The 53,799-nt window shown below is 43.0% G+C and overlaps 2 protein-coding genes across 4 annotated transcripts; both read left to right on the top strand.

Moving 5' to 3' along the window:
• Positions 1-820: 820 nt before the first annotated feature.
• afmid (arylformamidase) lies at positions 821-41,031 on the top strand. Of its 3 annotated transcripts, none has more exons than XM_078401362.1 (12): positions 821-1,106; positions 5,581-5,641; positions 10,725-10,815; positions 11,395-11,499; positions 16,264-16,312; positions 17,237-17,322; positions 20,257-20,329; positions 21,159-21,256; positions 22,286-22,364; positions 24,522-24,657; positions 35,694-35,798; positions 39,117-41,031. In XM_078401362.1, the coding sequence occupies exons 1-12, from the start codon at positions 1,084-1,086 to the stop codon at positions 39,144-39,146; spliced, it is 936 nt and encodes a 311-aa protein (XP_078257488.1). In that variant the 5' UTR covers positions 821-1,083; the 3' UTR covers positions 39,147-41,031. The 3 variants fall into 3 exon arrangements, with proteins under 3 accessions (XP_078257488.1, XP_078257489.1, XP_078257490.1); XM_078401363.1 differs by lacking the exon at positions 821-1,106 and adding an exon at positions 2,568-2,663; XM_078401364.1 differs by lacking the exons at positions 821-1,106; positions 10,725-10,815 and adding an exon at positions 2,596-2,663.
• A 1,540-nt stretch (positions 41,032-42,571) lies between these two features.
• On the top strand, positions 42,572-52,726 carry birc5a (baculoviral IAP repeat containing 5a). The gene is made up of 4 exons (XM_078401895.1): positions 42,572-42,837; positions 47,897-48,006; positions 50,442-50,559; positions 51,235-52,726. The coding sequence occupies exons 1-4, from the start codon at positions 42,730-42,732 to the stop codon at positions 51,316-51,318; spliced, it is 420 nt and encodes a 139-aa protein (XP_078258021.1). The 5' UTR covers positions 42,572-42,729; the 3' UTR covers positions 51,319-52,726.
• Positions 52,727-53,799: the final 1,073 nt, after the last annotated feature.

Raw genomic sequence — 53,799 nt, 5'->3', positions numbered from 1 at the left:
TTTCTCCTCCCCCAGCCCCACTCTTACTCTCCCCACACTCTCCCCTTGGGCGGAGTCCCACTCCCCGGTCCCCATTCTCAGTCCCCCCCCCATTTTCTCTCCCCCAGACATACTCTTAGCATCATTTTGGGAGAGAGGAGAGAAGCAAGGGGAGAGAGGAGAGGTGCCACGCTGAAAGCCTTCAATAAATCAGTAGGAGGGGGTTTGTGCGAGTTTTTTGACGTCACACGCTGAAGGCAATTGAAGAAACGGCTTTCAGTGAAAGGTCCGGGGGGGGGGTGCGGGAGATCGCATCATTCAAAGGCCCGGGGGAGGGGGGGATAGCGGGGAGATGTTCTCCCGGGTGTGGGAGAGAGGAGAGAAGCAAGGGGAGAGAGGAGAGGTGAGCCGGTGATCGTGGGCTGGCGCCGCTAACGGCGTCCATTGTTTTGGTGCGAGTGAGGAGATGCCGCGCATGCGTGCTGAGCACAGAGTGAGGAGATTCCGCGCATGCGTACTGACCGCAGGCGCACCGCAGCGCCCCCCTTCTGTCAGAACTTCGATAAATGAGGGGGGGCAGCGCTTTTAAACCTCTGTAACTTAAAAAACATGCGACCGAATTAAACAAAAACATCATTTTCCAGCAGCAAACCGCATGGTGATTAAGGCGGTACAAAAACCGTGTCGCTACATTTCACCGTTTTGCCGCAATTGCCGTATTCAGCCGACATCAGTGAAATATATATACATACAAGAGCAGGATGCCTTATTGTGCTGTGCACGGTGTTTTTTTTAAACCGGGAATTTAATTTCAGCCGTTTTGTTCATTCACAATGATCAAAGAATAGAACATTTCTGGACATATAAAACAAAGCATTGTGGGTTTTGTGTTAGCACACAGCTAAATTCCCTGATACATATTTTTCTGAATCAGCACTAACATTTAACCAGTAATATTAATTTATAGAATCGCAAGGAACTACAGATGGTGGAATCTTGTGCAGAACACAAAGTGCCAGAGTAACTCAGTGAGCATCTTTGAAGGCCATGGATGAGCGACATTTTGGATTGGGATCTTTCTTCAGAATGCTCTTCATGTAACTGATGCAGCTTTGTGAAAACTTCGGGTAAGTTGTGATGCCATACCTATTTCTGAGGCTAATTCTTTTTATTTTGAAGAACTGCATGGTGGAAAATAGAAAGATACTGTGATGTGTATTCAAGCATGAGTCAGGGTACAAAAATAATGTGAAGTTGTACTTTAGGTCACTTTGTGAAAATGTGGGCAAGGTGAGGATTAAGTTTGTAGGATGGAACTGCAGATGCTGGCTTACACCGAAGATAGACACAAAATGCTGGAGTAACTCAGAGGAACAGGCATCATCTCTAGAGAGAAGAAATGGGTGACATTTCAGGTCGAGGCCCTTCTTCAGACATGTCTGAAGAAGGGTCTCAAGCCAAAACATCACCCATTCGTTGTCTCCAGAGATGTTGCCTGTCCCGCTGAGTTACTCCAGCTATTTGTGTCTATCTTTTTGAGCATTAAGGTTGGCCATTACATTTGATCAGAAACAGGCCTTGTACCCAGAATCAGATTTACTTCAGAGACACAAGGAACTGCAGATGTTGGAACCTTGTGTAGAACACACAGTGTTGGAGTAACTCAGCAGTTCACACAGTGTCTCTGGAGGACATGGATAGGCGACGATTTGGGTTAGGACCCTTCTTCAGCCTTCAGATTTCCTTTACACACCCTAAAGATTGGAAATGGATTCTAACTCCCGCCCATCTCTGTCGAAGTTTTAGATTTAGATTTAGATTTAGAGATACAGCGCAGAAACAGGCCCTTCGGCCCACCGGGTCCGCGCCGCCCAGCGATCCCCGCACATTAACACTATCCTACACCCACTAGGGACAATTTTTACATTTGCCCAGCTAATTAACCTACAAACCTGTACGTCTTTGGAGTGTGGGAGGAAACCAAAGATCTCGGAGAAAACCCACGCAAGTCACGGGGAGAACGTACAAACTCCGTACAGTACAGCACGCGTAGTCAGGATCGAACCTGTCTCCGGCGCTGCATTCACTGTAAGGCAGCAAATCTACCGCTGCGCCACCGTGCCCTAAAGTTAACCCTTTACTGGATTTGGCCCGCTATAGGTGCCAAGATATCAAAGTAGTTAGATTACAGAGAATGAAACTGCACAGAGAATCTCGAGAGTGTGTGATTTTAGAAAAGGAAGGACACACTTCTGCACCATCACCTGATACCATTGCTTTTCAATACTGATCCGGCACAGAAATCCTTTTCAATTCCTCCTATTCTCCAGTTTAAGGTGCAATTAACTGCGGTATCAACAGAGATATATTAACTGACGGGAAATTGAAAAGCAAAACCAGTTTTTGATTTTCGGGCGACTGGGACTAAAGTACGGCCGTGAAATTCATTGCCAGATGCCCCAAATACTGTTATAGTCAGTGTTAGGCTGATTCATTGTGTCGTGGTTTGGCGCAGTTTGCAGTGTGGCCCTTTCCACGTGTTATTTGCTCAGGACAGCCTTATCACTATGATCGTGACTTTTGAACAGCTTTATTTGAACAAATATTCACCAAAGACATAAGTAGTTCCTAAACATTCCATTGCTTTGGATTTCAAAGTTCAACAAGCTAAGCCCAGTTGTCTGGTAAGTGCAAAACTAAAGCTTGCAGTTATAGTTTAATTTTCTTGCTTGAAATCACAAAGTTTAGTTTAGTGCTTGCTGCTCCTGGTAAAACTTTCTTGTGCCTTGATTCAAAGGTCTTTGTTCAATGGAGCTAGGGGGGAGGGGGGGAATGCCAGAAGATTATGGGCACGGTGGCGCAGTGGTAGAGTTGCTGCCTTACAGCGCCAGAATCCCGGATTCGATCCTGACTACGGGTGCTGACTGTACAGAGTTTGTACGTTCTCTCCATGACCGTGTGGGTTTTCTCCGGGTGCTCCGGTTTCCTCCCACACTCCAAAGACGTACAGGTTTGTAGGTTAAGTGGCTTCGGTAAAGATTGTCAATTGTCCCTAGTGTGTAGGATACTGCCAGTGTATGGGGATCGCTGATCGGCACGGATTCGGCCTAAATGCCTGTTTCTGTGCTATATCTCTAAACTAAAAACTAATCTTGCAATTGCATCTCAGGTTGAGGGGATTAACACAAAATGCTGAAGTAACTCAGCGGGTCAGGCAGCATCCCTGGGGAACATGGATAGGCGACGATTTGGGTTGGAACCCTTCTTCAGACTTCTTCAGAAGGGTTCCAACCTTAAATGTCACCTATCCATGTTCTCCAGGGATACTGCCTGAAGCGCTGAGTTACTCCAGCATTTTGTGTCTATTTGGGATAAAACAGCATATGCAGTTCCTTGTATCAGATTGAGGGGATATTGGGACATGGTGAAATTATGAGATAGATTCTTTTTTAAAAAAAAATCAGCATTTACTTGCACATCATTACATTTTTGAAACCTTTGCCATTATTTCAAGTTCAAGACGTGAATTGTATTTCAGGTACACCAGTGCATGATTGAGTGTAACATTAGACTATTTCTAGAGTAAAGTATTGGACAGTGATTTCTTCTAAGGCACCCACAGTGGGATGCTGAAACATCTTTGCAGTAAACACTAACATAATCCATTAATATTTTCCGAGGTATTGTTATTGAGACTGACGCTAATTTGATTTTGTATGGTTTAAAATATCCACACAAGTATTGGAAGAATGCTTTTCATCTGTTCATAAAGCATGGTGAGAGATAAAATGCAATAGATGCTTGAAATCAAAAATAAAATCAGAATAAATTGAACAGAGAACAATAAAGCACAGGAACCGACCCTTCAACCCACAATCTCTCGGTTGAACATGACACCAAGTTAAACTTGTGATCTATATCCTTTCATTCCCTGCATATGTTCCCTCATTTCTTGATTAGTACGGGTGTCAGGGTTTATAGGCAGGAGAGAACGCCTATCCATGTTCCCCAGGGATGCCTAAGGGAACGCCTAAACATGTTCCCCAGGGATGCTGCCTGACCTGCTGAGTTACTTCAGCATTCCTAAGGCAGGAGAATGGGATTAGGAGGTAGAGATAGATCAGCCATGATTGATTGGCGGAGTAGACTCGATGGGCCAAATGGCCTAATTCTGCTCCTATTACTTAGGACCGTATGATATCCATGTGCCTATTAAAGCATTCTTATCTTTTAACAAACCAAACTAAACTGTTTCTCCACAGATGTTGCATGATGTGCTATTTCCGGCATTTTTAGATTTTAGTCCTGGAAAATGTTCACCTTATTCTTATAAGGATTTAAGAAATACTTCTAACAACATAATCTCCGAGCCTTGTCCAAGCCAAAGATTCTGAAAATGCGGTACAAATACTCCTGGGAAACAGAAGACATCTCTGTTGGGGGGCGAGGGAGTGATATGCAGCAGAAATTGAACAATGGCAGATAGTGTGTGAAGGGTGTTGGGGTTAGAGTGAAGATTGAAGGAAGTTATCAAATAAGTAATCCGAGGAGATGATTTTGGAGATCAAATAGTTGACTTTAGTAAGACTTTAGAGATACAGTGCGGAAACAAACCTTTCGGCCCACAGAGTCTGCGCCGACCAGCAATCACCTTGTACATTAACAGTATCCTACGCGCACTAAGGACAACTTTACAATATTTAGGCAAGCCAATTAACCTATAAACCTATATGCCTTTGGAGGAAACCAGAGCACCCAGAGAAAGCCCACGTGGTCATGGGGAGAATGTACAAACTCTGTACAGGCAGCACCCGTAGTCAGGATCGAAGCCAGATTTCTGGCGCTGTAACTCTACACCACTGGGCTGCCCTAGGTAGGTTGGGCAGGTGATTGAATAGGAGTCACGAAGATTATCAGGAGGAATCTGGCTAACAAATCTGGAATTGAGCAGAAAATCAAAGTTGGGTTAGAGAGATGACAAGATGGGGGGCAGGCATAATATCAGTGGGAGTGGGGATGGAATTGAGGCAATTGATGTGAGAAGACGGTTGGGGAGATGATTCAAGAAGATAGTCATTGAATGGGTTCCACATAGACGGCTGTGGAGGCCGTCATTGGGTGCTTTTAAGGCGGAGATTGACGGATTCTTGATTCGTAAGGGTGTGGAGAGAAGGCAGGAGAATGGGGTTGAGAGGGAAAGATAGATCAGCCATGACTGAATGGGGGAGTAGACTCGATGGGCTGAATGGCCTAACTCTGCTCCTATGACTTATGAACATGATTGTGGGGGATGTATGACTGATGATAATAATTGACATTTAAGGGGTTAAAAATTAAAACATGTATTGATGGGCATACTGATAAATCTGGGAGGGGGAAAGCAATAAGGTTTATTTTACAGGAAGTTTATGGTAACTGCTCTCAACACAGTAATGACATAAAACATACAATTGTTTGAAGTGATACATTTGACTGCATGAGTGCATATTATTGTTATACTCAGCTAAAAGTGTCTTTTAAAAGGGAATGCTATCAATTGTTCATCAGAACATCTGCTCCAGTAATTATTTTAATTCCTTTGATGATTCCACTGTGGAGCAGATTTCAGGAAGGATCTAAGATAACTGGCAGAATGAGCTCTTGGAAGAAAATGGATAAAGAGGTCAGTCATTTTTTTTTCATATTTTTTATCTCAAGACAGAAATACTCCATTTATCGGGGAGCATTTCAATGCCTCTGGTCACCCCAACTCTTTCACGGATAATGAAGCATTGGTTTAGCTTAGTTCATTATTGTCACGTACAGTGAAAAGCTTTTGTTGGTATGCTATATAGTCAAAGAAAAGACCATACATGAATACAATCAAGTGCACAGATACAGGATATAACATTTTGTGCAAGATATAACATTGAAGTCCGATAAAAGATAGTTCAAAGGTCTCCAATGAGGTAAATGGGAGAAAGACACAAAATGCTGGAGTAACTCAGCGGGTCAGGCAGCATCTCTCGAGAAAAGGAATAGGTGACATTTCAGGTTGAGACCCTTCTTCAGTCAGAGGTAGATGCGAGGTCAGGACCACTCTCCAGCTGATGAGAGGACTGTTCAGTTGTCTGATAACAGCTGGGAAGAAACTATCCCTGAATCTGGAGGTTTGCGTTTTCAAACTTCTGTACCTCTTGCCTAATGGAAGAGGGGAGAAGAGGGAGTGACTTGGGTGAGAACGGTTCTTGAATATGCTGGCGGCCTTGCCGAGGCTGCGTGGTGGGTTATTATATGACAGGATGAACCCTCGCAGGCTCATCCAGCCAGCTCAGTCCCCCACTCTCTTCCTGTACGTATGGAAGTTTGTTTCCCTCAAGTGCTTATCCAATATCAGTCTGAAATCATCGTTCATTTCAGCTGCTGTCACCATCACTGCATAAACCGATCTCCCTCTTGTCTTTCCTGTATCTCTTATCCAAAACCAGTTTTCCTCATATTTGGACCAATCTGACTAATTTGTCAACTAATTGGAACCAGTTTTCTTTCTCCTAACTATCCTCAATGGGACTGCTGTTCTAAGAAAAGAAAGACAGAACCAATCTGTGTACTGTCAATCCCTCAAAAGCAACATGATAACCTGTTTATGTCACTTTGATTGGGATATGAATGGTAAAAGAATGATTCACTTGTTCTTTGTTGAGACCGCGCCACAGTATCTTTTACCTCTTTCCAAGTTGGAAGATTTAATAGGAACCTGAAGGGCGACTTTTTCACACAGATGGTGGTAGTTATATGGAACGAGCTGGCAGTGGAAATAGTTGAGCCAGGTGCTATAACAATTTTGAAAAGACATTTGGATAGGTAAATAGTTAGGAAAGGAATATAGATCACGTGCTTGTAAATGAGATTTGGTGCAGACATTGTGGGCCTGTGCTGCATTGTTCTACATTCTATGTGCCACTCGGGGCTAAAGTATTACAATCATGAAAATATATAGGTTGAAGCTAAACTGAAAGGTGATCGACTTCAGGTATTTAAAATTAGGAGACGACGGGAATTATTTGTTTTCCTTTAATGAAAGGACAATTACTCCGAGGCATGCCTAGCAACTCTACCGCATTGAGTGAAATCCTTGGTAAAAGGATTAGAAGGGGGTCGAGGGAAAAAAGATTTCATTCAATGTGGTGGCATGAGTCCAGAACTCACTAGAAAGGGTGGTTATATCAGGACTCCCCATTGAATTTAAACAGAAACTGACCAATATTTGCAGAGCCATAAACTACAAGGCTATTTATTGTCCAAGAGGGACGGCACGGTGGCACAGCGGTAGAGTTGCTGCCTTACCGCACTTGCAGCGCCGGAAACCCAGGTTCGATCCAGACCACGGGCGTGTCTGTACGGAGTTTGTACGTTCACCCCGTGACCGTGTGGGTTTTCTCCGAGATCTTTGGTTTCCTCCCACACTCCAAAGACGAACAGGTTTGTAGGTTAATTGGCTTGGTATTAGTGTAAATTGTCCCTAGTATGTAGGATAGTGTTAATGTGCAGGGATCGCTGGTCGGTGTAGACTCAGTGGGTCAATAGACAATAGACAATAGGTGCAAGAGTAGGCCATTCGGCCCTTCGAGCCAGCACCACCATTCAATGTGATCATGGCTGATCATTCTCAATCAGTACCCCGTTCCTGCCTTCTCCCCATACCCCCTGACTCCGCTATCCTTAAGAGTTATATTTAGCTCTCTCTTGAATGCATTCATAGACTTGGCCTCCACTGCCTTCTGAGGCAATGAATTCCGCAGATTTACAACTCTCTGACTGAAAAAGTTCTTCCTCATATCCGTTCTAAATGGCCTACCTCTTATTCTTAAACTGTGGCCTCTGGTTCTGGACTCCCCCAACATTGGGAACATGTTTCCTTCCTCTGACGTGTCCAACCCCTTAATAATCTTATATGTTTCGATAAGATCCCCTCTCATCCTTCTAAATTCCAGTATATACAAGGGCCTGTTTCCACGCTGTATCTCTAAACTAGACAAAACTAAAGGTAGAAACTGGGAAAAAAACTTAAATGTCAATTTTTTGATAGAATGCATTGAATGGCCTTTCCCTCAGTTGTAACCCCTTGAGTCTAGGATCATGAACGGCAGTAACACCCAGTATGGTTAGAAACTCTAACGCAAGCATTGCAGTGAAGGGAAATGTTGAGAGAGAAGTGGACGTTACACTGCTTGGAGGTGACAATTTATCAGGAATATATTAAGTTTCTATATTTCATCATGTTGCACCGTGCATAATTAGGGTGGAATTTTATGGATCTTGCACATAGATCCGTATCCCACGTCAGGATGTTTTGGAACTCCTTGTCCCTTGCTCGAAGTAAGAAGCGATCAGATTGAGTAAACAAAAGTTTAAAATAAACCAAGAAACCCGAGATCTCTCCTGCTCGGTGAGTAGTATTTACATGATTAAAATAGCAATATGTATCACTGAACCAAAAATACTTGGTATGCTCCCAAGGTCTCCATTGTGAAAATGTAGCAAGTTTCACAAGGCAGACATGTTCTGCCCACCAGCTATTTCACTGCCCCCTCCAGTGGCCACGGCAGCAGCATGACCGGCAATCCAACAATCATCATGCAGAAACAAAGAACTGCAGATGCTGGTTTATACCAAAGACAGACAAAGTGCTGGAGTAACTCAGCGGGTCAGGCAGCATCTCTGGACAAAATGAATAGGTGACGTTTCGGATCGGGACACTTCTTCAGACTGAAAGTAGGGGGTGGGTGGAGGGTGAGGTGAAGAGCTGGACGCGAGAAAAGACCTTCCCTTTCCCACACTGACTTTTCAGTCCTGGGCCACCTCCACTGCCAGAGTGAGGCCACATGCAAATTGGAGGAACACCGCTTCACATTTCACTTGGGTAGCTTTCAACCCAGCAGTATGAACATTGAAGTCTCTAACTTTAAGTAACTTCATCTCATACGCCCTCCTTCCTCCCTCCTTGCCCCCTTCCTCCACTCGAGTTCTACAGTTCTCCACGTTGTTTCTCTTGAGATCACACCTTCCTTGGCCACCAAAGGACCTACCGGGCAATGGCCTGCCAGAGGGCATTTGTGGCTGGCCCTGATTGGTCCAGCTCTTCGCCCCGTCCCACCCCCTACTTTCAGGCAGAAGGGTCCCGACCTGAAACATCACCCATCATTTTTCTCCAGAGATGCCGCCTGATTCAATTATTGTGGTTGTTCTTCCTCTGATAATCGCTCGGGATCGAGCCTGACTCGACTCCACCCTGGTTTCATGGCTTTGGCGATGAGGTCAACGTGGGAGGCTTAGGTTTTTTTAGATTTTTTTTTTAGATTTAGAGATACAGCGCAGAAACAGGCCCTTCGGCCCACCAGGTCCGCGCCGCCCAGCGATCTCCGCACATTAACACTATCCTACACCCACTAGGGACAATTTTTTTTACATATGCCCAGCCAAGTAACCTATAAACCTGTATGTCTTTGGAGTGGGGCAGGTAGGGTGCCTCCCATGAATGGGGCAGGAGCAGGTGGATGGGGCAGGTAGCTGGGTGGTTGGTGGATGGTGCACACCTTCCATCACTTACACACATCTGCTCCTTGCATTCCCTCTCTTTCCGTCCCTCTCCCACCCTAATTGTCCTGCTAGTTTCACTTTTTGTATTCATATCTCCCTTTGTTATCACCTCTTCCACAGCCAACAATGGACCATTGTGGGGTCCACCTATCCTTGGTCATCGTTGCTGGCTCTGATTTGTTCTGAATCTTTTCATACCTCTAGTTTCCCTCTACCCTGACTCTCAGTCTGAAGAAGGATCTCGACCCGAAATTCCACTAATTCCTTTTCTCCAAGAAGCTGCCTGACCCGCTGTGTTACTCCAGCATTTTGTGACTATCTTCGGTGTAAACCAGCATCTGCAGTTCCTTCCTGCTCATTTTGTCTGCTCCTGAAGTTCTCAGGACCATCCAAAATGTTTCTTATTCACTTTGAGTACTCGTGGTTCAGAGATTCCTGGGAATTGGTGGAAATGTTGCATTTCTTCACATAAATTTTCAACCCATCTTTGAAGCCTCTTAGCTGATTTCTTCCGATGACAGAGCTTAGGATAGAGTTTGGAAGTCTAGTATCGATGACATGACTTGCCCGATGCTGATATCTGATTATAACTAGGGCTTCATATGGTGGACTTTGTTGTGGAATGGGGTACTACTGTTAGTCAATTTTCACTTCCAACGAACTTGGATAATTTTACAGAGATGGCATTGGTAGTATTTTCCTAGTGTCTTGTAGTATATGCTGTATGTAGTTAGGTCTCAAAAGCATATAAGTTTAAAGTTCCCTGAAATTTGTGTGTGATCAACCAGCATCCAGCCATGTTTCATAAGAGTTTAAATTAAGTTATGGACCCATATGATCTCCTTTACCCTTAATTAAGACAGTTAGGTTTGAGTCATGTTAATATACAACATGCACTTGTGGTTCCAACACTTGTACTTCACGTTTCTGTGCTGACTTCCTATTTCTTTTAATTTTACTTATCAATCTAAAAGTAAAATACAGTTGAATTGGGGATTTGGTTCATATAAACCAAATGAACTATGAATGAAAATCATTACTTTTGCAGATAATAGCAACATAACTGGATCCAAGAGTCCAATAATCCAGCTTGGGTGAAAATGGCTTGACCATCTCATGTGCTTAGGTGCAATAACTATATTTGTTTGCACTTTTATTTGGTGTAGGAACTGGAAAAGGAGTACTCTCCCAGTCGCTGGTCACACCGTTTGGACAGATCTGCGGTAATAGAATCTCACATCAAAGAAATTACCGAAGGTTAGCTATTCAATGGATGCATATTGCAATTCACAGTTATGCATGTGTAATGTGCAACGGTTAATTGGCTTTGGTAAAATTGTCCCTAGTGTGGAGGATAGTGCTAGTGTATGGGGTGATTGCAGGTCGGCGCGGACTCGGTGGGTCGAAAGGCTTGTTTCTGCGCTGTATCTCTAAAGTCTAAAGTCCAATTGTATCCTCCTCACGGTTCACCAAACCTCCAATTTAGTGTTATGTGCAAATCTCAAAAACTCAAGTCACTGATGCCTGGATACTCTAGATACCTAGATACTCCAGCATTTTGTGTCTAGCCTAGATACTCTATGACTCTAAGTTAAGACTAGTAGTGGTCCGAGTATCCACGTGTGGGGACTCTACCGAACACTTCTCTCCAGTCTAAAAAGCATCCTTTTGACTAATTATCACTTAATTTTGTTCAAATTATTGGGGAAAAAATTGAAATTTAGTATGTGGTAAAAGAAGTAGGAATTCACAAAAGTTATAGAATTGAGTTAACAAGTCATTTAGCGTAAACAGAATGAGTGAAAGAATGGAAATGTTCCTTTTCTTCCCCTTCAGGCACCATGAAAGGTCGCAATGAAGCTCATACAAAGTTCGATGAAGCCTATGGACAAGGGGAATGTGAGAAGTTAGACATATATCTACCTCCAAACCCATCAACAGGTTTGTCCAGCAACATAATCCAACAGTAGAGTTTTATCTTAATGCATAGTTTTATCAACTACCTAATGTAATAAAATGGAACTGCAAATGCTGGCTTATACCAAAGATAGGCACAAAATGCTGGAGTAACTCAGTGGGTCAGGCAGCATGTTGTGACCATCTTTATCAAATACCTGCTTTTGTGGACATCATACAAAGTGTCGTGAACTGCATTTACGAAGTCATCTTTTAGCTGCCAATTTTCTCAACTCGCCTCTTCTGACATAAGATCATGTGATAGGAGCAGAATTAGGCCATTCGGCCTATCAAGTATACTCCGCCATTCAATCATGGCTAATCTATCTCTCCCTACGAACCCAATTCTCCTGCCCTCCCCATAACCTCTGACACCCGAACGAATCAAAATCTATCCATCTCTGCCTTAAATATATCCATTGACAGCCTCCACAGCCTTCTGTGGCAAAGAAATCCACAGATTCACCACCCTCTGATTACGGAAATTCCTCCTCACCTCCTTCCTAAAAGAACGTCCTTTAATTCTGAGGCTATGACCTCTAGTCCCAGACTCTCCCACTAGTGGAAACATCCTTTCCACATCCACTCTATCCAAGCCTTTCACTATTCTGTACGTTTCAATGAGGTCCCCCCTCATTCTTCTAAACTCCAGCGTGTACAGGCCCAGTGCCGACAAACGCTCATCATACGTTAGACGCGATATCAGTGACTCTTTTGTCCATAGCACTTAATATTTAACATTCGTTCTGACAATTAGTATTTCCAAACTACTGTCCTGGTAGAAGTGTATAACATTATGAGATGCATGGTTAGGGTAGACAGTCTGAACCTTTTCCCCAGGGTGGTAATATTAAATATTGGAGGACATGGCTTTAAAGTGAGAGGGGCAAAGTTTAATGGAGTTGTAGAGGACAGGTTTTATTTTACACAGAGTGGTGGGTTCCTGGATATATTCCTGCATACAATCAGAATAAACAATGGTCTATTTGCCCATTTTCCCTGAACAACTTTACTTGTTCCAGGCTGAGGTGAGTTTTTCATTACAGTTATGAAATCAAACATTGAATTCTACAGATCTGTATGAAAAAAAGAAACAAGAGTATTTACTGACAACACGACATCATCCAATGAACCAGAGATGAGGCTGAGTATGCGACTTGCAGCAATCTCTCTGGCGCACAAATTAAACAATGTATTCTGAAATCATTGTCTAAAGACATAAAGGCAAAATAGACAGCATCTACAGCACCTTAACCACCAACGCACCTGCTCCCCCTCAAACCACCTGCCCCCCCTTATCCTGTCAACCCCTGCCTCAGTTCTCCCCAGTCTCCACCACCGACCTCTCTGACCTCTTCACAGGAATAAAAACTGCCACCTGCTCTCTGGACCCCATCCCCTCCAGCTTTGTCAATGCCTGCCTTCCTGCTCTCTCTCCACTTATCACTGCAACAATAAACTCCTCCCTGTCCACTGGCATCGTCCCGCCATCCCTCAAAATCGCTGCTGTCACCCCCATTCTGAAAAAACCTGGTCTCAACCCTGACACCCCAAACAACTTCAGACCAATCTCCAACCTACCCTTTCTGTCCAAAGTTTTGGAACGTGCTGTAGCTTCCCAACTCAAATACCACCTCTCTACCAATAACCTGTATGAAACTTTCCAATCCGGATTCCGCTCCAACCACTGTACTGAAACTGCGCTCCTCAAAATCACAAACGACCTTTTCCTCTCCTCCGACGCTGGCAACCTCAACATCCTCATCCTACTTGACCTCAGCGCCGTCTTTGACACCATAAATCACTCCATTCTCCTCACCCGACTTGAAACCTCCTTTAACATCACCGGCACAGCCCTATCCTGGTTCAAATCTTACCTCTCTGACAGGCACCAGTTCATCTCCATTAACAACTGTAAATCCCCCACCGCTCCCCTCCCCCAAGGTGTCCCCCAAGGCTCAGTCCTTGGCCCCCTCCTCTTCATCCTCTACCTGTTCCCCCTTGGTTAATTAATCCGCCATCATGGTCTCAACTTCCACTGCTTCGCCGATGATATCCAGCTCCTCATTTCCACCAAGTCAATCTCCACCACCACACACTCTACACTGACAAACTGCATCACTGAAATAAAATCTTGGCTTCAATCAAATTTCCTCAAACTCAACTGCAACAAATCTGAAATCATCATCATTGGTCCAAAAACGCTCACCAAATCCACCCAAAACTTCATCCTCAATATTGATGGTCTCCCAGTATCCACCTCCCCTCACATCCGGAATCTTGGAATCATCTTTGATCAAACCCTCTCCTTCGACAAACACATCAAACACATCACAAAGACAGCCTTCTTCCACCTCAAAAACATTGCCCGTCTCCGTCCATCCCTCTCCTCCACAGCTGCAGAAACCCTCATCCACGCCTTCATCACCTCCCGTCTGGACTACTGCAACAGCCTCCTCTATGGCTCACCCTCAAAAATCATCAGTAAACTTCAATACATTCAAAACTCCGCTGCCCGTCTACTCACCCACTCCCCGATCCGTGACCATATCACCCCCGTCCTTTATAAACTCCACTGGCTCCCCATCCCCCAGAGAATCCAGTACAAAATCCTCCTCATGACCTACAAAGCCCTCTATAACCTGGCCCCATCCTACCTGACTGACCTCTTCCACAGGCACACTCCCACCTGCACCCTCCGCTCTGCTGCTGCCAATCTCCTGTCCCCCCCCATCCGGACCAAACTCAGATCCTGGGGGGACAGGGCTTTCTCCATCGCTGCTCCCACCCTCTGGAACTCACTACCCCAAACCGTCAGAGACTCCTCCTCACTCACCACATTCAAAACATCACTGAAGTCTCACCTGTTCAGCACTGCCTTCAACCACTGAAGGTCACCTCACCTTCTGTCTCCTTTTTCTGTACGTTTACTTATTTATCTATTTATTCAATTCTCTATGTTCTAGAAATCCCTGTAAAGCGTCTTTGAGTGTTTGAAAAGCGCTATATAAATGTAATGCATTATTATTATTACTGTTATTATTATTAAAGAGCAAAAAGAGCCACATCTTTCGAATAAAGGTAGGGACATTTCCATGGAGTGCATATTACAAACAAACTATATGCACAAAAATATGTTTTGGTCACTTACAGGAATATGGCCACAAAATTTTAATGATAAGGGGATTACACAGTCATCTCCAGTCCAGCAGACTATAAAACATTTTCACTGTATGTAGCTCAAAAGAAAAGATTTGCATGGATATTACTATCCATGTGCAGTCTAAAGCACTTTCAAATCAATGAGGTGCTTTCTGAAAGTAGTCACTATTATAATAAAAGAAACATGGCAGACTATATTAGCACAACAACTCCCAAAGCAGCAATGTGATAATAAGAAGCCTAACTGTTGTAGTGATTAGTTTAGTTTTATTGTCACATGTACCGAGGTACAGTGAAAAGCTTCGGCTGCATGCTAACCAGTCACTGGTGTTGGCTGAGGTATAAAAGTTGGCTTAAGGTTAATAATTTGCCATGTATTGGCTATTTTCTGTGTCAGCCATTTGCTTGGGTCAGTTTAGCACAACATCAGAATCTGTGTCAATACAATTTATAGATAACCATACATTGATATGAATGGTCATACACTGGCAAACACATTTTTGCTCAGAATGTACCACCTAGACCTTTATTTCCTGTTGAGAAATTGAATTGAATTGAATTGAAAAATACAGCATGGAAACAGGCCCGTCGGCCCAGCGAGTCCATACTGAACATCGATCACCCATTCACTCTCATTCTATATTATCATACTTTTGCATCTACTCCCTATACACCAGGGGCAATTCACAACGGCCAATAAACCTACAAATCTTTGGGATGTGGGAGGTAGCCGGAATACCTGGAGGAAACCCATGTGGTCGCAAGAAGAATGAGCAAACTCCACACAGACAACACCTGAGGTCAGGATCGAACTCTGACACTCTGGCACTGTGAGGCAGCAGCTCTACCAGCTGTACTATTGTATTCTGTGGACTAAGCAAAGTTCATGGTGTGATTTGCAAAATGTCAAGAGGTTAAGCCTGTGAAATTTGATCATCTAAGGAGTATGACCTAATGCAACCAACAATCCAAGATAATTTTAACCATATGACTCTTCTCTTTTTCACTATTGACTTCAGCAACAGCACTCACTACTTCATTTTCTTTTCACAATCAACTTGGTGAGGGGGAATTAGTGGCAAAATCAGGTTTTCTTAAACATTGGAGATACAAAGAACTGCAGATGCTGGAATCTTGGGCAAAACATAAAGTGCTGGAGGAACTCAGCGCTTCAGGCAGCATCTGTGGAGGGAATGGACAGGACATTTCTTCAGACTGATAGAACTAGGGGGGAGAAAACTGGAAAAGAGAGTTGAGGGTGAGACAAAACCTGGCGAGTGATAGGTGGATACAGCTGAACGAGCCTATTCCCATGCTCGACTTTTCTATCTGCCCACCTTCTGGTTCGGAAACGTAGATGGAGGGGAAAATAGACAACAAATAATCAAAATAAAGTGTCAATGGTCGAAATTCACGTTAATCTCAATGTATCAGCAAAAATAAAAATGCACCTGCTGCTATGGAGTTTGTAAATACCAATGCCCTGACATTGCAATTTAATATTAATAAATCATTTGTAATGTTGATCATGAGCTAACATGACTGGAAAAACAAATACCTAACTCTAATTTCTTTAAATAACTGCAGCTTCAGCTTTGCTCATCTACTTTCATGGGGGATATTGGAAGATGCTGAGGTAAGTTCTAACAAACCGTGCTGCACTAATATATATTAAAGCTCTTCCAATGTTTCTTCGTGCTCTGTCAGTACCAATGTACTGCATGCCCACTTTCTTTTCTGATGCCCTTTTATGTGAGAGATCAGCAAGTGGAGAATGAGACACTCAATGAATTATTCAAGTCCATTTGCAACACAGCCAGATTAATTAAAAATAATCCTTTAGTTGTGTTTAGCCTTTACCCAATGGTGCTATGGTGTTCAAACATTGAGAATAATTACAATGATACTGGTGGCCAAAAGTAAACTGCTGCGGATGCTTGAAATTTGAAATCAAACCCGAATCGGCACCAGGTTCGGCACAGACATTGTGGGCCGAAGGATCTGTTCCTGTGCTGTACTGTTCTATGCTCTATAAGTTACTGAAAATATTCAGCAGTTTGGGCAGAATCTGTGGAGAATGAAACCGAGTTAAAGTGGGGGTTTCAAGAGGGATGATTCTGCACCGTATTCGAAGACAATTTATGATTTGTGCAAGGCTATTAGGGATGCCAAAAGATGTCTAAAACAAACGGAATCAAATGGATGCCAGGTGATTGTGGCAGGGCCTGAATACCATCAGGTATTTCTACAAGCCAAAATCTGACACGCTCTGACAATTAAGTGTCTCTACCTTTTACACCCGTTTTGAACAGGCAAACAAAGTTCTACCTAGGCATGTCCTCCCATCGCTTGATAGCTCTGTCACATATAAACTCATCCCTAAACTCCTGGACCATGAAATTAGAAATGGTAGAAACGGCTGGTGGGTCATTATAGTCTGGATTTCACGGCCCCAGAGAATATAAATGGTTTTATGGTATTCTTTGCACATCATAGTACTAGTTTGCTAATACCAAATATAACTGACACATTTAATCCAATTTACGTCTTTTCTTTGCAGTAAAGAATTGTCTGGTTTTATGGTGCCCCCACTAGTTAAAGCTGGAGTAATTGTTGTTGCTGTGGACTATGTACTTGCACCAAAAGGTAGGTGTAGCTCTGTGACTGATAGAGACATATTTTTATATTTTCATGTTCTAGATTTTTAAACTTTTATGTCACCCCTTCTGCAAAAAAACAAACCAACATTGCACAGTGCCTTCGGTGCTGAATAGTTATAAAATTACCAAATTACTGTCAAGATGAATTCAGGCAATAAAAGCTAAAATTAAGCATCCACTCTCTTTATTGGTTATTTTCCATCTAGAGCTTTTATTATAGTTTATTTCTAATGAATCTTATTCTAATTGTGTCACAATCTTTTAACAAAGCATGTTATAACTATTTTGTAAATATTCTGCATGCAAGATCTCTCCTTCCCGGTTGAACGTAGACTCCAGTAATCCGATCTATAAAATAATCTTCTAATCTATAAAAACAAAAGTAACAAGATGACGCCCGGGACAATGACAACAGATCTGAACAGGTCCTGAACAATAGCAACTTGGATTTATATTCCACCTTCATAGAATTATTGAATTGTTAGAGCATAGAAGACCATTTGGCCCATCAAATCTATTCCAGCTCTCTTTAGAGAAATTTATTCAGTTCTATTTCAGTCTTGTAAGTAAGTCATTTTTGATCCAGAGTCTTTGAAAGCCATTATTGACTGTTTTCCCCCAGGGTCAGAGGCAGTGAATTCCAGATTCACCACTCTAAGTAAAACAATTTCCTTGCAATCCCCAGCCATCTTGGAGGATTGCACTTGGAAAGCAAAACATTCTGAGTCAGAAATGGATACCAAGCCATGTAAAAAATAGCTCAGGAGAAGAGACCAACTTCGGAGAGGTCTTGTAAAGACATTGCAGAACTTGGAAATTTGGGAAGAAGAGTATTGGGGGAAGCTGAAACCAGAGATGGTAAAGGAATTAATGAGCAGTTTAATGAAGTATTAATTGAAGGGAACATTTGCAGAATTTCTGGCGTGAATTAACCAGATATCCAATGTCAAGTTGCAATAGAATAATTCCTACCTAATAGCAAAACAACCTAAACCTTTTGACAGGGATCTTACCAAACACAGTATGATACTAAGTTACAACCACATAAGTAAATATTAACATAGATGAAATGTGTATTGGAATGATCAAGACCAACAGTGCAACCGTGAAATTTTATTACAGATGTCTATGTATTTTTAAAACCTGAAGGGCCTGTCCCACTTAGGCGATTTTAAGGCGACTGCCGGTGACTAGGCTGTCGTCGACAGTTCGCCGGGGCATGATCGTGAGGAGTCTTCTAAGAATCGTAGTGGATCTCAGCGCGTCGCTGAGAAATCAACCGGAGTGAAATTTCTCGGCGACAGCTGGCTTGTCGCCAGGTATCGTTGCTTATTGCGGGCACTGTCGCATGCTGTCCCCAGGTTTGCTAGGTTGTCTTAGATGTATTTAGAAGCACATAATATTAGAGGCAGATAACATGTTCCCAATCTTGGGGGAGTCCAGAACAAGGGGCCACACTTTAAGAATAAGGGGTAGGCCATTTAGAACGGAGATGAGGAAGAACTTTTTCAGTCAGAGGGTGGTGAAGGTGTGGAATTCTCTGCCTCAGAAGGCAGTGGAGGCCAGTTCGTTGGATGCTTTCAAGAGAGAGCTGGATAGAGCTCTTAAGGATAGCGGAGTGAGGGGGTATGGGGAGAAGGCAGGAACGGGGTACTGATTGAGAGTGATCAGCCATGATCGCATTGAATGGCGGTGCTGGCTCGAAGGGCTGAATGGCCTACTCCTGCACCTATTGTCTATTGTCTATTGTCTAAAGTCATTTCAAGATACCATAAAATACTTGTGTTTAACCAATTTATTTACCGTCAGTACATTTGACAGGTAGATTGGAGGCGACAGTTTGACGACCAGGTAAGCATGGGAATTTTCGCAATGTTTATGGCCATCAGCCATTACATTTAAAGTAGGCTCCCAACCCAGATATGCAACCCAGAAACCAGATATGCATCTCCCGTACATTTTCAAAGAATGCCCACACACTTTTCATAAAAATCCATTTAACCACTTTTTAAATTAAATTTCTTACTGCTAATAGTAAACTGGAAGTCAATCCAGTTTATGCCTTGATACCGTGAAGCTTGGCTTTCAAGTAACCTGGGCAAGATGTTATATTTCAAAACTCTCAGGTACTTACCGACTTGTCAGTGATTTCAGCGAAAATTAGGACGCCGGAGAAACATTGATAGCGTGGGAATTTTCGCGATGTTTCCGAAGACGGTGTAATCTCGACCTGACTCGGCATTGTCGTGGTCATTATCGTCGGGTAAAAGAAAATTTCGGCGATCTGCTACGACTTTGACAGTCGCCGGCAGTCGCCTAAAAAATCGCCTAAGTGGGACAGACCCTTAACTAACTTGGATTGCTACCCAATGAATTAATTGAAATATCAGTCTTGCAAGAAGTTCAGAATTCAGCTTTAAACTAAAAACTTAAAAAGTCAGTCATTGAGCTATGTTTATTGAAATGATCTCTACTGCTTTCGTTATAGAAAGTTGTTAAAGTTAAAGGGCGCTCTTTTAGAAAGGAGGTGAGGAGGAACTTCTTTAGTCAGAGGGTAGTTAATCTGTGCAACATTGTCACAGAGGGCTGTGGAGGCCAAGTCAGTGGATACTTTTAAGGCAGAGATAAACAAATTCTTGATTAGAACGGGTGTCAAGGGTTATGGGGAGAAGGCAGGAAAATGGGATGAGATCAGCCATGATTGAATGGCGTAGTAGACTCGATGGGTCGAATGGCCTAATTCTAGTTCTATAACTTGTGAAGTTCCCATTCATTGTTTCACCTTAAACAACTCCGTAAATGTTAGATTATCCTTGCTTTGAAAAATGACCTGTTTTCCCACTATTTTAAAAACAGTAAGCAAAATAAATTCCAATTCCAATCCAAAAAATTTGAAGACATTCATTTTCTTCATTTTCAGGTAACATGGACTTGATTGTTTCTCAGGTCCGGCGTAGTGTGGCCTACATTATGCAGCAGTACTCTGCCGTGAGGTAAGATCTGACAAAATGTTACCTAAACTATAGAGCACAGAACAGTAAAGCACAGGAACAGGCGCTTTGGCCCATGATATCTGTGCTGAACATGATGCCACATTTCAGAAGAAGTCCTCATAGTCCATGAACATAACTATTGTGGTGAGAGAATTGTTTCTGTGCTGTAATTACTTTGTGGCACTTAACCACAAAACAGTTCAATCTTAATTCGAAGGATCAATCTTCCAGTGGAATAGTGTGAAAGTTGAAGCCAGTCAATATTTTCAAGATTACCATATTTTGTAAGGCAATTCAACTTAAATTAGTCAATATGAAAATATTGATCTGATACATAAATTATGCAAGGATAGTCAGTTAACCTTTGATAACTGTAAGGAGTGACTTTAAGAAAATGTTGATTCCTTCATTGGGTTTTCTTTTCATTGTGAAGCATACTGTGAAACCTGGAGGGGGAGAGAATTTGGCCAATTCCAGTAAATATTCTTTCGTTATTAAGAGTAAAGGGCAAGAGGGAACCAAGCCCTATGCGTCACTCCCCAGTGAAATGTGTTCCGAATATTTAGACACTAAAATTACTGTTTAGATATTTTCCATTTAAAAAGAATGCAAGATAAAAATTCAGTATGGTCATCCAGATTAATCAGAACGGCAGAGCGAAATGTGGTTTGTTGGGAAAGAAGTCGGCATTATTTCTGGAGGGAAACTTGCAGTTTCATTGCTTTCTGAATAAAGTTTTCTTTTTTGCAAGTAGGGGAGGGAGGAAATTATTGTTTGCATTTTAGAGACATTTCACAGAAGACTAAGTCTCCCTTTGACTGCCTTTCAGTGGCGCTTACATCTGTGGGCATTCTGCTGGTGCACATTTAGGTGCTATGGTGCTGTGCACAGACTGGACAGAGTACAATGTTACTCCTGATATAAAAGGCAAGTGCTGCTTTCCTTCTACTAAATCTGCCTTTTGTGTGAAGTGTTTAAAAAAAACAAACGTTATTTCAATTTCAGTAAGAGAAAAGTTCTTGGGGATTGAATTTCATTGTCATCCTGCCTGGAAACATCTTTGAATTGAATTGGATTGAATTGAATACATTTTATTAGCCAAGTATGTATACATCCAAGGAATTTGCCTGGGTGGTTTGCTCACAAGTAACAACACGACATATAGTAAACAATTAAGAATTAAACCATGAAGTTCAAGCAACCTCATGTTCCTCAATATCAATCATTAGTGGATTTCTAATCAATTCTTTTGTACAACATGTTGAGTCAGGTCAGAGCTGGGAATTAAATACATTTCTATTTCGGGTATCCACCATCCATCAGCCTTCTCCAGTCAAATGAATACCAGATATGCTTCATACATTCCTTTATCCACAGAGAGAAGAGCTCTACCTTAAAAAATGAAATGTAACACAATGTTCTTTTAAGTTGAAAACACCTATCACACACTAGCCAATGTACTTTGCTAGGTTTTCAGACAGTGTTGAGCAAAAGTGGGATAAAATGTTGAAGTGCACAGATATTGATTACAGTGAAAATATCCACCAGGCCTAGCAGAAAGGTTTATACTTTGACCAGTAAGTATAACAATTGCTTGTTAGACAAAGAAGGGTCTTGACCTGAAACATCACCTGTTCCTTTTCTCCAGAGGTGCTGCCTGTCCCACTGAGTTACTCCAGCATTTTGTGTCCATCTTCGGTTTAAACAAGCATCTGCAGTTCCTTCCTACAGATTGCTTGTTAACAGATTGCTCACATAGGTAATCAGAAGATGTATGATTGGCATGTTTTTATGGTAAACACGCATTTAATGCACAACTCACACCTGGTCTTTTATTTATGTAATTCACCAAGATATTTGGGTGCTTGAAGGATATTATTCAAGAGGATTATTGCAAGGATATTAGGTCATTGTTTGATGGCATACGAAAGAATAAAATGTTTAATATCTTTACAGGTGCTTTGCTTGTCAGTGGAATTTACGACCTCCATCCAATTGTCTACACCAGCGTCAATCATCCCCTGCAGATGACTGAGTATGTTCATCGAGTGATCACGGCTAGTGGAAATTGATTATATTTACATTGGGCAAGACGGCAATTGTGCAGTAAATTCCCTGTTTACACTACATAAAACTGTCAGCGCAAAGTGCAAGGATTCCATTATTTATAGTTCTCACTTGCCAGATAGACCTGTCCACTTTTAGCTTTCTGAACGTGCCAATGTAAAAGAGTCAAGAGTGTTTTATTGTCATATGTCCCAAAATGGTATAATGAGATTCTTACTTGCAGCAGCACAACAGATGTATAAACATGTTAACTCAGCGGGACAGGCAGCATCTCTGGACGGACGGAATGGGTGATATTTCGGGTCGAGACCCATCCTCAGTCTGAAGAAGGATCTCGACCCCAAACGTCACCCAATCCTTTTCTCCAGTGATGCTCCCGCTGAGTTACTCCAGCATTTTGGGTCTATCTTTGGTTTAAACCTGCATCTGCAGTTCCTTCCTGCATATATAAACATATTACTCTGTAAAACCCATAATAAACAAAAAAAAGTTCAGTGTATATAGATATACATTAAAAAAACAGACAAATAAATTCAATGATTCAATCAATGAAAATTTGAATATATAAAAAAGCAAACAAATAAATAGACAGATAACCAGACAATAGTAATGCACTAGACATTCTTATACTTTCACTTAGTTATTCATTTTTGAGATCTGGCAACGCCAGCATGTATTATCCATGAAGGGGTGGGAAGACACCTTCTTAACTACTTCTGGTGAAAGTACACAATGCAATCAGGGAGTGCTGGGATTTAGACCCTTGTGATGAAGGAGGAATGGCGATGTATTTCCAAGTCTGAATGGTGTGCAGCTTGGCAGGGAATATCTAGGTAATGGTGTTCCCATGCATCTGAAGCCTTCGTCCTACTTGGTGTTACAGATAGCATGTCAGGAGATGCTGTTTGATAGGCTTAGGTGAGTAACTAAAATGCTGGGTACACACTGCTGACCTGTTGCAAGGGAATAAATGTGGTGGACTAGTACCAATTGATCGGGCTGTTTGTCCTGATTGGTGTTAAGCTTCATGATTGTCGTTTGAGGTGCACTCTTTCAGGAATGTGGAGAGTATTCTGTCACAGTCATACTTGTTCCTTTTTGACTTTGCAAAGGCTTTGCACTGTTAGGAAGCAATGCACTAGCTGCACAAAATTACACAACCTCTTAGGGCGGCACACCGGAGCAGTGGTAGAACTGCTGTCTCACAGCACCAGACACCTGGGTTCGATCCTGATTATGAGTGCTGTCTGTGCAGTTTGTATGTTTTCCCTGTAACCGCGTGGGTTTTCTCCGTGTGCACCGGTTGCCTCCCACATTCCAAAGGCATACAGACTTGTAGGTTAATTGGCTTCTGTAAATTGCCCTGAACGTGAAGGATGTGAAAGTGGGATAATATAGAACTAGTGTACGGGTAATTTATGGTCAGTGTGAACTCGATAGCTCAAATAGCCTGTTTCGATGCTATATCACTAAACTAAACAAAACTCTGACCCAATCTTGTAGCCTTAGTGTGCTGGTGAACCAGCTGAGTTTCTGGTCAATAGTGACCTCCAGGAAATTGATGGTGGGTAACTTGGCAATGTTAATCCAATTGAACATCAAGAGTAGGTTTGACTCCCTCTTGGTGGAGATGGTCATCACCTCACATTTGTGGTGAGAATGTTTCTTGCTACTTATCAGCCCATGCCATATCTTGCTGCAGACAGGTGTAGAATGCTTCATGTTCTGAGTTCAATGGTTCTCTTATTGTCACGTGTACCATAGGTACAGTGAAATATATTTTTTGCATATAGTTCCGTGAGATTACTGCTATACATAAAGACAATCCCCGATGAAGTACCCCTTGCATAGAAACATCCCACTGAGTCCATATGCATTAGTCGCCAGATTTCGGCTCCATTTTCAACAGTCCAGGCTGTCATTATTGGTTCATAAATGCTGCTTGGTAGCACTATTAATAACAAATTCCATTGCTTTGCTGATCATCGACTAATTAGGTGGATTTGATTTGTCCTGCATGTTCTGAACAGAAATATCTGCGCAATTTTCCACTCTGTCAGGAGGATGACATTGGTGTAATTATACTGGATTAGGTTGGCTAAATGTGATTTTTTTTAAATCACAGGGACGATGCTGTCCGAAACAGCCCAATGGTGTTTGTAAATGCCATGAAAGGAGTGGATAAGAACTCTGAGATTGTGGTTGCTGTGGCTCAGCATGATTCAAATGAATTTAGGAGACAATCACAGGAATATTACCAGGTACACTTTGATTTCATTTAAAGGATATACTTTAATAAAAGTCTGAAGAAGGGTCCTTTTTCTACACATCATCTATTCATTCCCTCCACAGATGCTGCCTAACCACTGAGTTACTCCAGCACTTTGAGTTTTGCTCAAGGTTCCATCATCTGCTTATTCTGGTGTCTACAGATATTTGTATAACATTTCATTTCCATTGGCCCCAATTTTTTCATCTCATACGAGGTGCTATTTGTGCAGATTTTGAACTATTTGGGAATCTTCACAGAGGTGGTAGTCCTTTAGACCAATGCAGGAGTAGTTTGGGCCCAACGGGTCCACTTGGTCTAGTGAAAAACATAGAGATTTCTGAGAAACAAAAGCAATTATTTACTTAAATGATGATACTGGAGACTCCAATGTATTCTGTCCATCCCCCCCCCCCTTAAACAAACCCACACACTATTGAGCTGTGTAATATTAAAAAGGGAATTTTTCTTTCCCTTATGATACCCGAGGGGAACCAATATCCTGGTGGGGAGATTTGCTAAAATAACTGCGGAGACTTTAAACTAGTATGGTTGGGGGGAGGGACTCAAACACAGATAGCTAATAGGCAGTGTGTGAGGCAGGAGGCAGAAAAGGGAAACACTCAGACCCAATATGTAGGAGAGAAAGAAGGGAAAAGAAATAAACTGAGAATAAGAAATGATGGGTCCCTTAAATGTGTATATTTTAATGCTAGGAGCATTGTAAGAAAGGTGGATGAGCTTAGAGCCTGGATTGACATCTGGAAGTATGATGTTGTGGCGATCAGTGAAACATGGTTGCAGGAGGGTTGCGATTGGCAATTAAATATTCCAGGATTTCATTGTTTCAGATGTGATAGAATCGGAGGGGCAAGAGGTGGGGGTGTTGCATTGCTTGTCAGGGAGGATATCACAGCAGTGCTTTGGCAGGACAGACTAGAAGGCTCGATTAAGGAGGCTGTTTGGGTGGAACTCAGAAATGAGAAAGGTTTAGCAACACTTATAGGGGTGTATTATAGACCGCCAAATAGGGAACGAGAATTGGAAGAGCAAATATGTAAGGAGATAGCAGATATTAGTAGTAAGCACAGAGTGGTGATTGTGGGTGATTTCAATTTTCCGTATATAGACTGGGAATCACATTCTGTTAAAGGGCTGGATGGTTTGGAGTTTGTAAAATGTGTGCAGGATAGGTTTTTGCAGCAATACGTAGAGGTGCCTACCAGAGAAGGGGCAGTGTTGGACCTCCTGTTAGGAAATGAGATGGGTCAGGTGACGGAGGTATGTGTTGAGGAGCACTTTGGGTCTAGTGATCATAATGCCATTAGTTTCAATATCATTATGGAGAAGGTCAAATCTGGACCAAGGGTTGAGATTTTGGATTGGAGAAAGGCTAATTTTGAGGAGATGAGAAAGGATTTAAAAGGAATGAAATGGAAATTGTTGTTTTATGAAAAGGATATAATAGAGAAATGGAGGATATTTAAAGGTGAAATTTTGAGAGTACAGAGTCTTTATGTCCCTGTTCGGTGGAAAGGAAAGAATAATAATTTGAAAGAGCCATGGTTTTCCAGGGAAATTGGACACTTGGTTCGGAAAAAGAGGGAGATATACAATAAATATAAGCGGCAGGGAGTAAATGAGGTTCTTGAGGAATATAAAGAATGTAAAAGGAATCTTAAAAAGGAAATTAGAAAAGCGAAAAAAAGATATGAGGCTGCTTTGGCAAGTAATGTAAAAGTAAACCCCAAGGGGTTCTACAGATATGTCAATAGCAAAAGGATAGTGAGGGATAAAATTGGTCCATTAGAGAGTCAGAGTGGACAGCTATGTGCTGAGCCGGAATAAATGGGGGAGATATTAAACAATCTCTTTTCTTCGGTATTTACCGAGGAGAAGGATATTGAATTATGTGAGGTAAGCGAAACAAGTAGAGTAGTGATGGAAATTAGGAGGATTAAAGAAGAGGAGGTACGGACACTTTTGAAGAATATAAAAGTGGATAAGTCTCCAGGTCCTGATAGGATATTCCCTAGGACATTGAGGGAAGTTAGTGCAGAAATAGCAGGGGCTATGACGGAAATATTTCAAACGTCATTAGAAACAGGGATGGTGCCAGAAGATTGGCGCATTGCGCATGTTGTGCCTTTGTTTAAAAAAGGTTCTAAAAGTAAACCTAGCAATTATAGACCTATTAGTTTGACGTCTGTGGTGGGAAAATTAATGGAAAAGATACTTAGGGACAATATATATAATTATTTGGATAATCAAGGCCTGATTAGAAACAGTCAACATGGATTTGTGCCTGGAAGGTCATGTTTGACTAATCTTCTTGAATTTTTTGAAGAGGTTACCAGGGAAATTGATAAGGGCAAGGCTGTGGATGTTGTCTATATGGACTTCAGTAAGGCATTTGACAAGGTTCCACATGGAAGGTTGATTAAGAAGGTTAAATCGTTGGGTATTAATAGTGAGGTTGCAAGATGGATTCAACAATGGCTGAATGGGAGATACCAGAGGGTAACGGTTGACAATTGTATGTCAGGTTGGAGGCCAGTGTCAAGTGGAGTGCCCCAAGGATCTGTGTTGGGTCCACTGTTGTTTGTCATTTACATTAATGATCTGGATGATGGTGTGGCAAATTGGATTAGTAAATATGCAGATGATACTAAGATAGGTGGAGTAGTTGATAGTGAGGTAGATTTTCAAAGTCTACAGAGAGACTTGGGCCTTTTGGAAGGGTGGGCTGAAAGATGGCAGATGGAGTTTAATGCTGATAAGTGTGAGGTGCTGCATTTTGGTAGGACAAATCAAAATAGGACGTCCAGGGTAAATGGTAGGGAATTGAGGAATGCAGTGGAACAGAGGGATCTGGGAATAACTGTGCATTGTTCCCTGAAGGTGGAATCTCATGTGGATAGGGTGGTGAAGAAGGCGTTTGGTATGCTTGCCTTTATAAATCAGAGCATCGAGTATAGAAGTTGGGATGTAATGTTGAAATTGTACAGGGCATTGGTGAGGCCAAATCTGGAGTATGGTGTGCAGTTCTGGTCGCCAAATTATAGGAAGGATGTCGACAAAATGGAGAGGGTACAGAGGAGATTTACTAGAATGTTGCCTGGGTTTCAGCACTTAGGCTACAGAGAGAGGTTGAACAGGTTGGGTCTTTATTCTTTGGAGCGTAGAAGGTTGAGGGGGGACTTGATAGAGGTTTTTAAAATTTTGAGAGGGACGGACAGAGTTGACGTGGGTAGGCTTTTCCCTTTGAGAGTGGGGAAGATTCCAACAAGGGGACATAGCTTCAGAATTGAGGGACAAAGGTTTAGGGGTAACATGAGGGGGAACTTCTTTACTCAGAGGGTTGTGGCTGTATGGAATGGGCTTCCGGTGGAAGTGGTGGAGGCTGGCTCGATTTTATTATTTAAGAGTAAATTGGATAGGTATATGGATAGGAGGGGATTGGAGGGTTATGGTCTGAGTGCAGGTAGATGAGACTAGGTCAGGGAGAATGGTCGGCGTGGACTGGTAGGGCCGGACAGGCCTGTTTCCATGCTGTAGTTGTTATATGTTATAATGTTTTTGCACAGCAATTTTCTCTTAATGTAGAAAAATGATCTAAAATGTAATCTATTGTAAATCTACAGAATGGCAGTCTAGACAATCACATAAATGGAGTACTGTCATTTTGTGGCATAGCACAGGAGGATTGTGGAAAAATTTCATTATGATTGATTGAAAAATCATTTTTTTCATTTAGCAATGTATTAACTGCTTTAAATCAGAATCTAGACCCCATGGAGCAATTGTAATGTTCAACGGTAAAAAGGTAGAGTGGAATTAGGTGGGTGATATAGCTTGATATTGGTGTTTGTGAACATAATAATTTCTGTGGCTAGAATTGCTATGGGTTTTCTAAAAGCAATTATACTGACATGGGGAAAATGTGAATTTCTCTTTTAAAGCTAGATAGCAGATTGTATCCAACCAGTGCTTGCCAGGCTTGGTCCCATCTCCGCCTCTTTTCCAGCTTTCTCTCCCCCACTACAATCTTTTCCAGCTTTCTCTCCCCACTACAACACTGAAGACGGGTCCAGACCTGAAATGTCACCTATCCATGTCCTCCCGAGACTCTGCCTGCCCCGCTGAGTTACTCCGGCACTTTGTGTTCTGAGCAATTTCATGAGTTGTGCTAAGTGCACACACAGAATTAGGTTTTAAATATTATTTGATTGTTTTGAACATAAAATTATTTTGCCATGCAACAGAATTTCTGGGCAGATATATAAAGTTGTCAGGGTGTAGAAACTAATGCTGTTTTGATTATTAGCAAATAAAGAAAATACATTCACTGCAGAATTCCTTGGGCCAGTGTCCTCTCTCAGCCATGAGCTCCGATTAATTACTGGAAATGTAATTTCTACCCCAGTCACCGGAAAGAAGCAACAGATTTGTCAGGACCTGGTGTGTCATAGACAATAGGTGCAGAAGTAGGCCATTCGGCCCGTCGAGCCAGCACCACCATTCCATGTGATCATGGCTGATCATTTTCAATCAGTACCCCGTTCCTGCCTTCTCCCCATACCCCCTGACTTCGCTATCCTGAAGAGCTCTATCTAGCTCTCTCTTGAATGCATTCAGAGAATTGGCCTCCACTGCCTTCTGAGGCAGAGAATTCCACAAATTTACAACTCTCTGACTGAAAAAGTTTTTCCTCATCTCCGTTCTAAATGGCCTACCCCCTTATTCTTAAACTGTGGCCCCTGGTTCTGGACTCCCCCAACATTGAGAACATGTTTTCTGCCTCTAACGTGTCCAACCCCTTAATAATCTTATATGTTTTGATAAGATCCCCTCTCATCCTTCCAAATTCCAGTTTATACAAGCCTAGTCGCTCCAGTCTTTCAACATACGACAGTCCCGCCATTCCGGGAATTAACCTAGCATACCCTCAATAGCAAGAAAATCCTTCCTCAAATTTGAAGACCAAAACTGCACACAGTACTCCAGGTGCGGACTCACTAGGGCCCTGTACAACTGCAGAAGGAACTCTTTGCTCCTATACTCAACTCCTCTTGTTATGAAGGCCAACATTCCATTGGCTTTCTTCACTGCCTGCTGTACCTGCATGCTTCCTTTCAGTGACTGGTGCACTAGGACACCCAGATCTCGTTGTACATCCCCTTTTCCTAACTTGACACCATTCAGATAATAATCATCTGCCTTCCTATTCTTACCACCAAAGTGGATAACCTCACACTTATCCACATTAAACTGCATCTGCCATGCATCCGCCCACTCACACAACCTGTCCAAGTCACCCTGCAACCTCATAGCATCTTCCTCACAGTTCACACTACCATCCAGCTTTGTACCATCTGCAAATTTGCTAATGGTACTTTTAATCCCTTCATCCAAGGGATATAGAGTGATACAATGTGGATACAGGCCCTTCGGCCCAACTTGCCCACACCAGCTAAGCATGGCCATGTCATGTCTCAGCTACACTGGTCCCAGCTGCCCATGTTTGAGCTATATCCCTCCAAAGCTGTCCTATCCATGTGCCTATCTAACTGTTTCTTCAGCGCTGGGATAGTCCTTGCCTCATCTACCTCCTCTAGTAGCTTTTGTGTGGAGAAAGTTACCCCTCAGATTCCTGTTAAATTGTTTCTCTTTCACCTTAAACCTATGCCCTCTGGTCCTCGATTCACCTACTCTGGGCAAGAGACTGTGCATCCACCCGATCGATTCCTCTCCTGATTTTAAACTCTGGTGTATGGTGTGATACAAAAAGATGGTATTAATCCCACACAGGTGCAGTCTCATGAAGGGATAAGAAAACCAGAACATAGAACATAGAGAAGTACAGCGTAAGAACAGGCTCTTCAGCCCATAACGTCAATGCCAAACATGATGCCGAGACCATCTTTCATCTGCTTGCTTATCATCAATATTCCTTCATTCCCAGCATGTCAATGTGCCTATCCAAATGTCTCTTAAATGCCACTATCATATCCGCCTCAAACACCACCCTCAGCAATTTGTTCCAATCATCACCCTCTGTGTAGTAAATAGTAATAATTAAAAAACATGCTCTGCACATCTTTAAACATTGTCACTCACACCTTAAGGCTATGCTCTCTAGTATTTGATTTTTCCATCCTGGGAAAAAGGTTCTGACTGTCTACCCTTTCTATGCCTCTTATAATTTTGTATACTTCTATCAGGACTCCCTGCAATCTTCGGTGTTGCAGAGAAATCAACCCAAGTCTGCCCAAATACCAAGGAGAGAATATTAAGCTTTACCACAAAACCTCTAGAAGGAACTAGTCCTTACGTGGAGCTTGGAGAAGTAGTAAGCAGAAGCAGAGAGAAGAGACCATTGACTTGAAAGTCCGTGACAAAGAAGGTGAGTCACAGGGAAAGATAGTTTAAAAAGAGCGCCAAGACCCGGTCCTAGTCCTTATGTGGAGCTTGGAGGGTTTCTTAAGCAGAAGCGGAGAAGAGACCATTGGCTTGAAAGTCCGTAACAAAGAAGGTGAGTCACAGGAAAAGACAGTCTAAAAAGAGCGCCAAGACCCAGGTTCAGGAATTTAGAAGGAGAGAGGTGATCTTATTGAAACATATAAGATTATTATTGGACACGCTAGAGGCAGGAACATGTTCCTGATGTTGGGGGAGTCCAGAACCAGGGGCCACAGTTTAAAAATAAGGGGGCGGCCATTTCTGAGGAAAAACTTTTTCACTCAGGGAGTTGTAAATCTGCGGAATTCTCTGCCTCAGAAGGCAGTGGAGGCCAATTCTCTGGATGCTTTCAAGAGAGAGTTCTTAAAGATAGCGGAGTCAAGGGATATGTGGAGAAGGCAGGAACGGGGTACTGATTGTGGATGATCAGCCATGATCACAGTGAATGGTGGTGCTGGCTCAAAGGGCTGAATGGCCTACTCCTGCACCCATTGTCTATTGTCTGTTGAAACCATTTCACCTAGTTAGTCCTTGTCAGCCCACATTGCATTTCCATCTGTCTCCTTCCCTCATTTATTTCTCTGTAACTTATTCTCTCTTGTATTTTCATCAACACACTCCCACCACACACTGGGGGCAATTTCTAACAGCCAATTAACTGAACAGCATGTGTTTGGGATGTTGGAGGAAACCAGAACACCTGGGGGAAGCCATTTGATCATAGGAAGAATGTGCAAACTCCGCAGACAGCAGATGATTGCTGGATCTGTGAGGTAATAACACTCAGCGCTGTGCCCAGAGATGCTGGAGTGGATTCACTGTTGGATTACAAGGAAACAACAATCCGTTTCCATGCAGCAAGATTGCAGAAACAGCAACATGGTGGTAGTCAGACATCAGGCAGATTACTTTGTGCTCTACATCCAATTCAGAACCTTTCAGTACAGAACTGAAAAGTCAGATGAAGTGATAGGTGCAACTGCCTGAAGAGGGGTCTTAAATGCAGATTTTGGAAGGAAGGGTTGTAACAGGATAAGAAGACCGATAATGCAATGCTGGCTGAGTATTCTATTGAAAGAGAGGCAGATTGGTGTTTCTGTGGGTGTAAAATCCAGTTCTAAATTGAGAACCAAAGGACATAGGTTTAAGGTGAAGGAGGAAAGGTTTAATAGGAATTTGAGAGGTAACCTTTTCACACAAAGGGTGGTGGGTGTACGGAACGAGCTACCATAGCAGGTAGTTGAGGCAGGGACTATTGGAACGCTTAAGAAACAATTAGGCAGGTACATGGAGAGGGCAGGGCAGGTATGGGCCAAACACAGGCAGGTGGGACTAGTGTCGATGGAACATGTTGGTTGGCATGGGCAAGTTGAGCCGAAGGGCCTATTTCCACGCTGTATGACTAAAAGAGACTCCAGTTTGGTACTGGCAAGAGACTTGCACTGGAAGTCTGAAGAAGGGACTTGACCTGAAATGTCGCCTGTCCATTCCCTCTTCACATGTTGCCTGATCTACTGAGTTCCTCCAGCACATTATTTATAGCTCCACATTGGTACATTGCCTCCCTGGTCCTAGGGCCAAGGATATCTCAGAGTGGCTGCAGGCCTGGGCCGTTAACTCATAAGGTCATAAGTAATAGGAGCAGAATTAGACAAATCGGTCAATCAAGTCTACTCCAACATTCAATCATGGCTGATCTAACTCTCTATCCTGACCCCAACCTCCTGCTTTCTCCCCATAACCCCTGACATCTGTACTAATCAAGAATCTATCTATCTCTCCCTTAAAAATATCCATTGACTTGGCCTCTACAGCCTTCTGTGGCAACTCGCATAGATTCCAGGCCCAGTTCCAGACCGAGAGTCTTAAGAAGGGTCTCCACTCGAAACGTCACCTATCCACGTTCTCCAGAGATGCTGCCTGACCTGCTGAGTTACTCCTGCATTTTGCATCCATTTGTGTATTAACCGGCATCTGCAGCTCCTTGTTTCTACTACTTATACAATGATAATCCCTTCCTCGGTTATAGTGGACAATTGCAATAACGGACATCACCCCATCCCCCTCTCCCCCATGGTCCGTTACAATAAGGATTTATTGTATAACACAGAAACAATAAATTCATCGAGCCATGAATTGTGAGTGATTTTATGAGAATGAGCAAATGAACACGAACTATAGATTAAGTACAATATGGATAAATATGAAACTACCCACTTTGGTTGGAAAATCAGAAAGATACTGTACAATTTAAATGGTGTTAGATTAGGATGTTGATGTACAAAGACAGTTGGATGGTCTTACACATTGACCACTATTAAAAAGCAAATGTGCAATAGTTAAAGAAAATCAAATAATATGTTGGCTTTTGTAGCAAGAGGATTTGAGACTGTCTGGTAAGACCACAATATTGTGATCAATAAAAAACAGTGAGTGTCCTTACTGAAGAAAATTTATATACGCCACAGACAGAATACAAACAAAGGTTCATCAGACTGATTTCTGGATGGCCGGACTGCTATATGAGAGGAGCTTCGGTCGACGAGATTTGTATTCTCCAGAACATAGAACAGTACAGCACAGGAACAGGCCCTGCAGCTAACAATGTACAATGCTGAACGTAATGCCGAGTTAAACAAATCCCCTCTGCCTGTATGTGATCAATATCCCTCACTTCCCTGCATATCCATGTGCCCATCCAAAAGCCTCTTAAATGCCATGGTCGTATCTACTTCCACCACAATGTCTGCACCAAACATGATGCCAAGACCATCTTTTATCTAACTCCACAGAATTCATATCCCTCCATTCCCTGCATATCCACGTGTCTATCCAAAAACCTCTTAAATGCCACTATCGTATCTGGCTCAACCACCATTCCTGGCAGCACATTCCTGGCACCCACCACGCTCTGTCAAGTATTCCCTCAGCCTCTGATGCTCCAGGGAAAATACAATTTAAAAATAATAAGGGGGGAAACTGAAACATGCTTAATTCTGACAGGGCTAGGACTAGATATGGGAAGGATATTTCCCCTGGCTAGGGTGTCTAGAATGATGGATCACAGTCTCAAAAAACAATGCAAGAGATTTATAACTGAGATGAGGAGAATTGTTTTCACTCAGAGGATAGTGAACCTTTTCAATTTGGGACCGCAGAGGGGTGAGTGGCTAAGTTGCTGAATATTTTTAAGGGCACAGATAAATTTATAAATGCAAATTACATCATGGGGTATGAGGAGGAAGTCAGGATGTGTTATTGAGACAGAAGATCAGCCATGTTAGTATTCAGTGGCAAAGCTGGTTTAAAGGGATCAAGTGACCTGCACCTGCTCCTATTTTCTGTTTCTATCACCGGGTTCTCAAATGTGGCTCTCTCCACTCTCAACTCCACCTCTCAGATAGAATTCAGAGAGAATTCAGAGAGAGTTCTCCTTGCTTAGAGTGCAGCTTACAGATATACCGTGGAAACAGGCCCGTTGGCCCACAGAGACCGCGCCGACCGGCAATCACCCATACACTAGCTTTATCCTACACACGAGGGACAATTTACAGAAGACAATTAACCTACAAACCTGCACGTCTTTGGAGCATTGGAGGAAACCGGAGCACCCGGAGAAAACCCATGCAGACACAGGAAGAACACACAAACTCCATAAGGACAGTGGTCTAGTCAGGATTGAACCTGAGTCTTCACCTTCCACCCCATGTTCATATTTCCTAATTACACAGAAATAAACTATTTGACCCACTGGTTCTCAGAGCATTAGTTCCATTCCATGTAACCTATTCTCTCCTGTATACTTATCAATGCCACTCTGATTCACTACCACCCACCCACAAGCAGAAATGAACCAGCCAAACAACATCTCTCAGGGATGTGGGTGGAAACCCATGTTGTCAGAGGGTGGACCTGTAAACTTTAGGCTTCAGGATCAAACCCAGTTGCTGGACTGTGAGACAGCTTCCTTATCGATTGTGCCATAGTGTTGCCTTTAATGGATCACAGCATAATTTTCACCACCTCCAAATGGATTTCACTAGCTGACACATTTTTTCCTCTTCTCCACCCTTTCATCATCACCTGTCGCTCCCCTTCTCTTAGCACTTAGCATGCAATGAAAGGAGGCATAACATATAAACTTTTACCACTTCCCTTCCCACCATTCAGTGACCCAAACTAACCTTCCAGATGATTTAACTGCATTTCCTCCAATTTAGTGAATTGCATCTAATGCTCTTGTTGTGGCCTTCTTTATATGTTATTTCATTGTAGCTGGGTCTAATAACTAGAACTCCTTACCCAATGACACTAAAAGAATTTTAGGAAAGTGGCTCACCAGTTCTTTACATGGACAATTAGGGAAGTGCATTACTGTCAATGAATTAAAGAATAAAATACTCTGTAGGTTAGTCCTTTAAGCTAAGAGGCTGGGAGAATTCCTGCGACACTATCATTCTGAAGTGTTTGAATCATTTGAGAGTGAAGAGTTCATCAATGAATTTATTCCGCAGAAGGATGAATGGGTGTTTACATTACGTTAATTTGAACTGTTTGTTCTTGCAGGCTGTTAAGGCTGCTGGATTCAATGCATCCTTTCAAGATATATCAAATCGGGATCATTTCGATATTATAGAGAAACTGGTGGAAGAGAATTATGTTCTAACACAGGTTAAAAACATTTCAGAGTATTTTATGTCTCTTGTCATCTTTGTCTTGCTGAATTAAATTGCAATTTCATTTGAGCTATTTTGGTGGAGAAAAATCATTCTGACCCATCGTCATAAATTTGGCTTGTACCAATTTTACAACTTGCAGTCAATCAGCCTCCTTGCTAGTTTTTCTCTGGCATTAATAAACTGGGGCTTCTAGGTTATGACCGTAATTTGTAATTTAAACAGATAAACTGAAGGACTGTGATGAAGACAAAAACGATTTCATACATGCAGTTAAAGGAAAGACCACGATAAAAGTCCCGTTGAAACTCAGCTAACACAGTATAAATACAAGTACTCCTGTATATCGGTAAAGTTTATGGGGTGGTACAGCGGCGCAACTGGGATAGCTGCTGCCTCGCAGCGTCTGAGAGCTGGGTTCAATCCTGTGCTGGCAGATGCTATCTGTGTGGCGTCTGCCCGTTCTCCCAGTGAACCCTCAAACTCTATTGGGGTTCCTCCCACATCCCAAAAGATGCGCACATTTGGAGGTTAATTTGTCCTTGTAGGTTTCCCCTAGTGTATAGGAAGTGGGAGAGAAAGTGGGATAACATAGAACTAGTGTGAACGGGTGATCATTGGGCAGTTCTTCCTGAGGACTTCCTGACCAATCGGCCCCAGATGATCAGATTAGGCCCTCACACATCCTCCACTCTCACAATCAGCACCGGCTGCCCACAAGGATGCGTGTTGAGCCCTCTTCTCTACGCCCTTTACACCCATGACTGCACCCCCACTCATCCTACCAACGCCATCATCAAGTTTGCGGATGACACGACTGTGGTTGGACTCGTCTCAGGAGATGACGAGACAGCCTACAGAGATGAAGTCCAAAAACTGATAGGATGGTGTGCGGAAAACAATCTGGCTCTGAATCCTTCCAAGACAAAAGAACTCATAATAGACTTCCGAAGACGCAATATGGGCTACACACCACTGCATATCAGCGGGGTTTGTGTGGAAAGGGTCCCTGCCTTCAAGTTCCTGGGCACGCATATTGCTGAGGATCTCTCCTGGACCACAAACACCATAGCGACAGTCAAAAAGGCACAGCAGCGGCTCTACTTTCTGAGGATCCTCAGGAAGAACAACCTGCAAGAGCAGCTGCTAGTGACTTTCTACCGTTGCACCATCGAGAGTGTGCTGACGTACTGTATTTCTATGTGGTACACCAGCAGCTCAGAGGCAAACAAGAAAGCCCTTCAGAGGGTCATCAACTCTGCAAAGAAAATCATTGGTTGCCCACTGCCCTCTCTAGAGGAACTTTACTCCCTCCGCTGCCTCAGCAGAGCAGCTAACATCCTGAGGGATCCTTCCCACCCTGGTCATCAGCTGCTCCAACTGCTGCCCTCTGGTAGACGGTTCAGGTCCATTACATCACGGACTAATAGACTCAAGAACAGTTTCTACCCCAGTGTCATACGTGAGCTGAACACTGCCAGACACTCACATAAAACTGAAGGGAAGGAACGGAACTGATCGGAACACTGTCAGTTACTTGTCAGAAAACATAAGCCTCAATTTAATACAAGTTTACATTCTACTGCACTTATATTGTTAACATTTGCTAAACTTATTACATGTTACAACCGACCGCACCTTATATTTAATTACATTATTTCTTTTATTTTTTATTCTTTTTAAACGGCACTTGCAATATGTTAGCTCTCATTGCTGTGCAATAACTTGCTGTCTTGATTGCACTGTACACTGCCTCGACCGTATTGTAATTGTTTTGTCTATATTGTATTAGAGGTCAGTTTGTTTAATTCAGTAGATTAGGTTTAGCTTGTTATGGATAAAGGTTTATCCTTTGTACTGTCTGCTGTGTGTGATTGCATCATCTGGACTGCTTTAATTTCGCTGTACTTTGTGTAGTGACAATAAAGGTTTTTTACAAATTTACAAATAAGTCATAGGAGCAGAAGTAGGCCATTCGGCCCAACGAGTCTCCTCCACCATTCAATCATAGCTGATCTATCTTTCCCTCTCAACCCCATTCTCCTGCCTTCTCCCTAGAACCCTTAACACCCTTGCTAATCAAGAATCTGTCAATCTCCACCTTAAAAATACCCAATGACTTGGCCTCCACAGTCGTCTGTGGCAATTAATTCCACAGATTCACCACCTCTGACTAAAGATATTGACTTGGTGAGCCTAATCGCTCTCTAAAGAATCTGTATCTCTAAAAGAAATGTGCCACCCCATTAAATTAGATAGATTCTTTATTTTTATTTCTAAACAATTATTCTATCTGCATTGCTATTAAACCTCAAAATGTTAGGTTACAGCAAATGGAAACAAAACAGGACCACTAAGGAATCTTGCCTCCATAAGACTGGTGCTAACTACTTCTATATGTTCATATTAGTTTTCTAGATTAGATTATTTTGTCATTGAACTGGTACAACTATTAATCAACATGCCTTATTATTTCTGTGAAATATAAGAAATAAAAAATATATATATTATGCAGTTTTGAAGTCATATCCTTGATGAGATTTTGCAAGAACTAGACTTCCAAGGGCATGTGCATTTGCTGCAAATTGATCTCCAGAAAAACCTCATTAAAACCGATAGTCTTGCTTATGGCTAGCGAAGAACACATGCACCTTTATCCATCAGCTATGTTCCACTCCCCAAAACGGGAAGGGAACAGCTCACTTCACACCTATCAACATCCTCCACAGTCAGACTTGTTCTGAAATTGAGAAAGTAAGACTCCAAGGCCATGCCATCTATATACTAAAACTCGTTTGTTTGTTTGTTTGTTCCTAAATTACAGCCAAAACGGCACACGATAGCGTGACAATTTTAGGCCCACCTTACTCACAGTCGTCCCCTTGGTGCTAATGGAAATCGGTTATATTTTTAGTTATTCACATTTTAAAGTTTAAATCTATCTCCTAGTGAGGGAGGGGGGAGGGTGGGAGGATAAGGGGGTTTGAGAGGGATGTAGGGGGGAGGGGAGGGGGGTTGGAGAGAGAGGGGGTTGGAGAGAGAGGGGGAGGGGGAGAGGGAAGGGGAGGGGGGGGGGAGCAGACGGTGCTGCACCAATGCAGGAGAGGTTTGGGCCCAATGGATCTACGGTCTAGTAATTTATAAAATATCCCCCAAAAATTGTGATGAATACAAAATCTATTTCATACATGAGGTTTTTTTAAAGTTCATAAGTTCCAGGGGCAGACTTTTGTTTTAAATGACAGACATTTTTATGTAGTTCAGAAACATATAATTCAGAGTGGTAATCTAATATCATGTGTGTTTCTTTTAGGTTCTGTTAAAAATGGTGACTAGGAAATGAACAATGAACTACAAAACCTTTAGGTAATGCTTCACAGTTCCCAATCAAGTTCAATGAAGTTCTGACATCACCTACTGGTCTAGTCGAATCATGAGCATGCACAATAATTCAAATTATTTGTTCTCAAAAATGCAAGTTATAAATGAAATGGTTGTAATATTTAGTTATTTAAACTTTAGCTGTACCCACTCCAATGATCAGTAATGTATAACACAGGCTGCAGGAGTAACTCAACAGGTCAGGAACAGCTCTGAATGGATAGGTAACGTTTCAGGTCAGGATTCTTCTTCGGTCCTGTTCCAAACAAACATTGGCACCATTCCCCAACTATTTACTACATTGACGACTGCATTGGAGCAACCTTCTGCACCCATGCAGAAGTCGTTGATTTCATTGGCTTTATCAGTCTGACGAAGGGTCCCAAACTGCAATGTCACCCTAGCCATTCCCTTCACAAACACTGTGTTGCCTGATCTGCTGAATTACTCCAACACTTGTGTTTTGCTCAAGATTGCAGCCTCTGCAGTTCCTTGTGTCTTTATTAGTTATGTAATCTCAGCTTTGATGTGTATAGGTAATCAGACTTGTCCATATTAAACCATGTGCCTTAAACTAACTGGTTTTAGAGCCTCTTTAACTGGGCCTGTTTACACATCCAATCACGCACACAGCAGCATAACACTTGATTTTAGTATATCCATTTATGGTTGTGGGCCTTAATAGGTTCTCAAGAAATCGTGCGATTCACATCTGTTGGCCCACCAAATGGTCCTTGGGTGTCCTTGTTTTTCAATGTGTGGCTGGCTGTTTGAAGTTTACTATCATTTTTCACTTATCTCATATCTGTAGAAAAAATACTTCTGTGAAAAAAGAAACCCACCTTCAGTTCGCATTTCCAGCACTTTTCTACCATAATGTAATGTGTTTCTTCTGCGGGTGCGATTGCAAAGCAAACAAGGGCGGCAGAGTTGCTGCCTCACAGCGCCAGAGATCGATCCTGACCATGGGTGCTGTCTGTGCGGAGTTTGCTCCTCCTCCCTGCGACCGCGTGGGTTTCCGCTGGGTGTTCCAGTTTCCTTCCACATCCCAAAAGACGTGTGGGTTTGTAGGTTATCTGGCCACTGTAAAATTAGCCCTAGTGTGTAGGGAGTGGATGCAAAAGCGGGATAACATAGAACCAATGTGAATGGGTGATCAAAGGTCGGTGTGGACTCGGTGAACCAAAGGGTCTGTTTCCATGCTGTATCTGTAAAACTAAATTATTGTTATCTTCTTGCTGCAGGAATAATGCTAGGCATTCTTACATCTAGCCATTTGTATGCAGTAATGGAAAATGCTTTCATATATCAAGAATAGTATTTTGATGTTAAATAAGATACCACTATTTAACATTAATCACAGTACAACATTGCAACCGTACCGCAGTAATATGTTTAGTTTAGGGATACAGCTTAGAATCAGGCCTTTCGGCCGACCGAGTCCATGGCAAGCATCGATCACTTGTTCACGCTAGTTCTATGTTATCCCACTGCAGTAATTCTCCAGAAATAATTTTGAATCGAATCAAGAAAATAAAAAGTTGTCTAATATGCAGTCTTGCACCCTGGAAGATATGTTAATTTACAACACACCCCACTGGTAGGAGATGACCAGACTTCGACCACGAGTGTTTTTTGAGCTTCCATTCAAAGAGTCACATATTTTGATGAAATTAATTCCTCTAAAATGCCTGATTTTTGTGATGCTATTGTCTGCGATACCTTGATTTAGTAAGTTATGTTCATTTTAATGCAACATGAAAGAGGCTATGAATGCACCTTGTTTCAATTTTGTGTTGGAAATTGTGAAGACAATTATTTTAATATAGGCGTGTATTAATTGAGCGTGGACAAATAAAACTAATTGCTCTAAATCACACTTGTGTCAAGCTGAATCATTGACCCCAAGACAATTTTTGACTCAGTTTCAGTTTAGTTTATTGTCCCGTGTACTGAGATACAGTGAAAAGCTTTTGTTGCGTGCTGTCCAGTCAGCAGAAAGACAATACATGATTACAATCGAGCCATACAGTGTCGGTCTCTGGTTGTGGTAGGATAATTCAATTGCCTGATCTTCTTCTTGCGTATGACATGCACAGCCTAAAGTTGTAGGTCAAGGGTAGACATCCAGGCCAGGGCAGCATCAGTTGCTGGGTGGATGGCCTTGATGCCACCCAGGGAAAAGCCTCAGTGAGCAGTCATTCACAGTGTGTGGGATGGTCTGGTCTGGATATCCGCAGTCGCAAGCAGGGGTGTCTGTCATCCCCCACTTGTGCAGGTGATGGGCTGTTCTTGCAAGGAGGGTGCGGATCCTGTTCAGGGTTAGCCATTGCTTGCGATGGAGGTCAAATCCCGGTGGTTTCACTGTGGGGTCTGTGATGACCTCTCCGTTGTTGGTGTTGGCATCTTTCCAGGCTCTGCGCCACTCAAGCTTGGGATCAAAGTCTTCCAGGGATTTGGCTGAAGGCCAGATGGGTTTGCGGGACTTCAGGCACATATTGGGTGGGAGATTGCGACCTTCACATGGTCCACCCTGTTTCAACTAATGCAATCAAACCGACGTGCACAATCTAATAGTTGCCTGATAACAGCTGGGAAGAAACTGTTCCTGAATCTGGAGGTGTGCGTTTCACTCTTCTAGACCTTTTGCTCCCTCTGTAGAAGATCAAATCTTACACTACTGTGCATAAATTCCAAAAGTATGTAAGAAAGCTATTTTTGGAAACCAGTATTTAATATACAGGTAAACACATTGCTGATTAAAATAGTTTAGTGCTTAAAGCCCTTTGATTTTGTGAGGTAAAAGTGACCTGCCAGTTATTTTTTAAAAAGTCAGATTTATTCTTTCAGGGTGATTCTAAACAGCCATGTGTCTTTATTGGTTTAAGAGGAAAGACAAAAATACCTTTGAGAATTTTCTGAAATTGAATTTTATCTTCTGATAACTAACTAAGATGAATGTTAATCTATAATTGCGTTATTTTGTTTCCAAACATGCCAGTAAAACTGAATGCAGGGGGGAAATGTTTGATATTACTGTAGCCACCCATTTAAAAAAAAAACTTAAAGCACAGAACCTTCAGTTGAATTATTACTGATAAGTCTGGAGTACAAAATCCAATTGGCCCACAAGATGTTTCTTAATAAAACGTCACCCGTCCATGTTCTCCACAGATGCTACCTGACCCTCTGGAGAGTTACTCCCAGTGCTTTTGTGTGTCTTTATCCTGCAGTCCCTCGCCTCCATCATTATCACTTACCCCTCCACAGACTGAGGGAACGACATCGAAATACTTTGTTGACGTCGACGACTGCGAGGCGGGGCGGAGAGGGGGCGGGGCTCACGTCCTCGGCCAATAAGCGGCGGGGTTAGGGGGAGGCGGGCGGTTTAAATCGGCGGCGGTGGCCAGGGCGCGCGCTCAACGATCGGGCGGTTTGAATCGGTGGCCAGGGCTCGCGTTCAACAGGTGGGCGGTTTGAATCGGCGGCGGCGGCAAGGGCGCTCAACGGGCGGACGGAGAGGACCCACGGAGAGAGGCCCCGCGATGGAGGTCTACCTGCAGCAGTACCGCAAGTACTACCACTTCCAGGAGCGGCTGGACACCTTCAAGAACTGGCCCTTCCTCGCCGGCTGCGGCTGCACGCCAGAGAATGTGAGTCGACGTGGCGGCGTGGGCGATCGGGCACTCTAGTGACAAGGCGGGAGCAGAATTAGTCCATTCGTTGAGTGATATACAGCGACCGTGGAAACAGGCCCAACTTGCCCACACCGGCCGGCAACGTCCCAGCGACCCGAGCCTAGTCCCACCTGACAGCGTTTGGTCCATAATCCCACCAAACCTCCATTCGGCCCATCGCGCGTCATTCAATCATGGCTGATCCATCTCTCCCTCCTCACCCCACTCTCCTGCCCTCCCCATAATAACCCCTGACACCCGCACTAACCCAGAATCTATCTATCTATCCCTGCTGTAAAAATATTCATTGAATATCTATAGAATATCTTTAGAGCCGCGCTGAGTCCATTTATCACGGGGAGGGTTGGGTTAACGTACGAGGAGCGTCTGACCACTCTGGGCCCGCACTCGCTGCAGTTTAGAAGGACGAGGGAAGGGGGAATCTAATGTCATAAGTGCATAAACTCATAGTTTGAGTTCAGTTTATTGTCACGTGTGCTGAGGTAAAGTGAAAAGCATTTGTTGCAGTCAGCGGAAAGACAATACATGATAACAATCGAGCCATCCACAGTGTACAGATACAGGATAACGAGAATACAAGATGAAGCCAGTAAAGTCTGATCAAAGATAGTCTGCGGGACACCAATGAGGTAAATAGTAGATCAGAGTTGTTGATCGAATGGTTCAGTTATCTTATAACAGTTCGGAAGAAACTCCCTGAATCTGGACGTGTGCGTTTTCGCAGTTCTATACCTCTTGCCCGATGGAAGATCAACGTCCTTGATTATGCTGCTGGCCTTGCCAAGGTGTTGGTGGAGTCAATAGAAGGGAGGTTGGTTTGTGTGATGGGCTGGGCTGCGTCCACAATTCTCTGCAATTTCTTGCCGTCTTGTATGGAGCTGTTACCAAATCAAGCTGTGATGCATCCCGGGGATGGTTGGGTTGATGGATGAGGAGCGTTTGACGCCTCTTAGCCTGTACTCGCTGGAGTGTAGGATGAGCGAGGAGGGATCTCATAAGTCGTAGGAGCAGAATATTTTAAAAAAGGAGACGCAAGAGACTGCAGATGCTGGGTAACAAAGGACAAGCTGCTGGAGGAACTCTGGGTCAGGCAGCATCTGTGGAGGGGAAATGGACATAAGACATAGGAGCAGAATTGAACAATTCAACACATTGAGCCCACTCTTCCATTCAATTATGGTTGATCTATCTTTCCCTCTCAACCCCATTCTCCTGCCTTCTCCCCATAACCCCTGATACTCACAAATCAAGAACCTGTCAAATGTCTACTTTATTCATTGACTTGGCCTCCACAGCTGCCTATGGTAACGAATTCCACAGATTCACCACTCTCTGGTTAAATAAATTTACCCCTCATCTCCATTGTAAAGGTATGTCCGTTCATTCTGAGGCTATGCCCTCTGGTCCTAGACTCTTCGATTCATGAAAACATCTGCTCCACATCCACTCTAGCCCAGGCCTTTCATTATTTAGTGGGTTTTAATGAGTGAAAGGCTCCCTGCACATCTTTAAACTTTGCACCTCTCAGCTTAAAACTATGCTCTCCAGTCTTTGACATTTCCATCACAAGGAAAGATGTTCTGACTTCCCTATCAATGCCTTTCATAGCTTTATAAACATTGGTAATTTCAATGTCAGGGAAAAGTATACAGCTAATGCCAAAACCCTCCCACAGCATTGATGTGCAGAAGGTTCTCGGGGTCCCAAGTCCTATAGTTCCCTGAAAGTGGCAACACAAGTCGAAAGGATGGTAAAGAAGATGTATACAAACTCAATGCTAGCATTTCAAGAGGGCTTGTATCCAAAAACGGTGATATAATGCTGAGACTCTATAAGGCACTGGTAAGGCCGCATTTGGAATATCGCGAGCAATTTTGGGCACCATATCTGAGGAAGGATGTGTTGGCTCTGGAGAAGTTCCAGACGAGGTTTACAAGAATGATCCCAGGAATGAGTAGGTTAACCTATGATGAGCGTTTGTCGGCACTCGGCCTGTACTCGCTGGAGTTTAGAAGAATGAGGGGGGGACCTAATTGAAACATACAGAACAGTGAACGAGAGTGGATGTGGAGAGGATGTTTCCACCAATGGCAGAGTCAAGGACTAGAGGTCATAGCCTCAGAATTAAAGGATGTTCTTTTAGGAAGGAGATGAGGAGAAATTTCTTTAGTCAGAGGGTGGTGAATCTGTGGAATTCTTTGCCTCAGAAAACTATGGATATTTTTAAGGCAGAGATAGATAGATTCTTGATTAGTACAGGTGTCAGAGGTTATGGGGAGAAGGCAGGAGAATGGGGTTAGGAGGGAGAGATAGATCAGCCATGATTGAATGGTCAGCCATGATAGATCAGCCATGATTGAAGTAGCCTTGATGGGCCGAATGGCCTAATTCTACTTCTATCACTTATGACATGGTATGGTTGCCTTTATTGGTTGAGGCATTGAGAATAAGAGTTAGGAAGTGATGTTGCAGCTTTATAGGACTTTAGTTAGGCTACATTTAGAGTAGCATGAGGTTCTAGTTGCCCCATTACAGGAAAGGTGTAGAGGCTTTGGAGAGGGCGCAGAAGGGATTTACCAGCATACTCCCTGGATTAGAGGGTATTAGCTATAAGGAGAGGTTGGACAAGCTTGGATTGTTTTTTCTGGTGTGTCAGAGGATGAAGGGAGATCTGATAGAAGTATATATAAAATGATGAGAAGCATAAAGTGAATCGACAGTGAATATTTCCCCCAAGGTGGAAATGTCAAAAACTAGAGGATATAGCTCTAAGGCCAGAGGGTGAAAATTTAAAGGAGATGTGCGGGGCATGGTTTTTACACAAAGTGGTGAGCACTTGGATCATGCTGCTGGTGGAGGTGGTCGAACCAGCTACGATACCTGGACCTATCCTTCTTGATTGGTGGGGAGAAGATAGTCTACTTTCAACTCATTCAAAATATTTTCCTTTGTCCTTGTGTAATAATTGACTGGGTCCTTATTTCTGGTTTTCATATCTTTGTATTGACATGCCTGCTTCTGCTTTTTTGTGTAAGCTGTACAGTGCATTCAGAAAGTATTCAGACCCCTTCACCCTTTCCCCATTTTGCTACATTACAGCCTTATTTTAAAATGGATTAAATTCTTTTTTTTGTCATCAGTCTACACACAATACCCCATAATAAAAAAGTGAAAACAAGTGTGTAGAAATTTTTGCAGTAATTACAAAGAAATAACTGAAATATCACATTTACATATGTATTCCTGTTTCCATTGATTATCCTTGATGTTTCTACAACTTGATTGGAGTCCACCAGTGGTAAATTAAATTCATGTAGGGACATACGGATTAGCGGGGGGGTCTCGAACCCTCGGTTGGGCTAACGAGGCACGAGATGCGGGAGCACGGGATATAGTTGCGTCTGGCGACCAGCTGGAAAGATGAGATTAGATTATAATACTTAGTTAAGTAGTGTGTGTCCAAAAGCTGCAGTCTGTTTGCAAATACCTTTGAATAAAGACTTTGAACAAAGACGCTCGTTGTGGACTCACTACATGATAGCATCACATTTGGAAAGTGGTGAAATCATCAGACAAAGTCAGCATGGATTTAGGAAAGGCAAATCATGCCTGACGAATCTTATAGAGTTTTATGAGGATGTAACTAGTAGAGTGGATAAGGGAGAACCAGTCGATGTGTTATAGCTGGACTTTCAGAAGGCCTTCGACAAGGTCCCACATAGGAGATTGGGGTACAAACTTAAAGCACACGGTATTGGGGGTTCAGTGTTGAGGTGGATAGAGAATTGGTTGGCGGACAGGAAGCAAAGAGTAGGAATAAACGGGTCCTTTTCGGAATGGCAGGCAGTGACTAGTGGGGTACCGCAAGGCTCAGTGCTGGGACCCCAGTTATTTACAATATATATTAATGATTTGGACGAGGGAATTGAATGCAATATCTCTAAGTTTGCGGATGACACGCAGCTGGGTGGCAGTGTTAGCTGTGAGGAGGATGCTAGGAGGCTGCAGAGTGACTTGGATAGATTAGGAGAGTGGGCAAATGCATGGCAGATGCAATATAATGTGGATAAATGTGAGGTTATCCACTTTGGCGGCAAGAACAGGAGAGCAGAGTATTACCTGAGTGGTGGCCAATTAGGAAAAGGGGAGGTGCAACGTGACCTGGGTGTCATGGTGCACCAGTCATTGAAAGCAAGCGTGCAGGTGCAGCAGGCAGTGAAGAAAGCGAATGGTATGTTAGCATTCATAGCAAGAGGATTTGAGTACAGGAGCAGGGAGGTTCTGCTGCAGTTGTACAGGGCCTTGGTGAGACCGCACCTGGAGTATTGTGTGCAGTTTTGGTCTCCTAATCTGAGGAAAGACATTCTAGCCTTAGAGGGAGTACAGAGAAGGTTCACCAGATTGATCCCTGGGATGGCAGGACTTTCATATGAAGAAAGACTGGATAGACTAGGCTTATACTCGCTGGAATTTAGAAGACTGAGGGGGGATCTTATTGAAACATATAAAATTCTTAAGGGGTTGGAGAGGCTAGATGCGGGAAGATTGTTCCCGATGTTGGGGAAGTCCAGAACCAAGGGTCACAGCTTAAGGATAAGGGGGAAGTCTTTTAGGACCGAGATGAGAAAACATTTCTTCACACAGAGAGTGGTGAGTCTGTGGAATTCTCTGCCACAGAAGGTAGTTGAGGCCAGTTCATTGGCTATATTTAAGAGGGAGTTAGATGTGGCCCTTGTGGCTAAAGGGATCAGGGGGTATGGAGAGATGGCAGGTACAGGTTACTGAGCTGGATGATCAGCCATGATCATATTGAATGGCGGTGCAGGCTCGAAGGGCCGAATGGCCTACTCCTGCACCTATTTTCTATGTTTTGATGGCAGCCAAGTTATCATTTGAAGCTGGAAGGAACAGCTGGTCTGATTGCTGATGCCTGACTCTCTAAATCTACTTAATGAACTGATTTACACATTTAGTAGACGACAGGTCAAATTGAATTTATTTTTCTTGTTATCAGATGGCTGCAGCAGGGTTTATTCACACCCCAAGTGAGAACAGTCCTGATGTTGCTCAGTGCTTCTATTGTTTCAAAGAGCTGGAAGGTTGGGAACCTGAAGATGTACCTTTGTAAGTATAAAACAATTATCTGGATAATTGCTTGCATTCAAATGGCAGCCAGTTGTCAGAAGTATTCGGAGGTGTTTATTTAGTTTACTATTGTCACTTGTACTGAGATATAATTGAAAAAATGAAAAACTTTGCTATCTAAGGTATCAAAAAAAGCTGGAGTAACTCAGCAGGTCAGGCAGCATCTCAGGAGAGAAGGAATGGGTGACGTTTCGGGTCGAGACCCTTCTTCAGACTGATGTCAGGGGAGGGGGCAGGACAAAGATAGGATGTAGTTGGAGACAGGAAGGCAGTGAGAATTGGGTGGGGAAAGAGAGGGACAGCGGAGCTATCTGAAGTTAGAGAAATCAATGTTCATACCGCTGGGGTGTAAGCTGCCCAAGCGAAATATGAGATGCTGTTCCTCCAATTTGCGGTGGGCCTAACTATGACAATGGAGGAGGCCCATGACAGAAAGGTCAGACTGGGAGTGGGAGGGGGAGTTGCAGTGCTGAGCCACTGGGAGATCAGGTTGGTTAAAGCAGACTGAGCGAAGGTGTTGAGCGAAACGATTGCCGAGCCTGCGTTTGGTCTGCCGATCCAGAGAAGTTGACATCTGGAACAGCGGATACAATAGATGAGGATGGAGGAGGTGCAGGTGAACCTTTGCCTCACCTGGAAAGACTGTTTGGATGGAGTCGAGGTTGGCGGTAAAGGGACAGGTGTTGCATCTCCTGCGGTTGCAGGGGAAGTGCCTGGGAAGGGGGTGGTTTGGGTGGGAATGGATGAGTGGACCAGGGAGTTACGGAGGGAACGGACTGCGGAAAGCAGAAAGGGGAGGAGATGGGAAGATGTGGCCAGTAGTGGGATCCCGTTGGAGGTGATGGAAATGTTGGAGGATAATTTGTTGTAAACGCTGGCTGATGGGGTGGAAGGTGAGGACAAGGGAGGGTTCTATCCTTGTTACGAATGGGGAGGGGGGGGAGCAAGAGCAGAGCTGCGGGATATAGAGGAGGCCCTAGTGAGAGCCTCATCTATAATGGAAGAGGGGAAGCCCTGTTTTCTAAAGAATGAGGACATCTTTGATGCTCTAGTATGAAACACCTCATCCTGGGCGCAGATGCGGCGTAGACGGTGGAATTGGGAGTAGGGGATAGACTTTTTACAGGAGACAGGGTGGGAAGAAGTGTAGTCAGTAGGTTTCCGACATCTACTACAAACCTACTGACTCCCACAGCTATCTTGACTACACTTCTTCCCACCCTGTCTCCTGTAAAAATTGCCGGGCCAAACTCTGGTGCATTCTGAGAGCTTGCTTTCTATGGTGCATTTTTAGAAGTTACTTGGAGTTATTGATCAAATGCCAGACTTTCCATATTTCCAAAGGGGCTCGGAGCATAGCCTTGTATCTTTTTCTTTGTTTGCCTGGTGAAACATTCTTCCCATGAAGAATATTTGTTCCATGAATCTGATGTTGAGTATGCGAATGATGTATCCTACCCAACATTTCTGTCTGCATTACTAAATGCCGAGGGTGTTGGCCCTCTGAGAAGATGCTGACTTTGGTTTGTTTATGCTTCCAGTGAATTTGTAATATCTTTGAGAACAGCACTACTGATATATTTCAAGTGTATTGAGGTAACCACTGTAGGAGTGGCAAGATGCCACAGTGGTAGAGTTGCTGCCTTACAGCGCCTGAGACCTGGGTTCGATCCTGACCATGGGTGCTATCTGTACAGAGTTTGTCCCTTCTCCCTGGGACCTGCGTGGGTTTTCTCTGAGATCTTCGATTTCCTCCCACACTCCAAAGACATACAGGTTCGTAGGCTAATTGGCTTGGTGTAAATGTAAAATTGTCCCGAGTGTGTGTAGGATAGCATTAATGTGCGGGGATCGCTGGTCGGTGCGGACTTCCGTGCTGTATCTCTAAACGAAACTAGTTTACAGCCCAGCGGTATGAACATTGACTTCTCTAACTTTCGATAGTTCCCCTGTCCCTCTCTTCCCCTCCCCTTCCCAGTTCTCCCACTGTCTTCCTGTCTCCACCAATATCCTTTCTTTGTCTCGCCTCCCAACCCCCCGAGTTACAGTATTTTGTGATACCTTAAACTAGTTAGTTCAGGTCTCTGAGGTATATCGGATGGCTGAGATCACTGCTGCCTGGTATACCATGTTTTGTGCCAGGTTTGAGATCTTAATTGTAGAAACTATAAACTGCAAGCTCCGTCAGATGTCCCTGAAACATCATCTACCAATGTTCTCCAGAGATGCCTGACCCACGAAGTTACTCCAGCATTCTGTGTCTTTCCTTGAGGTCTTGATTGTTTAAACACATTTCCCGAATCGACAGAAGGATGTGATGGTGCACTGAAGGTGGCAATGGATTTTGTCTGTCAGCATGTGACCATATTCAAAAAAGGAAATGTCTAACTATTAACTTTCACATTCTCTCCCAGAGTTGAACATAAAAATCACTCGCGGAAGTGTGCTTTCATTGCACTGAAGAAGAAGATTGAGCATCTAACAACTGAAGAGTTCATGAAGCTAGACAAGGAAAGAGTAAAGAATATCATGGTTGGTTATTTTGTCATCATCTTCATCAGTAATATGGAATGTATACAAAAATGGGGAAGAATTTAAAGCCGGCAGATTTTTTAAAAGAAAGGTTTTAACCCAATAACAAGAATAACTTCCATATATCAGCTTGTGTATTTCCTGTCACCTCTGCTTTAGAATCAATAGCTAGGTGAATACAGGGCTTGTACGGTCCTTGAAAGTCCTGGAATTTGAAACCCTGTTTTTCAAGGCCTTGAAAGTCCTTGGATTTATCATAGGTCCTTAAATCCTTGGAAAATTCACTTTTTATGACAAAAGTATTAATTGATGCAGAGTAATGTGGCGTTTTTTCATCATTTATAATGCGTATTTTTATTAAAAGTCGGGAAACATTGTTAGACATGTTTGTCTTTGTTGCCTATTTTTCCCTCCTTGCCGCCACCGCTCACCCCGGGGCTTCTGAACAACAACTACAACACTTGTGTTTGTTCTTATTTTGCTGCGCTAGAGGGAGACGGGGCTGGGGAAGAGAGTGGAGGAGGGGCGCAGATCTCGCTGGCGCTGGGAGAGGGGGGGAGAGAGAGAGGGGAGATCTGCGCTGCTCCTCTACTCTCTTCCCCGGCCCCGTGGAACTTAGTGGGAGAGAAAATGACCTGTTTGTTTTTTAAAATTTGACTTTTGTTTCCTTTCCAGAGGAAACAAGTCGCTGAAAGTATTGAATCATTTAAAAAAGAAGCAAAAGTTGCAAGAAAAGCAATTGAAGATCTTTTGGCTTAGTAGAGATGTGGACTATTCTCCTATTGCAGTGTATTTTAAGCTCCACTTACTTGGTCGCTCTAGTTGGTCGCTCCTCAAACTGAGGATCATGTCAATGTAGTGTCTTCCAAAATTGCCCTGATTTTACTCTGATCATTTTACATGGAAGGAGTAGTATAATATGTTTTTTTTCTATCACTTTGTCGTGGGCAATATTGGAGTCATAGAAGGAGGCCCTTCATCCCAACTTGTTCATGGCATACTGGGCTAATCCTATTTGCCTGCCTGCACAGAATCCTCCTATCCATATATCTGTCCAAATGACTTAAAAATCATTCTTGTTCAGGTATTTATTCCTAATTAAAAGGTCAACTTTATTATTGTTTTGTTCAGGACTATGTAAAAGGTCATTAGTATCTGCAAGCCTCTTAAGGATTCTATTGCAAATGTTCCAGAGGTGGTTAGATTGATTAGAGGTTTCTTACTTTATCTTTAAAAATAATTATTTTTATGGCATTCATTTTTTTGTACATTGGAGAAGATGGACTTTTGGAATATAATTGCTCCTCAAGCTTTTGTAATATATTGTAAATATGCCCCCTCAATTTGAGGATCTTTAATTTTAATCTTGTATCTAGAACAGACTGGGCAGCATAGTGGCTCAGCTGGTAGACCAGCTGCCCCATAGCACTGGAGACCTGGGTCCAATCCTGACCCCGGTGCTACCTGTGTGGAGTTTGCATGTTTGCCCTGTGATCGTGTGGTTTTCCTCTGGGTGCTCTGGTTTTCTCCCACATCCCAAAGACATGCAGGCTGGTAAGTTAATTTACATCAAAATTGTACCTAGTGTGTAGGAAGCGGATGTGAAAGTGAGGCAACATAGAACTAATGTTAACGGTCAATGGTCAGCATGGACTTGGTGGGCTGAAGGGCCTGCTTCCACGCTGTATATGCAAACAAAACTATTTCTCAATACATTTGTCATGATAAGGATATGCACCTGAACTGTTGACTGAGCCTCTGACTGTCCTGGCGAGAACGTGGCAATGACAGCAGCAAATGGCTTCTAAAAGAAGGATGCATGTCACTTAGCACATTGTATGCAACAAACATCTTTAATGGGGAAAATGTATTAATCTTACCATTGTCAAAGCTAGAGGAGTCAATTCGTTGTGACATTAGCAGGTTTGTTTGAAGATAGGCTATCTGATTTGTCTCTGTAATATGTATAATCCCATCATTTTCCACTTCACCTGTATTTCATGGATAATTTTAGCAATTCATTGAGTTCAAGTATCAATCATTTTAATTGAGGTAATCTGAGAAAATCAACCCTTTCTAAATTTGTGTTCCAAACTTTGATATCTTTTCCAAATGCTGGTGATACAAAAAATAATTCTGGATGCTCATTTGGTGTGCTAACATGCAGAATGACATTAAAGATTTTTTTCCTTCACAATTGCTTCTGGTTTTTTTTGTTTGGGGTTTTGTGACAGATGAATAAACTAAATGGCAGTTGAGGGGCAGAATTTGGCTAAATTGATGTGTATATTTGAAGCAGACAATTTAGTTTTGAAGGACTGCTTGTACTTTGTCAAAGCTTACCTTGGTACATGCCTTTATTTTATTTCGAAGTAATTTCATTTGCAATTTTAGAAATTGTATCTTGGTCATGCTTTAGATTCTGCCTTCGCAAGCATATGTCTATAATTAGGTGGTGTGTGTAATGATTATTAGGTTCACGCTAAATTAAATAACTTGGATGGAATTCTAAACAAGCCTCTAAGGAGCATTTAGGTGGATAACGTTCAATAGTAGAAATTTATTCACAAAATGCTGGAGTAACTCAGCAGGTCAGGCAGCATCTCAGGAGAAGGAATGGCTGATGTTTCGGGTTGAGACCCTTCTTCAGATGTCAGGGGGGGCGGGACAAAGGAAGGATATAGGTGGAGACAGGAAGTTAGAGGGAGAACTGGGGGGGGGGGGGGAGAGAGGGACAGAGGAACTATCTAAAGTTGGAGAAGTCAATGTTCATACCGCTGGGCTGCAAGTTGCCCAAGCGAAATATGAGGTGCTGTTCCTCCAATTTCCGGTGGGCCTCAATATGGCACCGGAGGAGGCCCATGACAGAAAGGTCAGACTGGGAGTGGGAGGGGGAGTTGAGTGCTCAGCTACCGGGAGATCAGGTTGGTTAAGGCGGACTGAGCGAAGCTGTTGAGCGAAAAGATCGCCGAGCCTGCGTTTGGTTTCGCCGATGTAAAGAAGTTGCCATCTAGAGCAGCGGATACAATAGATGAGGTTGGAGGAGGTGCAGGTGAACCTCTGTCTCACCTGGAAAGACTGTTTGGGTCCTTGGATGGAGTTGAGGGGGGTGGTTAAGGGACAGGTGTTGCATCTCCTGCGGTTGCAGGAGAAAGTGCCCGGGGTTGGGGTGGTTTGGGTAGGAAGCTACGAGTGGACCAGGGAGTTATGGAGGGAACGGTCTCTGCGGAACGCAGAAAG

Source organism: Rhinoraja longicauda, chromosome 6 (genome assembly GCF_053455715.1).
Source record: "Rhinoraja longicauda isolate Sanriku21f chromosome 6, sRhiLon1.1, whole genome shotgun sequence".
Classification (NCBI taxonomy): Eukaryota; Metazoa; Chordata; class Chondrichthyes; order Rajiformes; family Arhynchobatidae; genus Rhinoraja; species Rhinoraja longicauda.
This window is presented reverse-complemented; position numbering and strand designations above follow the sequence as displayed.

Coding starts and splice junctions, on each gene's coding strand:
- afmid (XM_078401362.1), top strand. CDS start 1,084: ATGCAGCTTTGTGAAAACTTCGG. Junction 17,323..20,256: donor CTATGTACTTGCACCAAAAG/GTAGGTGTAGCT, acceptor CTTCATTTTCAG/GTAACATGGACTTGATTGTT. Junction 24,658..35,693: donor AATCACAGGAATATTACCAG/GTACACTTTGAT, acceptor TTGTTCTTGCAG/GCTGTTAAGGCTGCTGGATT.
- birc5a (XM_078401895.1), top strand. CDS start 42,730: ATGGAGGTCTACCTGCAGCAGTACCGCAAGTACTACCACTTCCAGGAG. Junction 48,007..50,441: donor GAACCTGAAGATGTACCTTT/GTAAGTATAAAA, acceptor ATTCTCTCCCAG/AGTTGAACATAAAAATCACT. Junction 50,560..51,234: donor AAAGAGTAAAGAATATCATG/GTTGGTTATTTT, acceptor TTTCCTTTCCAG/AGGAAACAAGTCGCTGAAAG.